This window comes from Rhinolophus sinicus, linkage group LG12, assembly GCF_036562045.2.
Source record: "Rhinolophus sinicus isolate RSC01 linkage group LG12, ASM3656204v1, whole genome shotgun sequence".
Taxonomy (NCBI): domain Eukaryota; kingdom Metazoa; phylum Chordata; class Mammalia; order Chiroptera; family Rhinolophidae; genus Rhinolophus; species Rhinolophus sinicus.
Window position 1 is genome coordinate 30359824 of NC_133761.1, and position 68750 is coordinate 30428573.

Below are 68750 nucleotides of genomic sequence, written 5' to 3' on the forward strand. Positions count from 1 at the left end.
GGGTTCCCAGATCACCCTGGATTGCTGCTTTACATAGACTGCCTTGTATTATCACCTACAATTTTACATTCTGCTTCTTCAACAAAATTGTGAACTTACTGAGGAAGAAAATAAAATAAAATAAAATGCCCATCATAGGCCACAGTTAATCCAGTTCCTTTCCACTCTACTCTCCCGTGAGTGTGAGGGGCCTATGTGGGTGGATAAGAACAGCCTCGGAATCAGATGGTCCTGTGTTTGAATTCCAGCTCTCCTACTTTTGAGATATATGTCCTGGGCAAGTTGCTTAACCTTACTAGACCTCAGTTCCATCATCTTAAAATGTGGAAAATACTATTACCTACCTCATAGGGCTGATGTAAAGATTGACATAATGCATGAAAAATAATCAGCACAGAGCCTGAGCTCATAGTAAACGTTTGGTAAGTGGTATCTTTGATTATTCTCAAGGCAAAAAGAGAACACTGCTAAGAAGTGAGTCTATCAACACAGTCTGTAGTTTACTGCAGCATGGAGTAGGGAGAGGTACCCACTGCAATAGTCCAGCATTGGAGTGATAAGGACTTTTGACCCTCTTTAGCCCCTGCCCTCCCCCTGAACCCCCACAACTGTGCAAGCACTGGTCATTCAATCTCATTCAGATGACAGTCTTAGTTTCAGTAACAAAATGGTAAGTACCTACTATGGATTGTATCAATATCAATGTCTTGGCTGTGATATTGTACTTTATATAGAATGCAAGAGGTTACCATTGAGGGAAAGTGAGTGAAGGGTATATGGCATCTCTATATTATTTCTTATAACTGCATATAGTTTATAATTATCTCAAAATAAAAATAATTTAAAAGTAAGTACCTATATTAACTCTTATGTTTCCTGGCCCCCTTTTTTATGACCTTCTTCCTCCCTAACTCATGCCCACAGGTCTTGCTTGCCCCTGTGTCCCACACAGAACAGCACTTACATTGAATAGTATCCATGGCCCACTGAAAATCTGGTGAAAATAGAACAACAAAATAGACCATTATTGAGTGTTTGTTGTGTGTCAGAATGGTTCAAAATACTTTCTATATGACTCTTTAATCTTTACAATGACCTTTGAGATTTTTATCATCCTTATTTTACAAATGAGAAAAATCAGGCTTTGAGAAATTGAATAACTTGTTCAAGGTCACAAAGCAGAGCCAAGACTCCAAATTTTCTGGGCTCCAAAGCTTATTTGGTCACTATTCTTTGTAGAGTTCATAAAACCTGAGAGTTCAATTATTAAAAACAGCATTTTTAAGTGTATTTTTTGATAGCCATTGGGGTTTTCTTTATCTGTGCTCATCGAATTCTGCAGACAGCTCCCAGCAATCATACAACAATAAGGAAAAGCAAACTCAATCCTTCACCCCTGTCAAGCCTTTGCCCAAACGTTTCCTCGTCCATGAGGCCTGCTCTGACCTCCATGTTAAATGTTTGCAACTCCCCCACCACCACCCATACACACTTACTCCCACTAGGTAAACCAATTGTCCTGATTTGCCAGGAACTCACAGGGTTCCTGGAATACAGGGCTTTTCAGTTTTAAAATAAAGATAGTCCCTGAAAAACAGGAAGGAATTGGTCACCCTGCCTTGCTCAACCTACTTTATCTCCCTTCCCTGCAAGCCAGGAAGATATCTAGGGACAACAGGTTCCAAGCTGAGGCAATAGCAAGTGCAAGGCCTTGGGGCAAAACATGCTTGGTAATTCAAAGGAAGAGCAGAGAGGAGAGTGGGGTGGGAGATTAAGACAGAGTTGGGAGAGGGGCAGACCATGCAGTGCCTTGCAGTCTTGGTGATGACTTTAGATTTTATGAACTTTGACTGAGAATGGAAACAACTGGAGGGTTTGAGTAAAGAAGTAACATGATCAGACATACATTTAAAAAGCATCCCTGTGTTGAAAATAAATTGGAGTGGTGAGGAGGTAGAGGCAAAATAAGGGCAAAAGCAGGATGAACATTTTGGAGGCTATTACAATAGTCCAGGTTGAAAGATGGTCACCTAGAGCAGGGTGATGGCAGTAAATATAGTGAAAAGTGGTTAGAATCAGGATGGCTCCAAAGGTGAAGGTGATCAGTTTTGCTGATGGATTGAATGTGGGGTATAAAAGAAAGAGAGAAGTTGAAGGTGATTCTAAAATTTTTGGCCTGAGCAATTGGTGGAATGGAGCTGCCATTTTCTGAGATGGAGAAGACCTGACAAAGAGCAGGTGTAAGGGCACAAGTCAAGAGTTCATTGTGGGAGGTGTTGAGTGTGAGATTCCCATTAGAAACTAAGTGAAATGTTGAGGAGACAGCTTTAGATATTGGTTTAGGATTCCCCAGAGGAATCAGGGTTAGAGACATAAATCCAGAGTCATCACAAATAAGTGATTTTTATCACTATATGACTTGATGAGAACACCTAGAAAGTGGGTTGATAGAGATGACAAGAGGACCAAGGACTGAGCTTTGGGTCTCTCTGTTGCCCAGCAGTAGGGAGGAATAGGATGAACCAGCAAAAGAGACCCGGAATTGAGGTGGGAGGAGAGTTGAGAGAAAGGCGTGTCTCAGAGGTCGAGGGGAAATGGTTCTCAGAAGGAGGCAGTGAAGTGCTGTGTCAACCAAAGCTGCTGAAATGAGTACTGGGAAAAGATCTTGGCATCATGCTGTCTTTGGCAGCGTGATCGTCATTGATGACCTTGATGGAAGCTGTCTTTATGAAGTTCTGGGGATGAAAGCCTGATTAGATTGAGTGTAAAAGAGAAAGGGCTCAATGCAACGTGGTGTCCTAAATTGGGTCAAACAGATCCACATTAGTGGAAAAACTGGTGAAACCCTAATAAAATCTGGTGTTTAGTGAATAGTACTAATGCACCAATGTTAGTTTCTTGGTTTTGACAAATATGTCATAGTAACATAAGATGTTGACATTAGGAACAAAAAAGTGAGAGATGTACGGGAGCTCTCTGTATTATCTTTACAACTTTTCTGTAAATTTAAAATTATTCCAAAACAAAGAGGAGGGAAGGAGGAAAGGAACAAGCAAATATAGACAACTTTCTCAAATAGTTTGTCTATGAATGACTTTTTGGGCTCTGCTGAAATTCTATCACTAAAACTTTCAGCTCTTTGAGAAGAGACATTTTTTCCCTGCTCTAAAGCAAATCCTCCTGTAAAAGACAATCCATTAATCCTTTTAGTCATTTATACCTTAGAACTATAGTTTATCAGTTTTTCTGAAAGCAAGTGGAATAAGAAGGGAACAAGTCAGTGTTTGTTTCTTTCATAATTTAGTCTGAACTAGAATTCTTGAGTGACGTACCTTGTGCTTGTTTAGTTTTGCTTCTAATCTTAATATTTCCCTACTACAAACTCATGTCATTCGTAGGCCTGTTTCTTCCTTCCTTCCTTCCTTCCTTCCTTCCTTCCTTCCTTCCTTCCTTCCTTCCTTCCTTCCTTCCTTCACTCCTTCCTTCTTTTATGATTGCTTACAAAATTAGCAAAAGTTGGGGCAGAAACTTGTTTATTGGTCACAAGTGCTTTTACAAAGTTATATTTTTACGACTTTGTCCTGGCACTTACCCAAGGGTAATCCACTACAGAAAACCATATCTGAAGCCCCCACATGACATTGCCTAGCCAAAAGACAGTGGCAGGAACGACAGTCTCTCTGAAAATTACATGTTCTTGCCTTATCTTGCTCTCGCAGATTCTTGACCTTTTTGCTACTCCTGTTGTTTATACTGAGAGTATTGAATTCCTAGGAGTAGGAGAGAAACACATATATTTAAAGAAGCTGTTTATGCGTCCTTTTTTCTGAGTCAAATATTATATGTAGAACTTTATAATCCAATTATTATGTCTCATGAAATAAATAAAAGAAATACATTTTGAACTAATGGTATTTTATTTATATATATTTTAAATTTTTGTTTTATTTTTTAATTTTAAGTGTGTTTTTCCAGGACCCATCAGCTCCAAGTCAAGTAGTTGTTTCAATCTAGTTGTGCAGGGCACAGCTCACAGTGGTTCATGAGGGGGATTGAACCAGCAACCTTGTTGTTAAAAGCACCACGTTCTAACCAACTGAGGTAACTGGCCACCCCTCAATTAACTGTATTTTAAATAGGTAATGTCATAGTGTTATGAAACAACATCACTTTGACTTTTTGAGGATGAAATTGTACTTAAATAATTTTGTTTTAGTTCATTGAAGCAAAAACATTAACTTCCGAAGGAAAAGGAAGTATAAGCTAGCCAATTAGCACCTACGCAATTTCTACTAAACTTTAAAATACAGTTGAGTTCATTATTACGTATGAAATCCTTAGCTTCATAAAATGTCCATTGTTGTTCCAATTAGAAAAAATCCAACCATAGTATTCTTTTCAAATTTATAATACTGAAATCAGTCTCTTTTGATCTTGGTACACCAGAGCTCTCCTCAGCTTACGAGGCCTGTCATTGCCTTCAAGGCCAATTTATAGGAAAATGAGTACCTGTCCAAGACTTCATTAAGAGAACACAAAACCTTTTATGATGATTGGATGCTCAGCCTTAAAAACATAGTACTAGTGTTTCTGTTTCATCTGTTGTTTAAAATGCCAACATTTTACCCAGAAAGGAAAGGGAGTCCTTAGTTTGCCTTCACATACTGGTTTGGGTGATTAGGAAGGACGACTCACGGAAAGCGACATTTAAGCTGAGACTGAGGCCAGGGCCAACTTCATGGGGTTATAACCCATGTGGCCACACAGGACCCCATACTCAGAAGGGTCTGTGCATAATTTAATACTCTGCTGTTACCATCTTGAAATTCTTCACCATTTTTGAGTAAGAGGGCCTGATTTTCATTTTACTGGGGGCCCTGCAAATTAGGTGGTCAGTTCTGCCTGGTGTAGCGTAGTGCTTTGTGAAATATTTGTTGAGTGGATGACAAGAAAGAGCCAGGCACGCAAAGAACCCACAAGTGAACATACAGGTAGAAGGATCAGTAGATGCCAAGGCCTTGCAGTGAGAAGGAGGCTGGTGTGTGTGAGCGGGGCTGCCAGGTTGCACATTTCCAGGGGCATCATTCACCCTGCAGCCTACTGAATGCCCCCCTGAAATTATGCACTGAGCAACCCGCCTGTCTGCACATGGTGGCCCTGTGTCTGAGAAACAGAAAAGTCAGTGCGGATAGATCATTACAAGGTGATGTAGTGTAGGTGGGTGGGTCAGCTGCAGTGTAGACAGCTTACTACAGGAGAGAGGAGAACGGTGGGATGTAAAATGGGAGAGTCTGGCAGGGACCAGAGCACATAGGGCCTCACAGATCATGAGGATAGGCTTGGATTTTATTCTTAGATGAGATGAAAGGCAGATGAGTTTTAAGCAGATGAGTGACATGATTTGATTTACTTACAAGATGACTCCAGCTTCAGTGTGGAAAGTGGATGGAGGGGGTCAGAATGAAAGCAGGTAGACTGGTCAAGAGTCCAGGTTAGCAATAGTGTCATGATGTCTTGGACTTTGGTGGCAGCAGCAGAAAGTGAAGTGTGAGCCAATTCAGTATATATTTTAGAACCAGTAGTGGTATTTACTAGCAATATTTATGCCTGTTTCTACTGGCAGCTACTAACCTGGTTTGTTCTATGTCATAGGAAATCACTAAATTCTCAAGGTCATCTTAATTGTCAGAGTTGATGGAGTCCTATCTGACTTGCCTGTTCCGAGAGTACACAGCTACATAACAGATCTAGGTGTATCCAATTTAGATTATGAAATCATGCTCTTCTATGAAACAAGGAATCTGGCACTTGTGGATATATTTATTTTTGATTATCAAGAATCTCTGTCATATCAATAGGAAATGAAACCACAAAAAATAAAACTATCAAAATTAGTTAAGACAAGAACTGCTGTATCATAATGACTATGTTCCCATAGCAACAAGATATGCAAAAACCTGGGGCCACTTTGCAGCCAGCACACGACTATGGATTGACAATGAGCTCGTTGGTGGATGGTGGGAGTCCGCTGGTGGCTGCCTCCTTCCAACAGGCAAAAAATTCTCCCCAGTAGCAGGATAGTGAAAACTGCCATAGAATTCAGCTACCTTCAAAGCACCCTGATACACAATTGTCAAAGATTTAGGAATACAGAATAAATATGAAACTGAGCACTTTGGAGATAAGCAACTTTGTATGGTGCCAAGTCCAAGATCAACCTCCAGACCAGCAGGCAGCCTAGAGAATAAGGTCAGATTACTGATATTTGTCCTTGACCAAGATGTCCAGCATCTTCAGCAAATCAAGCTCTCTGCACTTTAAAATCCATGGAAGGAGCTTCAGCAGTGTCATGCATTTGAATTTGAGTTATGCTTTTTAGTCATCAAGCTCCTCTTTCCAGCACTGGCCTGACAGAGCATGGTGGGTAGAGGGGTGTGACAACTATTTTGCATTGCTCTGAAACTGGGATGCAGGGCAAAGCACACCATAAGGACAAAAGGCAACATGACTGCAGAATGCTTGGGAGGAAAGGGAAGCCCATAAACCAACCTGGTGTGTCACAATTAGACCTGGGGTGGGTCAGCTCAAGTAGATAGGAGGCAGAAAGAACCGTGATAATTTTGGAAACTAGTCCTATAGAAGAGCAGAGATCCACAAACCAGAAGACAGTTTTTATACACCGGCTTGGTGTGGGAGAGAATGTTGCATAGACATAGTGTTAGAAGGAGAGAAACAATGGCTGCCTGAGCACCTTCTAGTGGGAAACTAGTGCTAGAAGACGTGATTCACCCTGGCTCTGCCACCTACTAGCTGTGGAGCCTTGGGCATGTCCTTTAAGCTGTCTGAGTCCCAGTTTTTCTCATTTGTCACCAAAGAATACTTCTGAATATTTGTCCTATGTGTCACTGCTGTAGCATTTGATGCTGGACCCACCCTGACCTTAAAGAACCTTCCTTTTTCTATTGACTTCTCTAAACTCCTAGTCTCTGGCCCTCCTACCAGTCTGACCACTCTTCATTAGTTTCTCTTCTAGTGCTCACCTCTTAAATGCCAGTGCTCCTCAGCACTGATCCCTCTTCCCACGTCACACTCTGGGCAATCCTGTTCACATCCAAGCTCTGCCTACCACAGTGTTTTCCCAATCTATCTCCAGCACCAGCCATTCTCAGGGTCCATGGACAAGTATTTTCAACTACATAGAGGAATGGAGATTTCTACCTTGATGTTCTTCAGTCAACTGAAACTCATTATTTCTAGTTCAATCTCATATTCTTCTCTCCTTTCTCTCCCGCTAGATTTTCTATCACAGTTAATAACTAGGAGCATCCACTCACCTAGAAACCTAGGAGTTGTTTTTCCTCCCTCACATAAGATCCAACAGTCATCAAAAATATATTTCTCAAATACATATTTTGCTCTCCAATACATAGCCACTATTTAATTCTACTCCAGAGGATATTATTAGAATTGGATTTTGAAGAGTTCTATTTAATTGGCTTAAAGGAATTATGCACTTATATTAAAAAAGAACTTAAAAATATAATAGAAACTAATCCAAATGTTTTTGAAGATCATGTAATCTGGAAAAATACTTGATATTAAAGCTGTTTTGAATTTGGTTTGGTTAAATAAGCATGTCTTTAGAGTTATTAGCATGATATAGCCGGTATTACAAAAATAAATTCATATTATTTCTGCTACAAAGTTTGACAGCAGGAAAATGTCTTGGGATAATAATTAGTTAATTATTATTGTCTGATATCTCATGAAGTTTTCATAGGTAATTTCACCATAATTATTAACAACTAATAATCTAAAAAGATGTAAGTAGGATAAAAATTTATTTTAGGGAGAACTTTTTAGTAATAATTATACGGTATATGTATTTAAAATAGTTTCCTAGGGTGGCTTCCAGTCAAGATGACACAGTAGGTAAATGCTGTGCTCACCTCCTCCCATGACCACATCAAAATTACAACTAAACTACAGAACAACCATCGTTGAGAACCTCCTGAAGTCTAGCTGAAGTTCTATAACTAAGGATATACAGAAGAAACCACATTGAGGCTGGTAGAAGGGACAGAGACACTGAACGGGCTGGTCCCACACCCACGTGTGGTGGTTAAAAACTTGGAGAGATATCTAGGCTGTGGAGTTCCCCCCATGAGGTCCCAGCCCACACCATGGCTCCCCAGCACAGGGTTCCAGTGCCAGGAAGAGAAGTCCCCATAACTTCTGGCTGTGAAAACCAGCAGAGATTATGACTGAGTGAAACAGAGAGCTGCTGGAGTCCCAGGTACTCTTCCTAAAGGAATGATGCATGGATTCACCTGCTGAAGGACTTATTCTCTCTGAGCTCCAGCATTTCGACAGCAGCTCAAAAGGTGCCAGGGACACTGGAGAGAAACTGAATTGTCTGGCTTTAAGGTGAGGACTGGCAGGGCAGCTTTCTCCCAGATAGAAGTTCTGGCAGAAGCTATCGTTCCTTTGTTGAGCTTTCACCCCTCCCAGTGTGCAGATGCAGGCTGCCACCATATCTGTGTCCATCAACCTAGTTAAAACTGTTTGCCCCACCTGATGATTCCCTGATACGTCGCCTTACCCAACTTGCGGGAGCACCCAAGCCACTTCCAGTGACTTTTCCATACAAATGGCCTGTCTTGCTCATACTTTGAACTTTCCCAAAATCTCTCAAAGGTTCACACCCCAAACAAGGAGCATCTGGCCGTGGCGTGACCCATACCTCATGCTAAGCAGCCCTAAGCCTGGCATTAGCGTTACCTGTCCTCAGTTTCCAGGTTAGCCTCCCCCAGGCTCCTCCTAGTCCAGCACAAGTGGCAACAATCTGCAGACCACTTTGTAGCTCATACCAAGTGGCCCCAGGCAGGGGACAGGCAGCAGCTGAACTTGGCCTGCCCCAGAGCCCCTTCCAAGAAACCCCACAACCAGTGGCCAGTTTCAGACCACACCAAAGCACCAGCTAACTACCTCCACAAATGACACACCAAAAGGGCACACTAGGCAGGCACTAGAGCCCCACTAAAGTGAATCCTCCTCTGGAGGGTCAGCCCCTGCACAACAGCTCCTCCACTATAATAAGGCCAGTCCTCACAACCAATCAGCCCAAGGGTCAATCCTTCCCACTGATGTGCCAACAGCAACCAAGGCTCAACTACAACAGGAGGGCACACACAACCCACACAAGGGATACACCTGGAGCACTTGACTCAGGTGACCAGGGAGACTGTGCCACTGGGCCTCAAAGGACACTTGCTGCTAAAGCTACTCTACTATGACCTGAAGGCGTAACTCTACCTAATACATAGAAAAACACAGGGAGGTAGCCAAAATGGACTGCCTCCATTTGGGACAAAGAACTATGTCCCAAATGAGAGAACAGAATAAAGTGTTTTTCTAGAATTTCCTATAAATGGAATCATACCAGGATGTCCTGACAATCAATGAGACCTGGAACATTGTAAGAAAGGAGAATTCCAGTAAGGGGTTTTCAAAATCTAAATGCTCCAAGGAAGAAAGTATACAGTGAAAGATCTCATCAGGGTAGATAATAAAAACTAGCATCCTTGGAATTATATGCCAGGCACATAATCTCCTAATTGCCCCATGGGGTACCTACTACTACTATTTCCATTTTGCTGGTGAAGGAACAGAGATACAGAAAAAAGGAAACTGCCCGTGGGAGACACAGAGTTGTGCTGCTCAGAGGCCCTTGAGGGAAAGACTTGCCACTCAGCTGTCAATAGACAGCTTCCTCCTTCAGGTCCTGCTCAGCTGCAGAGACCCGTATCATGCAAGGTCATGACCTGCCTGGGCATCTGGTGACTGGGTGAGAGAGGGGATAAAGTCCAGGACACTTCAGCTTGATACAGGACAACTTGGACAGGCCATCCTTGCTTGAGAACTTCCTATCAGGCTGGCTGAGACTTTGTTGAACTGTCTTTGCCTTCTTCCTCTGCCCTCCTCCCTCCCTCTTCCTCTCATGGCCTTGATTTCTAATAACCATCTTGCACCTCCAAGTCCGTCTCAGTGCCTGCTTTGAGAGACACCACGCTGCGATACTGCCTGAAATCATGTAGCTAGTAAGTGGTGAAGATGGGCTTCTGACACAAGCAGTCTACCTGTAATCAAAATTCCACAGCGGATTGCGAAATCTACTCACAGGATAAATTCAAGTTCCACAGAGTGGCATTTAAGGCCATTTATAATTTGATTCCAATCTTCTTTGCTCACCTTGTTTCCTACCACTCCCCATGACACTATCGCCATACCAAGCACTTGCTCAAGTGGTATTTTGACTGGAATGCCCTTTCTCTTCCCAATGAGGTCCTTCCAAGTCTAGCTCAGACATCATCTCCTCTGTGCAGCCTCTCTGAGACCCCCCTGCCCACTCCCCCAGAGAGTAAGCAACAGCATAGCATAGTGAATGCAGCCTGAAAGTCTGTCAGGCTTAAGTTCAAATGCCAGCTCCGTGACATAGCTGTGTGACACAGAGTGAATTATGTAACTCCATTTCCTATCTATAATATGGGGATAATAACAACTACCTCACTGGCTTGTGAATTAAATAAAATCTGTAAGTTACCTCGCCCCGTACTTCTCCTTCATGAATGGGCATAGAGATGTCTTGAACATCTTGTTAAAACGCGGAGCCTGAATCAGTCGGTGTAGGGTGAGGCCTGAAATCCTGTATTTCTAACAAGTACCCAGGTGACATAGATGCTGGTGCCTGGTGAACTGCACTTTGAGGAGCAAGACCCTCGCCTAGTACCTGGCACTTAGTAGGCACTCAGTGGCATTTACTTTTCCCCACCCCCTTCTTTAATTCTTCCTTTTGGTGCCCATAACATTTTGCTCATTCCACTTGCGTAATGCTAACCACATCATACTTTACTTAGCTGCTACAAGTATATCTGTGTCTCCCACTAGACTCTGAGCAATTTAAGGAGAGAAACTGTATCTTCCTCTCAATATCACCAGTGCCCAGCATAGGGACAGATATATAAAAAGGGATCAATAAATGTTTGATGAATTAAGCCTATAAAATGGAAATAAAAATATCAAGTCTCCATGTCTCAATAAGTTGTTGTAATGAGGCAAGTGCGATAATTTGGGAGCGAGAGCGGAGAAACGTATCGTGTGGTACAGACATAAAGTATTATCATCCATCAGCTTTCCACTCTGCAGCAGTTCAGATTTATGCAGCTGAAGCATGTTTACTCGTGGCGGTTGCTCAGACTCTGGTGATTATAAAAACTCAGTTTCATCTATAGTTTAAAAATAAACCAAGTTCTCTTGGGATAACAACTGTGGCATCTTTGCCTGCGGTAAGAAAGTAATTACAATGATGTAAATGAAAAGTGTGTATCTTTCGTTCAATCGATCGTTCATCAGGAAGCAGGCAATGAGTACCTCTCTCAAAGTGGAGTTGGGTTTTCTTATCTACCTCCCCCAAATGACTAAGTGATACAGCCTTATTGTCTCCTACCTGTTTGAAGGTGGGCAGATAAATGGAAGATGAGGTTAGAAGCAGGGTAGATGTGAAAGCAGCTCAGAAAGCAGCTCAAGACTAAGGAGAAAATACCCATCTTCCTTTCTGGGTGGGGCTTGGGCCATGTGGTGGAGTGACCTAAGTGGCTTTACTCGGTGAGTGGGCATGACCCTGCCTGCTCCATTAGCAGATGGTCCCAGGTGTGGTGGGACGGTGTGTGCCTCAAAGCTAGCCATCTGTAAGTCATTCCCACAAAAATGGTTACGCTGGAGGACTCATGCAGTGATTCACCTGAAACCCATTCAGGTGTTTTTCCTTCTGCGTTGCAAAGGATGATGCCAGGTAGGCCACCAGCAAGAGCTCTGTGGGGCTTGCCCTGCTTCTTGGTAGTGGTGCTGGTAGGTGATGGAATGAGGGGACTGAGACAAGTCCTGGAGAAGACTCTGCCTCGTGCTTTAGGCAGGATTCTGAGTCAGCCATTCCTGACTACGTAGAAAATGCTGGGTGAGAAGTTTAATGTAAAAGCAAAGTTCCTAAAATCCAGCAAGATGTGGCTGATGTGACAGTTTCATGTAGATCAAGAATAAATACCTACAAATCAATAAAATAATATTTTAAAATAATTTTAATGGCAGTAAGATAAAATTCGTGGCAAATATAAAGACAAAGGCAGAAAAAAAGCCATATGTTAAGAACGTTCAAAATGAGTTAAATATATATGTGTATATCATTCAAAAAATATTAATTCTCATTATGTTTGGGTGATTTAAATTTCTATGTTTATTTTTTCTGTATTTTCCTAATTAATATGTATTATTTTATTACATGGGAAAATGTTTTCCTTAAAAAAAAAAGGGAGAAAAGTTTAGAAGTAAATGAACCAAAAGATTAATAGTAATTATCGGTGAATTACGGGCTTATAAATATTTTGTACTTCTTAATTTTACTTTCATTTGTTCTACACAAATATATATTGCTTTTATAATTAAAAAATGTTAAATTTCCTTAAGGTATATAGTAGCAGTACAAAATAAAGAAAAGTTCATTTACCCAGCTCCAAACCCCAAAATGATCCCTGATTCCTTTCTCTTTTACTTCCTGCACCTAATTTATCAGCAAGCTGGTTGACTCCAAAATACCTTTGGAATCTCAACCATGTCTCCTCCTCTGTCTCTGCCTATACCCTGGTCCAAGCCTGTCACTTGAATTATACTGCAATCACCTCCTGATTTCTCTGATTCCATTCTCTGCCATATACAACCTCTTCTTCCCATTCTAGCCAAAGAAAGCTTTTGACCCATAAAAGCTTGTGCCTGTCTTCTGCCTAGAGTCTTCAATGGCTCCCCATTGCCCTCATGATAAAATCCAGACTCCTCACCCCAGCCAGAGCCCATCGCTCCCAGCTCCTCTCCTATACCTCTTCCTTACTCACTTCACTCCAGCCACATTGTCCTTCTTTCTGTTTCTCAGTTTAGGAAAAACTTGCATTTGAACGCTCATCACACAGATCTTTAAATGCCACTTCCTTCTTCTCAATCAGGTCTCATACTAAACCTCACCTCCTCAGAGAAGCCTTTGCTGACCATCTTAATCTGAAATAGCCTACTAGCTCTCTCTAGTTCCTCATTCTGATTTTAATTTCATTTTTTAAGACACCGATATTTTCTGTTTTCTAACTGCTTGCATCAGAAAGTACAGGGAAGTGTCTTTGTCCTTCTTACTCACCCTTGTATTCCTAAGAACTTTGAACAGAGCCCAGTACCTAGGAGGTGCCCAATATTTTAGAATAAATTAGAGGTTAGGGAGAGTGTAATTAATGGAATTCCAAGTCTAGACTCACCAAGGCCGAGGAAAGCAAAATTATTTCTTATGGCCAATTCTGCGAGGATTCATGGAAAACGTGGGAGATTTGGGGGTGTTCGCAATTCCCACAGGCTGGTCCCAAACTGTCTTTGGAGCCATCTCTTCTGATATTTCCAGACGGTTTCTTAAGAGCCTTTCCCCATAGTGTCCTCTCTCTTTTTCGTGTCACTAAATTCTTGCGCTCTCATCATCAACCTTTTAATCATTTGGTCGCTAGTCCAGCTTCAGGAGAGAGCTTATATTCCAACCATAGAAGCCATGGAACCTCTTTGCTCCGTCCAGCATTAATTCCTAGGACACTCAGAGCTCCAGAAGAAAGCTTTGATTTCTCCCTGTGCCATCTTTTCCTGCTGCTCCACGTAGGAAATGCTGATGTGCTAGGAAGAGATGTGTCAGCAGATTGTACTGTGGGGATCTTTGAATGCTAGTCCAAAGATTGCACGCTCTGTATTAGAGAGCACAGAGCCCCACATGGTGTGTGACTGCTCTTCTTGTAACTACTGCATGCAGAAGTCCTGCCTTTTGGTGGTATTACCTGAGGATTTTGTACTTAATAACTAAGTTTAGGCCACCATGTAGAGAGATGATTTGAAATGTACTTGATTCAGTGACATGTACGTAGGCAAACATCCCCTGACTCCTCCCATAGGTCCCTTCTCCTAGATGCAACCACTATTACCATTTTGGTAGATGATCATTTAACTCACAGGATTTAGTCATGGTTACTGGTTAAGCAGCTTCAGAATGGCAAACATTTTCTCCAGCCATTCCCACACTTTCATAAACTCAACTATCATAAACTTACTCTGTAATGAATATAAGACACAAAATCAAGAGATTGTTTGCTGATTTTTAGCTCAAATTGTAACCAGGCTATTGCTGATTCTTTGAGGCCTTAGGTGGGCCTGTACTGTTTGCTGTAGTTGGACATATTTCTAGATAAACTAAAAAATCTAGAATCCAGAACAAGCTCTATACCTAAGCAGATAACACCCCTGTAGTGATTTCAGAGATGAAAAGATTCACTGTCCTTTAATACCACCCATGTGAGCTTTCTAGGACAGGCACAATTCCCTCCACTTTGCTCATGGTGTAACACGGGGTCATACAAAGAACATGTGATAAACAGGTCTGGATGCAAAACCCAGGTCTTCTTGTAAACTCGGTGACCTAGGACATGTTGCTTAACTTCTCTGAGGCGCTTTCCTCCAGTGTAAAATCAGAACAATATATATACCTCATAGGGTTGTTGTGAAGATTAAACATAATGATCTGTGTGAATGGCTCTCACAAAGTAGGTATGCCCTACTTTGTTAAATGACTTAAGACCCGTTTAAAATTCAGATGAGATCCCCCAAGAGTGTCTTATGTTACTGGTCCCACTTGACTCTGTGTAACATCAGCATCTGCTGGTATCTCTCTCTTCCTGTTTGGAGCCAGCCCCTCTGCAGCCAATCCCATTGTATCTCTCATCCTGTCTCCTTCCAGCACCTGCTACCATCATTAATTTTTGTCTCCTGTATCTTGAGTCTCTCTTGTCCATTGGCTTTTTGCTTTCAGGTTGCTCAAGTCTTTCATACTAAAAACAAAAGGTCCATCAGTGAATCCTGTGTCCTCCACTATCTCCCATTCTTTCATCTTCTTTTCTAACAAACAAACTTGAAAAATAACCCCTTGAGCTGGGACAGGACTTCTAGAATCTGCTCAAGGCTACAGGCTAAGTAGACTTCCATCCTCCTTCCATGTTGGTGGTAAATGAGGAAGACTTTGGATCCCAGCTAAGGCAGGGAGGGAAGGACCCAGCAGTGATTAAGAGAAGGGGCCCAGCTCCTCTTCATTTCCCCCTGCTTTTAAGAGCCTGGGGAGATTCCAGGTGAAAGACCAGCCTTCCCTCAGAAGAACCGTACACTCCATTTTAACTGAGTTCAAGTTTGACCCGGAAGGGAAGGACATCCTGAGGCTCCCCATTCACCTTGAAGTTACAAAACTGCCCTTGAGATAAGTCTCAAGTCACATCCTTGGGCTGTCCTCCAGAGAGCCACTGTCCAGTGGGGGCTGAGCAGGAACAAACCAGAGCAATGACAGGGAACCTCATCTTCCATAATATGGTGGCTCTCTAGACCCTAGAAATTGTGAGGGTTGGGGCAAGGTCTGAGGAAGTCAGAGGAGGGACATTAACTAAAAGGGAAGTGACTCGTGAAAGCCTACTGATTCCGAGGCTCGACAGATGGCATCACTGAGAGATGTAATCGTTCATGCAGAGCCCCCTGGTTCACTGCTCCCCCTTGAGGAGGGATCTCTGTTGGAATGGAAGGTGGATCCATCATCTACAAATAGAGGGAAGCAAAAAGATGGAGACAGTTAGAGGGATCTAGGGAAAGTGGAGTGATGTTGAGAAAAGGATCACCCCTGCATTCTCTACCAGGATTGGTTTTAGGGTTTCTCCTGTCTACTTTACGGTTCTTGTTCCCAATTGCTTGGCTCCTAGGCAAGAGGGAAGGTCAAAAAGAAAAGAACCGTCCCCCTCAAGTGACTGTGGTCTACACCAGCATCTTACGATGGAAAGCATGGAACTGTCTTCACTTCCTCCCCTCCCACCCATTCACTTCCACCACATCCCTGGAACCATCTCTCCCAGGGTTACTGAAGTCTCCCTTTATGCAGAATCCAAGGGGGACTTCTAAGTCCTTCTTTCCTGGATCTCTCTTGGGAGTTGCCACCCTTCCTTGAGACTGTCCGTTGGTTCCTGAAACTTTTCCATTTTCCTTCTCCTTCTTTGGTCTCAGGACTTTTGTTCCTCTTCATGGTTCTTCCTCCGCCTACCCCCTAAATATTGAAAAATCCAAGGATTTTTTCCTTGGATCATTGTCCTTCTCTGACTTGTCTAAACAACCACAGTCTCAGACTCTACCTACCACCTCTGTGTGGAGAACACACAAATTCTTACGTCCAGCACTGACTTCCTCTCTGAGCACCCAGAAACTACATATAACTGAATGCTGAATATCTTTACTTTGAAGTCACACACACACATCAAAATTAACATTTGCAAAACTAACCTTATTATTTTCCCTCCACTTAGCCCCCTATCCCCTAGATTCTACAAAACAAATCCTGGTATCCTTCCCTCTCTATTTCATATGTAAGTTCATGGTACTGCCATCCACTCAACACCCAAACCAGAACCTGGGTGTCCTCCTGTAACCCTTATCTTTCCTTCCGACATTGTGTGTCCAAATACTAAGTCCTGTTGGTGTTTGCTTCTGGAATGTTTCTTCTCCACTATAATAGTTCAGAATTGACTATCTTTCTCTGGAATATAGTCTCCTAACTTCCTCTGGACTAGCTCCATCTTAAAATCATACTCCACCCTAGAGCTGGAAAGATAAATCCAAATTTGCCCTGTTATTCTCTTGCTTAGAAAACCAGAATGTTTTCTTCTTACCCATGAGACTGATGGCTCTCCTTGATTTGACCCCTATCTGTTTTTCTATCCACCCCTCAACTTATACTTGTTATTCCCACAACTCACCATGCTAATTCTCATGGACTGTGCTGGGAATACCCTGCCCACCTCTCTCTACTTGTAAAACTCTTACTTAGTTTGTAAGATATAAGTCAGATGTTATCATTTCCAAGAACCCTCCGCTGAACCCTTAGGGCGGGTTCTGGCTCCCGGTCATCACACCCTGTTACCATGTGTCCCGGGGAATAATTGGGAAGAGTAGCAGTCTCCCAGGACATTCCTGTGGTGAATTTACTAGTCCAGGTTCTGGTACTCAACCTGGCAGATACAGAAACCTGATTTCATCAGCTTATTGAGAACAGATCCATCTCTTCGTGGCAGACTCAAATTAACTAACTTCTTGAATAGGTATAGAGTCAGAATGTCAACACATTCATTATAGTAAGAACTACAACTTTCCTATGGACTCTAATACTGGAGTGTGAGAGAACAGCGCATTCTTTCCCTGCAAAGAGACCTACCATGGCCATGATGAGAATTGGAACAATGGAAGTTAGATAAATCAAACAACTCATGGAATCAGATTTAAAAAATCTGATACCTCTATCTCCACATCAGAATGGGCTTGCCAATGAGAATGCAATATTAGAAGTCTGTTTTTTAATGTTCCCTGGATAATCACTGCCAATGCTAGCCTCTGTAATGCTTTTCTTACTTCCCTGGCTGACTAAATCCTGTGCCTCCTGGTCTGGGTGCTTCTGTCTCATTGATCCTTTAATGAACTTACTGAAGAGGCCTGTTAGCAAAGGCCACCCTTTTGGCTTATGCTTTGGTTCTTTAAGTGTGGGTTTCATAATTTAAGAACTCACGCTTATTTCCAGGTTCTTGAGTCAGGCCTCTCTGTAGCAGACAAATAGAAAGCAGAAACTTGAACACTTTTCTATCATTATCAGAAACAGGAGTCCAGCACCTCGCAAGGGAGGTGGGGTGAAGGGATGGGAGTTTTGGGGAAAGGTTTAAGAATTCCTCTCTCTTACCTCCATTCCAGCACAATTTTCAAAAACAGCAGCCTTGTACACAAGTTTTTGGAGTTAGAATTTGCCACTGCCATTGTTAACATTGTGCTGAAGACTATCAAGGAAGTGATGGAAGCTCAGTAGTCAGACCTTGAGACCTACAGAGAAGGAAGGCAAAGGTTGGCACTGGTTTTCCTGTGCTTCACACCCCCAACTCTACGCCACCATCAACCTAGAGCAGTCCGGGAACCAGCAGGGTCAGCATCACCTGGGAATGTGTTGGAAATGCAGGCTCCCAGGCCCCACTCCTGATGTACTGAATCAGAAACTCTAGGAATATGGCCCAGTAATTTGTGTTTTAACAGGCCCTCAGGGAGAGTGTGACGTCCAGTGAAATATGAGAACTACTGACCTGTGGCCCTCCTCCCAACACACCGCCACTCACACCCAGGCTGGCCTGTCTGCTGGATGGATTCCCCCTGATACTAGGAAGTGGCTTTCCCTGAGCCAGCCTCAGGGATCTTGTTTTATTTATACCTGTATTCCCAGGTCGAGCACACTAAAGATGTTTAATATATGGCTAGTGAGCTAAGCTGAATTGCATAAACTGAGATAAGTTCATTTATGCTATTCCTTACATGTCTATGATTCAGCGATACCCAAGATTGTCTTTCACATCATTTCTGTCTATTTTCCTCAGAAGTTCCTTTCCCCCCTTCTCCATCTCCCTAATTCTAATGTCCAAGCCCTCCAAGGCCCTGTGGTGCATAGTCTGTTCTTTCCTCTTTAAATTCAGTCCCTCAGAAATATTCACACTATTTCAAATATCACTGCTATGGCATAATTTCCAGCTATAGATTTCCCCCTGAAGGTCCCAGCGTATCATACTCAACAAGGGCTACCCCATGCTCTTACCCCCTTCATTCCTTCCTCCTACCTTGTCCCTGGTTGTCTGACCTCATTCCTTCTGTGAGTGGTCTCACCATTCTCTCTCACTTTGGCTCCAACTCCTATTCTTGCTGATATCCCTGAATCTGTCCTCCATTCATTGCTTCCATTCCATTCTAGTCAACACAACAATAGTTAAAGTCTTAATTGCTGGGCAATTGTGATTGGCTCCCAACAGTTCTCTACCTCACATGTCTCCTAGCTCTGACCCAACCACAGCTCGTCACTATCAGAATAATTTTCATAAGACACCACTAAGGTCCTGACAGGGAGGGCAGCCCTGCAGAAAAAAAACTATCATGAACATGACGTCCCTGTTCCCACAGCACCATTCCTGAGAATTTTCACAGGTCCCACCCCAAAGAATCTATCCACCCACGTCACCCTTGTCCTCAAACTAGGCTCCTCTCTCTCCCCACTTACTCTAATTTTTTCTTCCCTTCCTTCCCAGACTTGAAATTTATTCTTCATCATGTAAGCCATTTGACTCCTAACTTATTCCTGCCATCTCCTTAAGACTACCTTCTGACAATCAAAATGGTCTGAGAAAGGATTTCACTAAGTCCTGTTGTTTAGCTAAAGATAGTTCTTTCTCTTAAAAGAAGTTCTGTTGACTGGTTTTAATCTTAACACTGTATCTTTTCTCCCCACTACAGGGTGATGAAGGATCAAAGAGGTTCAGACTGCAGTGGGTTATCAGACTGCAGTGGGTCCAGGCCCAAAGGCCTCCAGAGGCTTCCTGAGTACACTGGAATCCTGAGAGAGGGAAAGTACCAGCCTTTAAAGGGTGGTGCGAAGAAAATGCAGAACTGGAATCTGTCTGACTGTACTTCCATAGAGAAAGTTAAACCTACTTCCTTTTGGATGCCACTCAAGAGAAGGTAAGAAAAGACCCAGAGGTCAAGAGACATTTGCAAAACTAGTCTCATTCCTTTCGTAGAGAAACCTCCTAGCTAAGAAGGTCAACCAAAGCATTTCCCAGCAAGGTGTTCCTAGGCTTGCTTGGGATGACATAATTGTTTTCTTAGTGAATATGCATCTCTTAATCCTGGAAAGATTTCCAATTAATAGAGATGTAGAGAAGGAAATCATATCTCATGGTGTTATATTTTTGTAGATAAGGGATCTATATGTGTGGTATTTTAAATGCTTCCGATGTTCGATGTTTTAAATACTTTTAATGTTTAATAGTATTTAACAGAAACACGTTTAAGGTTTAATAAAGTATCTGAAAATTAACCTTGCAATGCTGATTTAAAGCATATAACTAATTGATTTAAACTTTTAAGTTAAAAATCTTTTTAAAGTTTCTATTCTATACTGGAACTTTTAAGATAACCTACCACTTGCAATGTGTATTTGTTTTTTAGTTTTATGAGAATTACTTAAGAATTTGGAAGGGCTTGTTAGTAAAAAAAATTGCTGTGCTTGAAAAAATAATCAAATTATTAAATTAATAAATGCAATTTAAAATGATTAACCAAGTGGATCAGATATCAATTTGCTAGAGAAATGGAATAATTAAATGGAAATATTTAATGTAAAAGCTTAAAGACAAATTTTGAATTTTAAAGTGATGAATATTAATTTTTAAAAACCAAAGCTTAAAAACCTGTAGCTTCTAAATAATCCTATCAGGGTGACAAGTCTTAATGTATTTTGAAAATCCTTTTCTTTTTTTATACTACCACACCACAGAGAAGTTCACAAGGAAATATCAAAATCTATAAATGTGAATTCTTCTCAACAGTGAATTGCCAAGCAAAGAGCATCTAAGGCTACGTGAGTAGGCAGAGAATGTGCTGTATGGGAAAGAGAGTCAGAGGTTAAAAAAAAAAATGACACAATGTAAACTCTGACTTCTGACCTTGTTTCTAGACTTATTTCTGTGGTTGCCTTCAGGCCTTCAACTAAATATCCTTGAACCACCTTCAACTTTGCATTTCAGAAACTTTGCTCATCACTTTTTTATCTCCACCTCTCTACTGTTGGCCTCAGCCAAAAGGTTTTGCTTCAGAATTAACATGTTTATTGCACCACAATCAGCCCAGTTCTACAGGCTGGAAACCTTCTGGTTGGTTTTTTAATCTTCCTTCTCTTTCTTCCCTACTCAAATCCATCATCTCGTCCTGATGAGCCTTTCTCTGAAGGTCCACTTTCCTTCCATTTTCCTCAGTTACCACCAGTTTATGACTATGTCACCTTACACCAGGATTACTGCACTAGTCTTCGGTCGGTCTCCTCTGCTGCAATTCATTCTACATAGCTGTCACAGAGTCATCAAATGTTGCTCTCATCTCTTTTATTTGCATAAGCTTTTACCAAATCCCCAATGCATGTCAAATAAAATCCAATCTCACCTTGACATCTAAGGTCTCGGCCAACTAGGAGTACTCTTCATCTTAGTATCCTCAGCTTTCATTATTCCTACTAGATGGAACCTCTCTATTTGTTGGCCACATTCTCCACATGACATCCTGCCTATGGGCACTTCTGTGTTTGCATAGCCCATTGCCTCTGTATTGACGGTGAGGATCCCTCTTGTTTCTGACCCTTGAATCTGGTTTCTTCCTCTCCTTCCAAATTGTTAACACTCACTTCTTCCTAGACTTTCTAATAGATCTCATTTGGCTATATACAATGCTACATACAATTCATAACGTCCGTGGTATCTGTATACATTTCCATAATTAATTTCCATGTGTTTGTATTATTCTATAACAATGTCTTCAGTTTTGCAGGTGTATTGTTTCCTTAAAGAGACTATGGAAATTTAGGGAAGGAATTTTACCAGTCTTGTCAACCACAAGGGTGGTAAAGAGGATCAAATGAAATAGTTTATGTAGATGTACTTTGTACACTACCAAGTTTTATTCAAATACAGTGTTGGAATAGTGGTGGTGTGGCTGAAAACTTCAAGGATTTGGACTTAGAAGTTTGACTTGCAAGAGTTAAGTTCACTGATTCTCTTTTACCAGTTATGTTGTTTTAAGAAAAATTTAATCTTTCCTGAGTTCAAGTAACTTCACCAGTAAAATGGCCATAAGATGCCTTAGAGGGTAGATGGGGTTGTGAAGATCAAATAAATCGACAAAAAACTTTTTACAAACTTTAAAGCACCATATAAATGCATATTTTTCAGTAATGATGAGGTAAGCACTTGGCTAATAAATGTCAAAAGAATGACCAATACTTGTTGACTTAGTGACTCTAAAAGATCATAAGATGAAGAGGACATACCATTATGGCATAAGCAGCATTACTTAATAGATGGCATATCATTGCAGATGCAAGTAGCTTTAATGAATCAAACATATTGAACCACTCTGACTTGCAAAAGAAGTATTTAGGCCTACAGACAGAGGTTAACAGAATAAAAAACCTCATATAAAAACAGTATTTCTTTTAGAGTAACATACTGTGTTTCATTATGAGGGACTATTTGAAAGGGCAAGCACTGTTTTAGGTCCTGCAGATGGATTGGTGAAGGCAGTTCAAGTCCCTGTTCTCAGGGATCTTACATTCCAACGGAAGAGAGATAAAATGTAAATAAACAAAGTAACTGTAGATTAGAATAAGTGCTATGAAGAAAGTAGCAGCGTGTGGTGGGATGAGGGGGCACTACAGATGACACATTCAGGAAAGACATCAAGGAGGCGACATGGAAGCTGAGGTTGGAGGATGACGTAGAGAGTCACAGAAAGAGCCCAGGAAAGAGCGTGCCAGACTGAGAGAAGAGAGAGTGCAAAGGCCCTGAGGCAGGAAGGGAGGGGCTGGCTATGTTAAGAGGCCTGTAGGATTACGAAGAGCCTAGTGATTACGAAGTCTGGAGCCGATCACGCAAAGCCTGGCAGGCCTTGGTGAGGAGTTCGGATTTTATTCTATGCACAATGGGAAGCCACTAAAGGAGCTTGCTTGCATATTATTGAAACTATAATTATACCATTTTTAAAAAAATCATAGTCAGTGTTATCATAATATAATATTTTGGGTCACTTCACAAAGCTTAGCATGATTTGCTTCAAAAGATAAGTTTAAAAGATAAAGGACTAGCCAATTTTAAATTTGGGACTCCTCCATATGGGCAGGGTACACTGAGCAGGAGCTGCCATAGGTTCTACCTGCTATTATCCTTAACTTTCTTGTACAATTAGTATTCTACACATTCTAAATGCAAGCTGTCTCATCAGTTGTCAAGAGGGCAGACAAGCCATCTTCAGGTATCCTTTAAAATAGATTCTTAAGACTGCAGTCATAGGGAAAGAGACTGTTGATATACTGATATAGAGTGATCCCCGAGATAAGTTAAGAGGGAAAAGCCTGTGCACAATGAAGGCATGATATCATTATATACTCTATATGCATAAACTATTCCTGGGACACATAAGAAACTGATAACGTGTCGCACCTATGAGTAGCTGGGGATAGAGTGGGAGAGAATTCTGTCTACCTTTTTATATTTTTTCATGTTTTAAACAACATGAATGTATTACCTATTCAAAAAAATTAAAATCCTAAATTTTTTTCAGTATAGATCCCATCTTTAAGAAAATGGACAATATCCCAGAAGGAATTTGTATCGCTGGGTAACCTAAAATTATTCCGTATACTTAGAAAGGAGGTTTAGGATCTAGACCTACGCTGTCCACTACAGTAGTCACGAGTCACGTGTCTATTTAACTTTAACTTTAAATTAATTAAATTTAAAATTCAGTTCACTAGCCACACTTCAAGTGCTCAATAGCCATTATCTGTGGATAGCACAGACATAGAATATTCCCCCATTATGGAAAGTTCTATCAGACAGTCTGTTATAGACTTATGCAAAATACCACCAAGGTGATGAACTAGCTTTAAAACTCTGCTGATTAATACAGAGAGACTCAGGAGTACCACAATTCAAACATATTCCAACATGCATTTTCCCAAAATGACTCACTAGAATGGCACATTGAGGTGCAATCAAAACTCCCAGCATGAAATTTCTAAGGCAGTTAGGGAGATAATTTTGTCACTACAAAAAAAGTCAGTTTGCACTAGTATAGACACTGGCAGTTATGGCCTAAGAGTTAAGAATTATTCTTCTAAATGTAAACTTAGATTAAGTAAAACTAACATACATAATATTTACTGAATTTAATATTCTGCACTGATTCAATAAATGAGCCAAATAGTACTAACATTGTAAAGGTAAGTAATGAGATTCAATTATATCAACTTCTTTAGTACAATTCGCCAACTTTTCTCATTTTTGCTATCATTATGTACTCAGCTTTTTAAAAATTAACATATTTCAACTCACTGTAGTCATCACTCACTGTTGTCAATACTCAAATTGACAGAATTTAGCCAATGGGTTTCCCTTAAACTGGCTTCTGTTTTCTTCCATACAACACCATTTTGAAAGCAGTCTTGCTTTCTGGCCAGAAAATATTTCAAGATTCACCTGTACCTTCCCAGACCCAGACATGAATCAGCCATTATTCGAAGCCATGTTGTTTCTTTTAAGTGAAAAATAGTATTAGACCCCAAAATTTAGGCATTAGGAGTGCATATTAGGCTCACGATGGTGGACTAATATTATTTCTTGGGCATTTCATTGAACAGAGCTAGAAAAGACATATTTTATTAAATATTATTAGTTTATATTAATATTTCCAACTTAGTTCTCACATTATATATGCTACTTCAATTTTTTAATTCTTCATCCAAATTATATTTCCTTATTATAATTCAATGAAACCTTCAATTATCATGGCAAATAAAAATGTTGGATTCTTAACAAAGTTAGCATAATCACTCACTACTCCCTTCTTTTATCTGATGATAAAAGCATAAAATATTAAAACAAATATTAATATTAATAGTGAAATTACTATGTAACATTCAATTTTTTCTTTGCTTTTCTATTTGAATGCATCTCACTAAGGCCGTCTAGCCAATTATTTTGCCACTCACAATAAGTCTTCATTTTGCATGCTTATATAATACTTACAAGTGTATAGTTCAGCCCTCTTGTCTTTTTCCATGTGAGGGCATCGGCAGACAGAAAACTGACACTTCTGAGTTCTTGGATATAGTGGCTTTCAGCCTCTCACTTTTACCTCTTGAGAAACTAGGATTTTGTTTTTCAAATGCAAATTACTTCATCAACAGTTAAATGGCAGATACACTATCCACATTATCTTTTAAAAACAGATTTTTATATGCAAAGAAATGGACACTGTTCCAAACTTATTAGTGAAAAGGAAATGGTATGGAGGTTCCTCAAAAACAAAAATAGAACTACCTTATTACCCAGCAATTCCACTCCTGGGTATTTATCCAAAGAAATCCAAAACACTGATTTGAAAAAATATATACACCCCTGTGTTTATTGCAGCACTATTCACAACAGCCAAAATATGGAAACAACCAAAATGCACATCAATAGACGATTGGATAAAGAAATTGAGGTACATTTCCACAATGGAGTATCACTATTCCATAAAAAAGAATGAAATCTTACCATTTGCTACAACATGGATGGACCTAGAGAATATTATGCTAAGTGAAATAAGTCAGACTGAGAAAGACAAATACCATATGATCTCACTTACATGTAGAATCTAAAGAACAGAATAAATGAGCAAACAAAACAGAAATAGACTCATAGGTAAAGAGGAAAAAAAACTGATGGTTGCTATATGGGAGGGAGGTTGGAGGGTGAGGGAGAAGGTGAAGGGATTAGAAAGTACAAATTAGTAGTCACAAAATAGTCATGGGGATGTGAAATACAGTATAGGGAATATAAACAATAATGTTGTACAGATTACGTAGGGTGTCAGATGGGCACTGGACTTATTGGGGGAATCATTGCATAGATTGTGTAGATGCTTGACCACTGTGCTGTATGATGGAGAAGCTGATGACGTAGAATAACATTGAATGTCAACTATAATTAAATATATATATATACATGCCAAAAAATGTATACACATTTTAAGAAAGGAAAACTGTATTAAAATTGTACACTTTGAGCACCTCTTTTAGTTGCAGAAGTCAAACGTGACTTGTATTCATCTTTTGTTATCGGTATATGATTATTACAATTTTAATACAGTTTTCCTTAAAATGTGTATACATGTTTTAGCATATATATACACATATATACATAACATATATACATATATATAATATATATATTATAAATATGTGGTCACGGGATGTAAAGTATAGCATGGAGAATATAGTCAATGGTATTGTAACAGCTATATACAATGCCAGAGGGGTAGTAGACTGGCAGGGGAGTTATCACTTTGTGAGGTGTGTAAATGTCTAATCATTATGTTGTTCTGTACACCTGAAACTAACAAAAAAAGAAAAGGAAAGGTATCACTGGGTAAATCTTAAGTCTAACCGATTAAAAGTAGGCTTAAAAACCAGACAATACAACTATAGATTTCCACGTCAGAAACACACTGGACAGGTACCTACACCCGATTCTGTCACTATAATCATTCAACGTACACTTGTGCAGAAGGACATAGGGCAGTTATCCACCATTTAGCATAAATACATTTTTTTGCTCAACCTCTGAGTGAGCCCAAAGAAATATTTCCAGAAGGAAGTTGTTCAGATGTATTTGGTTTTCTAGAAGAAGAAATAAAATAAACCAATGAACCATAATTACTTACAGGAGCTGCCTACTAACTAATAATACTGAAGTGGAACTGATTTTCTTCATTTAATCTGACAGGTCGGTCGCTTATGACTCACGAGAGCTGCCAGTGTTCTATCAGGGCCTAACCCAAAGGAGGTGGCACTACCTCTGAGTGCGTTGCTAGTGGGCCTGGACCTGGAGTCTAGCTGAGTGCTGACCTTCTCTGGGCCTCACTTTGCTCTTCCCTTGAGCTGTGTGTTGAGTAAACAGGCTTGCTAAATGGTGGCTATTGTTAAATTAAGGAAACTCAGCCTGATTGCTCCTCTCATGCCCCTGCCCCAAATACCCAAAGCTGAGTTCAATGCACCAGCTTTGTGTACTCAGAGCACCTTGTGCTCACCTACTACTATTCCACTTAGTGTGTTGCATTACACTGTTTGGCAATCATGTCTGTCACCACATTAGACTACATTTCCTTCATGTCATATTTTGCCATTATAGAAGTCTCCAGAAAGCATACCCCTTTAGTAGGGAGTTGCTATATTCCCTTATTATTCGCATCAGATAGGCCTCTTAATGTTAGATTTAAATACCTCATAAAACCAGTCAACTGTGATTTAGCTTATATAACAAGGTATATTATAAATTATTCTAGGTATATCCTAGAGAGATGTAGCATAAAAATTATTTGTAAGTTATTTATAAATCTCTAGATTTATTCTAGAGAACTATGCAATCCTTTCACTAAAAACATCTACACAAGAGGTGAATTCAATGGCATTAGTGTTATTACAGATTCTTTAAGGTAGAGATTCTTTTCTCTATTTCTGTATCTGCAGTGTTCCAAGGTTCTTACCATATCACTCAGTAAATATATAAAGAGTAAAGTATATATATATATGTAAATATATATAGTCCTTTTCAATCACCAACCCAGAATAGTTGTCCTTTAGTCACCTACCAGAGACTTCAGTTTGAAAATTACTTCAATCTACCTTTTTAAAAAGACCCATTGATATTTGAGATATTGCCTGAAGGCTACACAACCACCAATTTCTATAGATTTGGTAAGTTTTATGTCAAGTTCAGCTCTTAATAGAAATAACTTGGCTGGATTATAGTTAGTCATTATTAAGAGGTAACAAAAGAAAAACACCCACATGAAAATTGTTCCTGCATTTTTTGTAAAATCACTATGACAGTTGCCCAATTCTTTAGAAAGTAAGCTCCATGAAGGCAGAGACTTTACTGGTTTTAATATTTTATATGCAGTGCCTTAAACAGCACACACTGTAGGCCTAAATAAATATTTGATTTGTACTGAACGAATGAATGAATTCTGTAAATTCAATGTCCTTTACATAAAGAAATACACAATAAATTCTTTTTAAGATTTACTACAGGGAAAAAGTTTTACTTCCTGAATAAAATGGTGTGCTTTTTTTCATTAGACCAAAGTGGGGCTATTCCAAGAATATCTTATTGGTCTCCCTTTGTCTGTCTTTCAAATTCAATACATTTACACTGTCACCAAAATTACCGTCTGATAAACCACAAGACCACAAGATTAAATTCTGTGCCCCGTTTCATTGTAGCCTCAATCTATTTTTCCAATATTCAAGCCCGAATCTATTTGTCCTTGTATTTGTCCCCTCTCACTCTTTCACTTGCCTTTATTCCCTTCTGTCTACCATGTTTCAGCCTTGGAATTTTGTAATACCTTCAACAAATCTTGCTTATTCCCACCTCCATGACATCCGTGATGTTATTTCCTGTACCTTACAATACCCTTTCCCCTCATTATTCCAAGTACTGGCCCCCCTTAATTCCCAAATACCTCATCTTTTGAACTTGCACTTCCTGTGTTTGAATCAAAGTTGTTCAACTTCCCTAAGCCTTAATTTCCTCATTGGCAATACTGTAGTTTCACACCTGATAGGGTTGTGATGAGGATGCATGTAAATGCTCAATAAACACTAGCTCTGAATATTAATAAATTTTTTTCTATTTACCAGAAATTTTTGATCATTCTTTATACTTTACATGCTTAGGTTATCTGTGCCTTAGGAACCACAGTCCTAGAGTATTATCCCTTTTAAAGTTCTCACATTGATCCCTCCACACATAATTTACACCCTAATTATTATTATTATTTTAAAGTTTATTTTTTTCACACCCTAATTAGGTAATTGACTTAAATTATTTGTTTTTGTTGTTATTTGTCTAATATTTAACATTATCTCAATGTAGCCATTGCATTTTTCTGTTCTCCAAATTGGTTTAGGAAAGTGACAGTTGTATCTTTTGTATGTCTGTATGTGTATGTCTCTGTTTAATACTCCTGACATGAATTTGAATTTAGTATCTGCCAAATCAATATGTAGTTATACTTACAGAAATAGGAGTTGCTCAATAAATGGTAGCACTGTGCATGATGTAATTTAAATTTACATATAGTATCAGGTCTTACAATAGTCCTATTAGGTAGATAGTGATAATGTCTGTTATAGTAGTGTCTCTGCTGTTATCATTGTAACAAATATACTGGTTCAACAGGGAGGGTTAGGTTTAGAAGAGCACTTTGTAAGAAACTTATGTATTCTGAGATTTCTCTGAGTTTATTATTCTCTTCAACAACAAAGCCTTTAATTACCCTTTTCTCCCAATATAGTTTCTGTGTTTATGACCCTAAGTGGGTCTGTTTCAGGATCTTGCTTCTTCTTTGGCAGTCATTTTCTCAGAACTAATGTCATGTTGCATCATCTGACACACAATGTCACAACCAATTTCAAACTCTTATAGATCCCTTTCTTCTTGGTTGATATGAGGAAAATATGTAATGCATCTGAAAGAAAACACAAAATCTGAATGGGACTCTTATTATAGAAAATCCTTCTGATCATAGGCACAATTTACAAATTTGAGTAGGTATTATATTCCCAGCAAACCAAAGAACCAAATAGCTAATCTTCCTAAACATTGCATAGTTTGAGTCTTATTATGGACATTGATTAATATTTTTCTATTTTAAGGACTTACAGAAAGTATATCCCTTCAGTTGGGAGGGGACTACTATAATCTCTTACTATTCATCTCAAATATATCTCTTATTATCACCTAAAAATCTTATAAGCCCAGACAACTTTAATTTGTCTTACATTACGTGAAACCCTATAAATTATTCTGTAATTATTCAGAATAAATCCTGGATATAGCCTGAAAATTATTTATAAATCTCTAGTGAAGTTCAAGTGAGCAACTTCTCTGGAGAACTTTACATTTTATCTGCTAAGATAAAAACAGGTTAATTGAATAGTGTTGATGTCATTAGACATTCTCAAGCACCCACAGTGAGATGCTGCACATATAAAGACATTATTCTGTCCCACAGCTTGCAATCTAAAATTAGATATACACAGGCAAGCCAGATAAACATAGACAGCACATTTTTTAAGACCAAAAATAAATGATGGAGAGAAATATGAAGAGTAGTGAATCAAGAAGCCAAAGGGAATTGACAAATATTCTATCTTCTGCCTTTTATTTGTAGCCTCAACCATCTTTATCAGAATCAATCATACTGCTGAAGTCAAAGAGGGAGGCTGTCTGATTGGCCCTGAAGAGTGACAGGACATGAATGGGATTTGCCATTGTATAGTGTCCTCAGCTTTGGAGGTCCAGAAACTCCTTTTATCCAGCAGTCCTTGTTTGCCCTGCTTGCCTAACTCTGGGTACTAGAGATCTACTACCTCCAAGCTCAGCATTGGAAATGAGTGCCCAACCAATATGTTAGGAAATACTCCTTCCAGTACCTGTGGAGTTTGGAAGTAGTACACTGCACGAGGCCAAGCAGCCTGGACTTGAACACAGCTGTAGGTGTCAATGTGAACTTCAGGTTGAGATCTGATTAATCCCCATCATTGTGTGGTCAGTCCACAAGGCTGATTGGTCTTCTCCCTAGTCAGGCTGAAAAAAAACAAACACCTCCAATTTGCAAGGCTTCACATTTGGTGGTAGGAATACAGATAAATAGGACATAGGCTCTCTTTTAAAGCTTGCAAATTATTTTGGGAGACAGCTCATAAACAGAGTGTTTTAATACAATGTGGTAAAGTAGGGGCAGAGGGGTGGTCAAGTTAAAGCCCAAAGGAAGGGTACCCACCCCACTCTGGTGGTGAGGAAGGGTGACAAGGAGACGAGGAATAGTTGGAGAGCTGGGAGGAACCAGAAGCCAAGAGAGTTAGAAAAAGAGGAGGAGGAAAACAGGGTCAGATTCTGCAGATGGTAAACAAAATGGATCTGAAGAAAGTCCATTGGATTTGTCAAATATTAGAGGGATCATTGGCAACTGTTGACAGGGGCAGTTTGAGTGTGTAGACGTGGGAGAATCCATATCATAGTGGGTTGAGGATTTAAGGGGAGACAAGAAGTGGAAATAAAAAGCTTGGCTGTGAAAAGAGTATGAATGAGAGAAGAACGTTATTAAGGGAAAATGTGGGTTTTTTGTTTTGATTTTTGATTGGAAAGGTTTCTAATTTGAGAGAAAGGAGCTCTTGGAGATAAAGAGAACGAGGTGATTTGATTGATGGACCAAGGGAACACCTTCTTGGTTCCAGTTCCAGATCCAGCTGTTTCCTCCTGAGATGAGCTCTGATTCTCTCTCCTGATTCAACTAGCCACCTCCCCCCACCACCCCTGCCACCAGGGATGGACTTTGCTTCTAGTTTCCCTTGCACATACTCAACTATACCTCCCTAAAATATGACAATGATATCCCCTGAATGTCAAGAACCACAGCTGCATAGAAATCCTGATGACCAGCTTCCTTCCCAAAGTATTTATTAATCTACAAAGAACTGATAAACCTTTCCAGTGACTAGAATACTTCTACCATCCAGGTCATCCATTTCCTGTGTCAAGGTGCCCTGGAAGGTTAACTATTCATTGGACTGATCAATTGGGAAGTTACTTTTTCAAAATGGATTTGTAAGAGGTCTTTTGAGAGTTATTTAATCCACGCTCTAGTGAAACCTGAGAGTAAACCCTTTCTGGTGACTGGAGTACTCAAAACCACCCTAGCCAGTGCATGCCAAACTCTTACTGACGAAGTTTTCTAGACTCCAAGCAGACCATTTTTTTCATCTTTGTTATTTATAATCATTTTAGTGAGGTCCACCAGAAACTGTACCCTCATCTTCCTCTACCAGAAGTAGATGTAAAATCCCCTGGATAATCTTAGTAATTACGCATGGTTTGGGTAGTTTTAACTCAGTGTAATCTAATTTCCAAATTATTAGAGGTGATCTCCCTTATTCTTCTTTATCGAATACACCTCCTCTTTTATTCTTGTTTGGTATTTCATACCATCTCTGCTCAGTAATTTAATGAAAGCACTAAAATGAAGTCATGTTTTCTTTTCAAGTACTATAATGGAATTTCCACCCTCTTATTTTTTTAAGAAATAAAATTTAGAATCCAATAGAAAATTTTCATTGACAGATAATATACTCGGATTGGATGTTTATTGTACTGATTTTAATGCTTACATTTATATGACTATCAGAGAACTCATCCTAAGCCTCTTAGAATAGGATTTTATTTTTGTCATCTGTCTTCCTTACTAACAGATACAGTACTCTCCATCTAGTAGGCATTCTATAAATATATCGATGGATTGATTTTAACCACAGAATTCTAATAGATCAAATGATTTATCATTTAGTAATAGATCTGTCTTAATGAACAGTCATAAATTTTGCTCTTTTGCCTAACAAAAGCACATGAGGCAACATGTTTTTCAGAAACATTACCTTTTTATCAAGATAGGGGTAAAAGAGCACTTATGTAGGGTTCTGCTAGTTTAAATTTTAATTAAATGAGAATAAAGTACCCAGTCCACACCTGGCAATACATTTACCATGCATTGCAGTAAAGAATGCACTGGGCATTTAACTTGAGACTGTTCCCTCAACAGTAAAATGAAATTATTACTCGCTCCACCTCCTACACAAGATTTGTAGGGAACAAACGATGTTTATGAAAATGCTTTAAAAACTGTAAAATACATTACTACTTTAAAGTGGGAATTTGTATGTTGACTTAATGTCATTCTTATTATCTGGGATTTCTACAGCTATCAATTCATTAAATTTAGCATTCCGATTAAAAGCCATTAACTAATGTATAAAATTGTTTTAGACATTGGTAATACTGCGTTTTAGACTCTTCTAAATTTGCCTGGTTGCAGGTCTGTGGTGCCATGTACAACTGTGATAGACTCATACTTTTAAGAAAAACTTTTTTCTCGAGTACTGTCTTCTACCTCAAAGAAATTTCTGGCAGAAATAGAACGAATCAATGATTCCAACCTAGCACCTTAAGTTAACAGTGATCACGATACTTTAAAGAGGGAAACGGACAAAGCCCCCAAGACAGCGTTCCCAAATTAAAGCCACTGACCAACGACAGAGTCCAAAGAAGAGACTGAGTAGTCTTAAGGCTCGGAAACCAGAGGACGAGAAGCCCAAGGAACCCGCCCCCTACTGGACGCACCGCGGGGGCGGCGACCAGGGTCCAGCGCCCAGACGGTTGGGGGGTCCCAGAGCGGGCGGCCAGGACACGCGGCCAGTTAGGGTCAGCGGGCACAGCCGTTGGGGACTCCAGGTACCAGCAGGCACCGCTTCTGCGGCCGACGCGCGTGGCAGCGCTGCCCGCTAAGACTCGTAGTGTGGTCTGGGTAGGAAAAAGGGGGACCAGCCCTGGCTTCTTTCACGCACATTTCGGAAACCGGGCCTAGAAAGGATCACGCCGGCCCACTAGTGCCCGGCCTCCCTCGGGGGCGGGGGCGGGTAGAGCAGAGCCGGCTGCCGCGGGAGGAGGCCCGGGCAACCGTGCACGTGGGGGGTGGTTAGCGCTGAGGAACCCGGAAGCCCTGAGCACCGCCCACTGCCGCGGTGACGGGTTAACGCTTCTCCGGGGTGGAGGTGGGGGCGGGGTGTGTGGAAAGAGGGCCGTACCACCCGACTTCTCCGAGAGCCGCCCGCGAACCGGCTCTCCCCTCCCCCACTGGCCCTAACACAGCGTGGGCCCCGCCTCTCGGGCCGCGGCGCGTGCGCAGAAGCCCCGCCCCTCCGTTCCAGCCCCACCCCCACACCCGCAGCAGCCGCCGTCACCACCTCTCCCTTCCTCTCTGCTCTTTTCTCCTCCAGTTTTCTCTTCCCTCCTCCCACTCGCCTCTTTTTCTCCACCTCCTCCTCCGGCGCTGACGCTCACGTAGGCCCTGGCGTCAGACGCGCGGGGGCGGGGCGAGTGCCGTGGCGGGTATAAGTAGAGGGTGCAGGAGGCGGTGCTTCCCCTTCTCCCCGGCGGTTAGTGCTGAGAGTGCGGAGTGTGTGCTCCGGGCTCGGAACACACATTTATTATTAAAAAACCCAAAAAAAATCTAAAAAAATCTTTTAAAAAACCCAAAAAAAATTTACAAAACATCCGCGTCTCCCCCGCCGGAGACTTTTATTTTTTTTCTTCCTCTTTTATAAAATAACCCGGTGAAGCAGCCGAGACCGACCTGCCCGCCCGCGGCCCCGCAGCAGCTCCAAGAAGCAACCAAGAGACCGAGGCCTTCCCGCTGCCTGGACCCGACATCGCCACCCTCGCTCCCTAGCCAGCAGCCGGCAGTCAGCGGCAGCGGATCGACTCCGTTCTGCGGCCGTTGAGTAGTTTTCGATTCCGGTTGATTTTTGTCCCTCTGTGCTTGCCCCCGCTCCCCTCCCCCCGACTCCGGCCCCCAGCCCCAGCACTAGCCCTCCTCACGGAAAGGTCGCGGCCTGTGGCTCTGCGGGCAGCCGTGCCGAGATGAACCCCAGCGCCCCCAGCTACCCCATGGCCTCGCTCTACGTGGGGGATCTACACCCCGACGTGACCGAGGCGATGCTCTATGAGAAGTTCAGCCCGGCCGGGCCCATCCTGTCCATCCGGGTCTGCAGGGACATGATCACCCGCCGCTCCTTGGGCTACGCGTATGTGAACTTCCAGCAGCCGGCGGACGGTGAGAAGCCGGGCCCGGCGGGCGGGCTGGCGGCCATGAGGCTCAGGCGGCAGCGGGCGGGCTAGGCCGACGGGTCTGGGGGGGGCGGGCGGGAGGGCATGTCACCCCCTCCAACCCGGGACCGGCGGGAGAGCGCCGGCACCCGCGTTCCCCTTCCCCTCGGGGACACGCGCAGCCGACAGCCGCACGCCTCTCGCTCGCCAGGCCACTTCCTCCTTTGCAACCATTTTCTCGGCCTCAGCCGCTCTCAAACTTTAGGGTGATGACGCGCCGGGAGGGTGGGTGAGAGTAGTCGCTCCCGCCAGTAGTCCTGGGATTCTGGGGAGTGGCGCGCCGAGCCCCTTTCTCCGGTAATAGGTAGAGGCGCTCCCCCCACCTGGGGCTCTTGCCGGCGCCCCAGGACCGGGAGGAAGTGTAATTCGGTGCTCGAAAAATACCACGTGTTGAACCCTGTAACCTCACAGGCCCGAGGCCTGTTCCTGTTACTGGCCCAATCGCCTGGGGAAGCCACAAGGACTTTGAATACTCAAAGTTAATACGGAGATGCAGTGGGGGTCCTCAGGTTTCTAATTCAATTCTGAATAATTTGTCAGTGATTGATGGCTCTAGAAACGTAAATTACCAGTAAGATTTGCATTTGGGGTTTTCCCCTGGTTCAAACATTTCTCTCTAACGTTAATAGGGTGGGAGGAGGGGATGTGGAGGATGATCCCTTTGAAAGGCCATCGTTTTCTCAGGCAGTTAAGATCATTTTAATTTTTTAATCAAGTTAGTTTCATGGTACTGATAATTTGTTCAGAATATTGTTTTTATCTCTTCTGAAATAGTTCCTGTGATTTTGAGGGGTTTTATTTAAAAATGTATTGACCAAGTTTGGCTGTAAAATGTTACTTGTGAGTGTAGTGTGTGGACTGGGCCATTATTGTTCTGTGGCATTCGAGTACTTCAGGTTTCTTTTATTTTTTAAAATGGTCCAGAATATCTATAAATCATGGAGAATGAGTACCAAGTAACAGATTAGAGTTAGCTTGAAACTTATGGGGGAAAAGCTAGCTGACTTTATGTTTTTATTTTGAAATTAAACAGTTCACAAAAGCAAAATTGAGCAAACATGATGCCATATGTGGCCTGATGTGTGTTGCCAAGATTTTTTCCTTATACCTGCATCAGTTGACTTCCAAAAGTCACCTTCAGTCGACTTTAGGGCCCAGTTTTGCTTTTTCCTACCAGGCTGCTTAAATACATGTCAAATATTCTAAAATACACAGATAATTGTTTTTATTTTTGTAGAAAAGATGTTAAAGGTGGAATTTAAACTTTAATTAAGTTCACTTAATGAAACTTTAATTACTTAATGATCAGCTTTTCATTTGTTAAAGTTAATACTCAGATTTTGGGTAGGCAGACTTAATTGAGTTACACTGAGCCAAAAGTTGTAAAACAGCACTGCAGGTTTCCTGCCCTTTTGCTCTGTAAGCAGTAGCTCCAAATGTCACTCCATAACAGTTCTTCCCAACTCTGGGTAAGATTTACCACTCAATAGAAGATAAAGTAATACTAGGAAAGATAATTTTGAGTCAGGTAATCAAAATCTAACGAGTTGATAGAGAAAACTTGAACAAGTTCTAGATACTGGAAAATAGTAACTTTTGAAAGTGGCTTTTATTTTTTCCAAGCTTAACCATTTTAAAATTTAAAAAACAATTTTTAAAATTTCTTGGGGATTTGAAAAGTTGAACTTTAGATTACCATGGTTACAGGACAGGGTAGGTAGTAATTAGTGTATACCAAAGAAGATAGCATTTTTCCACCTTTCAGTTTGATTTCTATATGTACAAATTACTGTCATTCCAAATAGTTTTTTTAGTGGTTTTCTTTTTCTGTTTCCTTATTTATTGCTACATGAATAGACTTTATTGCTTCAGAATAACTTCTGAAAGTGACCAGTTTCCAATTAAACCGGAAGAGGTGACTCATTAAAAAGAAGCTTTAGCAAAGTCAGCTAAAAAAAACTAGGGGAGCTGAGTGGGTGTGGTCAATTGATAAAGAGCTGACAGCTGATTGGCACTATTTTTTAGAAAGTGAAATTTTCATTTATAAAAAGAAGTGGCCAGAAAATTTGCCCCCTCAATAACTTCAGTTACATTGGCATGGAATTCGTGAAAATTGGTGTAGAACTTCAAACGGACCACCTTTTCCCCCCTCTGAAGAGATTAGTCTTTTTCGCTTAAGGATGTATTTTTTTCATTTTGAGTCTCAACTTCTTTAAGTGTTTCTTTAATGGTACAGGTGCACATAATTCAATCCTTTGTAGATCCTAAAATTGTAGGGTAGATTTTGAAATTTTGTAGCATTATCCAGAAAAAATTGGTTAAATGATCAGTTACTGAGTAAAACAGTGATCTAAGATAAAATTGGTTTTATACATCAATAAAGCGTTAATAAAAAGCGTGAATTGTGACTATTGTAGTTGTAGTTTTTAAAGGCCTAATTCAAATCTTGATCTGAATAAATACCTTATTTTTTACATGGCAATAGGAAGTTGTGCCATGATTCACTGAAAATCCTCCCAATAATTCAGGAAGTTCTTATTTTAAGAAAATAGACTAACTTGTGTAATATTGGAAGTGATAAGCTGCCAATGAAACCACTAATTTTGGCGAGCAATAAGGGAGAAGTTAAAATACTTAAAAATCCATGTAATACTTTTCAGCCTGTGGATCATTTTCAGTTGCCTAATGTCTTTTATATTGCTCATTAAGCATTATGTTGCTCATTATGTGAAAGGGAATTTTGGTTTTATTTTGACTAGGAACAAAAAAGTGCTTTTAAATTAATGGCAATGAAAGGAAGAAATGTTTCAGAAATACATTAATAGTGATATGTCATCCATTAATGAGTGGGAAATCTTGGGTTTCTGATATTTGTCTTCTCTTTTTGCATTTTAAGTTTAAATCTAGACTACTGAGAGGTAAGGTCCAGTCATCTTGAAGTTTAAAGAGGTAGAGCGATCGAATGCCTAACAACTCCACCTCACACACAATAGATTGTATAATTTTAAGTGGCTTGTAAAAGTTTTGAAGTAATATTTACTCTGAAAATGTCCTTGTAGCGGAGCGTGCTTTGGACACCATGAATTTTGATGTTATAAAGGGCAAGCCAGTACGCATCATGTGGTCTCAGCGTGATCCATCACTTCGCAAAAGTGGAGTGGGCAACATATTCATTAAAAATTTGGACAAATCCATTGATAATAAAGCACTGTATGATACATTTTCTGCTTTTGGTAACATCCTTTCATGTAAGGTAAGTGAAAAGGTGACAGTAAACATATTTATAGTATCTTAGCTATTTGCACTTTATTCCTTAAAATAGCGATATTGTCTGTTAATAGATATCTTTATGTCCCAAATACCCAGGTTAGGTGGCTGACAAGTTACAGTTGACCCTTGAATAGTGCACGTTTGAACTTAATGGGTCCACTTAAACACAGATTTTTTTTCAATAAGTACCTGTAGTGTTTTTTATCTGTGACTGGGCATCCACGGATACAGAGAACTGGTTGTATGCATTTTATGTAGGGACTTTGAGCATCTGTGGATTTTGGTATCCACAGGGGCTCCTGGAACCAATTCCCCCATGGATACTGAGGGACAACTTAACGTTTTGGGGAGTCAAAAGTTATACTTAGATTTTTTACTGTACTGGAGTGGGGGGAGGTCTGCACCCCTAACTCTTGTGTTAGCTGTGTTTCGAACACTGGAAAAATGCTAAATTAATAGTAAGTAATGAAAAATTGGTATACATTTTTTCCTAGGTGGTTTGTGATGAAAATGGTTCCAAGGGTTATGGATTTGTACATTTTGAGACACAGGAAGCAGCTGAAAGAGCTATTGAAAAAATGAATGGGATGCTTCTAAATGATCGCAAAGTGTAAGTATAAATATTTAGTTAATCATGCTTCAAGTCTGTTTTTAATAATTCAAATACGTTCATTTTACAAGTTAATATATTTGCTCTTAAAGAGATACAGTTAGAATGAAAATAAACCACATTTTGGTAGATTTTATAATTGTGTTTTCTCTACATTTAATGTAACATACAAATAACTGAATTAATAAAATGGTCAACATTCAAACCAAAAAGGAAAAGGGAGAAAGTGAATATGCTAGGATATAGAACTTTTTCAAAGTAAGTGCACAGTTGAAAAACTAGGAGTCAAGACAGAAACTTAATTGTAAGTCCTGAGGTAGTAAGTAGCCCATTTTACATTTGAGGAAACGGGCTAAAATAATTTTCCTGTATTTACATGCTAGTATGATAGGTTAGGATACAAACCCAGTGTTCTAAATTCAGAGACCAGGGTGGCTCTTACTAGTTATACTGCTGCAATTTATTGATGGAATTTAAAGTTAGGGTATTGTTTTGTTTTTTTAACTTTTGACCCCCTTCACCTCTTTAAAGAAACAAAGCTCAATTAAACCAGAAGTCTTCGTTTCATGATTAATCTTTCTGAAGTAAACTTGTTCTTAAAAGTTGCAAACTTTTAAAATAATGACACTGATAAGACTTCTATAAGACTTTCTGCTTCAGGTTGTAAGAATACAGACTTTATGAGCCCAACGAAATGATACATCTTAATTTTTTTTGTCCTCAGTGCCAGTGGATTTTGGTTAATTATCTGGGCAGTTTCAGCTGTGAGGTCATATTGTAAATGATCTGTGAGTTCACGTTACTGTGTAATGATGGCATGCAAATTGGGTTTGGTTGTTATAAGTCAATTGCATCACTCTTAAGGTGTGGTTCTCATAAATCAGCGCATCAGGTGGTGTGATCTGGTCTGTACATGAAGGAGTCCTTACGCACATGGTGTTACCTGTTTGAATTCTGTGTCAATTGCATGATTGAGGAAAGACTTTGTAATATATAAAGAACCCATGTAAGACTTAGGAAAACCAGCACCTCCTCAATATGAATAGTGTTTACAAAGACTAATTCTTAGATAAGAGTACATCTTTAAATGAGAAATAATTCAGCATTATTAGTATTCACAGGTGAAAACAACTGTTTGCCTGTCAACAATGCTTTAGAGAGTAAAAAAGTATGCCTACCACTGGTGGGGTCTCTAGATTAAATAAAGACTTAATTTATTGCTGTTCTGAGAATAAAATTACATAACCCTTTTGGAAACAGTTTGTATGCATAAACTTAGGGTCGTTTATATACCCTTTGAACTACCATGATTTTTCTGCGACTCTGCCCTAAGAACAAGTAATAGTCTCATAAAGTTCCAGCATTACTTACAGAGGCAAAAAGTTATGTCCACAAAGGTATATTATGCTTCCGTTGGAACATTTATAAAATTAATAGCATGGAGAAGCACCACCATATGGGTGGGGGGTGTACAAGGAAACAAAATCATAGGTATCTCCTTTAACGTTCTTGAACACAGAAACAAAAAAAATACGAAAAGTTAGTTGTGATTTGAATGGGATTATAGGAGATGGTTTTCTGTTTTGATGTATATTAAATATTTTTTAGTGATCCATGTACTACTTTTGTATTAAGGGAAAACTAAATTTTTAAAATGCATTCTGTTGATACTGTTGCAAAGAAAATTATGCTCGCCTATTGTGTGTTAAGAGTACAGAATTCAGAAGTTTACGTTTTAATTTAGGAGATTGCAAACAAAGTTTAAGGACCACTTGAAAAAGAAGTGATGAAAGCTTTTAGATCTTTTCATTGGCATGGTGCATGTTTACTCCCACTCATTTGTATTGATAGGCGTGATCTCATTAACCCTGGGTTAGCTGGACCAGAAGGGAGACAAGTGTGTATTAAGACACAAAATTGTGATTGTAATTACAATATTTGTTCTTATTTTATGCTTTCATTTCTTCAATTGAGGCCCTGTTCTGTTTTATAGTATGCTCTGTTGGGGGCGCTGAAATTATCAGTAACATTTACAAATCAACCATCAGGCTTAATTAATTTGAACTTCATAAAATAGAACCTAATTTTATAGTCCTTTCATACTTCATTAGATTTGTTGGACGATTTAAGTCTCGTAAAGAACGAGAAGCAGAACTCGGAGCTAGGGCAAAAGAATTCACCAACGTTTACATCAAGAATTTTGGAGAAGACATGGATGATGAGCGCCTTAAGGATCTCTTTGGCAAGTTTGGTAATGTGTCTGAATTAAATTTTTATACTCAAAGTTTTGAATATAATTGCTCAACATTAGTTTTGGCTAGTTTTATATACTACAAAAGTAAATGAAATGAGATTTAACATGGTACTTAAAAATATATGTAGTAATTTGGGTTAAGCTACTGATAGTCTATTATATTTCAAAGTAGTATACAAATAGAATTTTATCTGGTTATAAGAACAATAGCATTGTATTAGCACAGCAAGGTGTGACTGTAATTAGAACAGATTTTAAAAGGTTTTGCACTGTTGAGAAATTGGTGGATTTATGCATTTATAGATCCTATCTCATCAGAGCATGCATGTGACACAGCCATCTTAGGTTGGAGTGCAGTCTTTATGGGACAGGAAGGCTGGCTAACTTTAGGCTATTTGGCTAGTCTCAGTAGCATCATATTTGAGCAATTTTAACAATGACGTTTACAGACAAAGCCAAAGATCCAGATTTTCCAAGGGTATCTCCTTGGGATGGCCTTCTGAATCCATGGGATCTTAAACTACTCTTTCCTTGTATTTCAAATTAACTTTATTAAACTCCAAATTAATGAGGTGTAACCAGCCTTACTTTAGATAGTTGTGTTAAGTGATCAGGTGAACCTTATATTGTACATTTTTATAAATGATTTGCTTGCCTCTTACCCTTTGCTTTCCTTTGGTTGACCTTAAATAATTTAAGGTGGCTTTTTAAAAGCATTTCAAATAATAAAGAATTAGAAAATCTAATCCTTTTCTATTGCCAAGCTAGCACGCCACATTGAACCCTCTATTCCTTTGAGCAAAAACGTCATTATTGCATAAAGATGAATTGTGTAAGACAAAAATATGTGACATCATGTCTTGCATCTTATTCCACATTTTCTTTGGTGACCAGCTTTTGTATATTTCATCTGTCTTGTTTTTAATAAGAAGCTATTTCTAAAGTTGAATATTGTTAACTGCTATCCCAAATGAATAATGCTATGTCAGTTTGAACACCAATATGTAAATATGCCAATTATTTGTGGTTTACATAACAGACATTGGAAATGGAGCCTTAGGACTGAGATACATTCAGAAGTAATAGTCTACCTATGCCCATACATTTTGAGTAATTTCTGTAATCAAATGTGATTTTTACCCTTTTTTGCCCCACCTACCTGAGGTAACACCTACCTCACTTAAGTCTCTATTTCACTTAAGAGTGTAGAGAGGGGACTTGTGTCTTCAGAAACATGCCACCTCCTCCATGTGATGCTGCTATGTCTTCCCAAATGTCAAACCCTGTATTGCCTATTGAAATATAGACTTAAGAAATTCTTATTTCTTAATTCTGATGTCAAGGAAACCAATTATTGGGTTTTAAAAAAAAAACACCTTTTCTTTTTGCTAATGTTAAAAACTTCATTTTTCACAGTTGTCTAAAGCATACTTCTATAAATGAAAGTAGGAATGTTTCAGGGAATAGAGTATTTATTTAGCTTGTTAGTAGAAAGAAAGGGTCTTTGAAGAGAATATTTAGTGTCTTTGGCCAGATGGATGGGGTTCAGTTAGAGCACGAATAAATTTCTGAAGGCTTGGAATTTTTCTAACTATTTTTTCATGGCTTTGTTTTTATATATTGAAGTTTGAAATGTATAAACTAAGTGTTGTATAGTATATCTTGAGTCATTAAAAAATTTTGTTTTTAGGACCTGCCTTAAGTGTGAAAGTAATGACTGATGAAAGTGGAAAATCCAAAGGTTTTGGATTTGTGAGCTTCGAAAGGCATGAAGATGCACAGAAAGTAAGACTTAAATATACTAAAGGCAGTGTGGTTTTCTGTATTTTATAGTAAAGGGGGATGTAAAGTTGGGTTGCTCTTGTGTTGAAATTTACATGCACACCAAAGGCTATTTTGTATGTTCCTCTTTACGTGTGTTGTTTTGAATTAGTTGCATTTTATGTATTAGTTTTCACAGTATAAGTTGGAAACCTGTGTTTTTGCAAAACTTGTTTTATTTTTGTAGTGGGTCTATCTTTAGCTTTCATAATCTAACAAGTTTTCTTTATTGTTAAAGAAATGAACTTTGCAAGTAATTAAAATTTTTGTGATTTCTGTAAGGCTGTGGATGAGATGAATGGCAAGGAGCTCAATGGAAAACAAATTTACGTTGGTCGAGCTCAGAAAAAAGTGGAACGGCAGACGGAACTTAAGCGCAAATTTGAACAGATGAAACAAGATAGGATCACCAGATACCAGGTTCATTTTTAATTGAACAAGCAAAATATGACAGGGATGAGGAAATCTATTTTACTTTCATTTCAGTTACTGCCAGATAACTGGAAGGTTTGAGAGGGGGAAAAGAGAAGAAACATGGGATAAAACAATAGGAAGTGTGATTAAGTACCACCATCGTTTTCTTTTTCTACAGTTGTGTTTTCTTTTTTTTTCTTAGGGTGTTAACCTTTATGTGAAAAATCTTGATGATGGTATTGATGATGAACGTCTCCGGAAAGAGTTTTCTCCATTTGGTACAATCACTAGTGCAAAGGTAAAGCATATGATGAATTTTTTTTAAAGATTTTGGGAAAATCCATACACATAGATATATGTATATAAATTTTACATTATTTTGTAGACGAATAGCCAAATAGGATCCCCCTACCCCAAACAAACTTTATTTTTCTGGAAATTGAGTTTTTCATTCATTGCTTCAGAAACAATAAAATTTGAAGTGGACATTGTAGCCCCATGGTTTATTTTTGCAGATGGCAAGTTCTGAAATCTTTATGAGGAAGGCTGCATTTGATGACTGTAGTTACTGATTGGTCCTCAGTGATACACACTGTTCTATACTCTGCTATGCTAGTTATTTAACTGGTTAAAGAAGGCAGTTTATTAGGGAACTATACTTGTTAACTATCAGGCTAATCTATTCACTTACTCAGTTCATTCTGGGGAGTCAAACTTCAAGTCCCCTAGCAGTAAAGATGGAGATCATATTTCTTTTTACTTGAAATCAGAAATTAAGAAATAACAGTAGGACTGTATTCTAAATTATGGAATTTTGATTCAAGAAACTACTCTAGGTCGTTTTTATGGTGTCCGTGGTACACGAATCCCTTTGTATATAAAGTTTTGTGCACATGTATTTTGGAGGGGTGGGAGGAGTGTCTGAAACTTTAGGCAGGTCCTCAAAAGTATAGCAACAATTAAAACTCAGTGCCCTGGAATGACCTCGTGATTTATCTTTCTACTCAACTTTTCCTGGCAACCCCATTGGTTATGAAAGTAAGGAAATGTTAGGGGCATGATAGATGAATACAAATAAAAATGCAGGTGATGTGGTTGCCTTGTGTTTCAGCCTGTGCATGTGTAAGTACCTGGAGTGTGACAGAATATATTCCTGATTGTCTTTATCCTTAGTATGTTCCCTGAAAGCATTTTAAATTGAATAGTTTGCATTAGATTATTTGGAATGCATCATGCATGCATTTTTTTTACAAAGGAGAGTCTTTATTAAGTCTTTTTTTTTTTTTTTCAGTCCTTTGTGGATAGTAATGTGCCTGTTGGCAAGTAGGTGAAAAGTTTGGCAAGAATTTATTTTGGAGGAAGAGGGCATTATGTTGATTTAATAGTGCTTGCTGGAAAACAAATTTATCAAGGTAGAAGGGTAAAAAGTGAGAGGCGACCCTTCCATCTTCTGTTTTCAGCTTCCAAAAAGGAGTTTGAGTGGCCATTCCAGATAATTTTCCACACTTGTCCAGTTTATATGTAGTTTTTAGAAAACAGGATCATACTATACATATTTTGCAATTTGCTGTTTTATTTAGTAGTAGATCTATATATTTATTTCAATCATTTTTCTTAGTTATTTGCTGAATATTCATGGTGTGGATGCACCATTGGTTATTTTACTGTAACCGTATTGATAATCATTTAGGTTGCTTTGCATGTTTCCACTGTTAGACCTACCAGTCTAATAAACATTCTTATACATGTATATCTTAGCACATGTGCCAGTATTTCTGAAGTTCTAGAGTTGAAATTACTGATTTAACTGAATTGTCCAAAAGGGCTGAACAAACTTCTACATCTTGTTAATTTAGTAGAAAGTGGTATGCATCTTTTCAAATGGTGACGTGTTTTTCATGTGTTTACTAGTTTTGCCTTTTCTTTGCATATTTTTACATTACATTGTTTTGTTTTTTTTAATGGAGAATTTTATGTCAGCCCTTTTTTTATATATATTGCAAATATTTTCTCCCAGTTTTACACTTAGGACTTTGGGATCTTGTGTCATCTTAGATTTTCTCTGTATTTTTGCATTTTATGTTCAGATTGAGACTCTTACCGGGCAATTTTATTTTTTAATGTGATATAAGAGATTTAACTTCTTTTCAGTTGTGCCAATATACCATGTACTAAATAGTTAAAAGTCCATTTTTCCCCCACTATTTAAAAATGTTTAACATACTAAATTCCCATAATTGCATGGGTATGTTTCTGGAGTTTTTTTTTTTTTCCATTTAGATATAATTGACATATGGCATTTAATTCCAGGTATACAACATAATTTGATATTTGTATAGATTGCAAAGTGATCACCACAATCCATCATATAATTACAAAATTTTTTTGCTTATAATGAAAATTTTTAAGATCTGCTCTCTTAGCAACCTTCAAATATACAATACAGTATTATTAACTGTAGTCCCCATGCTGTACATTACATTCCCATGATTTATTTTGTAGCTAGGAGTTTGTATGTTTTTAACCCCTTTCACCCATTTCCCTTCCCACCCTCACCCTTTTGGCACCCACTAGGCTATTCTCTGTGTCCATGAATTTAGGGTTTTTTTGTTTGTTTTCTTTTACTTTTTATTTTTTGGTGTTTTTTTTTGATTCCACATATAAGTGAGATCATTGGACTCTGTCTTATTTGTTCCACGAGCATACTGTTTTTAAAGTTGGATAGCATGCTTATATATATTACAGGACTTGGGAGGAGTTCTTTGCGTAACCTCATTGCTCGTTTACATTTAAAAGATCTTCGTAGTCAATGAATGGAAGCTTCTTCCTGAATATTGTTATACCCCAGTATTTATGGCCCTTGTCTTGAATGTGAAATTTTTATTTTAAAATAATTGGTATTAGAAGATTCAACTGCTCCCTCCCAAACAGTAGTAAAGCATCTCATCAGCTTGAATTTCTAGAAGAGTCAAATTTTAATTGTGGACATTTCCGGTGGTGCCAAAGAGTCAAATATAGTAGACCTTGAATCTTATTTAGATATTTATACCTTAATATTAAAAACCTAATATCTAAGTAACTAAAGTTGCTGTTTTACCTTTACCCCTTCACTTCTTTGGCTTGGCTAGGATAATGTATATGTGTGGTTTGCCCTTAATATGTAGGCATTAAGGAAAAATTGTTGGGGGATATGGTGAAAGCATTAAGTCTTTAATATTTGAGTCAGTAGCTATAATTGACTAAATAGTAGTGCTCTCCTTTTTGTGCCTCGTTCTACCATTGCATTAACCTTGTTTAATGTTTTTTTCTTTTAATAGGTTATGATGGAGGGTGGTCGCAGCAAAGGGTTTGGTTTTGTATGTTTCTCCTCCCCAGAAGAAGCCACTAAAGCAGTTACAGAAATGAATGGTAGAATCGTGGCCACCAAGCCATTGTATGTAGCTTTAGCTCAGCGCAAAGAAGAGCGCCAGGCTCACCTCACTAACCAGTATATGCAGAGAATGGCGAGTGTCAGAGCTGTGCCCAACCCTGTAATCAACCCCTACCAGCCAGCACCTCCTTCAGGTTACTTCATGGCAGCTATTCCACAGGTAGGTTTTAGAAGAGAACAAAAACAGCATTGAAGGTTTTCATATTCGGTCATTTTTAGTGTTTTGTGCAAAAAATAATAGTAAAAGCCTTAAGATGAAAATATTAAGAGACATGTGAATGCTGATTGAATTTGGAAAAAATGGTTAAAGTGTGACGACTTGCTAAATGTTTTGAGAATGTCTAACTAGTTACATGATTTGCTTTTTTCTCTCACTGATGCATTTGCGCTCTGCAGACTCAGAACCGTGCTGCATACTATCCTCCCAGCCAAATTGCTCAACTAAGACCAAGTCCTCGCTGGACTGCTCAGGGTGCCAGACCTCATCGTAAGCCTTTCACTTTTCTCTTAATTAAGGTGGTGAATTATTTGGAAAAGAAATACCCATGAGTTAAATTAGCTGTATATGTCAATGGTATATTAACTTGATTTTCATAATTTATGGGTATCTGTTCATTTGCAAATCCTAGCTTTTTTTTTAAAAGAATTATAAAATGTTTCATAATTCATGTCTTAATGACAGTGATTTCTGTGCTGGTTTGATTGTCCTTTACAAGTTTGGGAATGGATCTAACTCTTAATTTCATACTTGGTTAGACAGTAGTTTTAAAAGATCTTGTTCCATGTATGAGGACCAGCGTCCTGGCATCGTCAGCCTTGCCCTGTAGAATAGTGCTGTATTGCAGGGGCGCTTGGAACGAGGTTCATATATCATGTTCAGATATTAATAAGTCCTTGTTCTTATATGAATGAATGTTTTTATTTAACTGATGATCTGATCTGATAAGTCTGTAGAAATGGCAGGTATGAGACTAAGCTTTAAAAATTGTATTTATATTTGGTCACTTAGCCTTTTGTGCAAACCTCAGCTCTAAAAAAGCACTTTGAGTGAGTCTTCAAGTTAATGTGTTTTCATATCTTTCAATGTAGCATTCCAAAATATGCCCGGTGCTATCCGCCCCGCCGCTCCTAGACCACCATTTAGTACTATGAGACCAGCTTCTTCACAGGTTCCACGAGTCATGTCAACGCAGCGTGTTGGTGAGTCTTAACCCTGCCTGTAAAAATTGACCTCCAATTTGAAGTAGCAACATAAAACTAAAAAATATGTTTTTAATTTTTTTTAGCTAACACATCAACACAGACAATGGGTCCACGTCCTGCAGCTGCTGCTGCTGCAGCTACTCCTGCTGTCCGCACCGTCCCACAGTATAAATACGCTGCGGGAGTTCGCAATCCTCAGCAACATCTTAATGCACAGCCACAAGTTACCATGCAGCAGGTATGGTGCTGATTTCTTTATAAAGATGCCAGCCCTTGGTTGCAGTCAGAGAAATTGAAGACAGCTATGTGATACAGGAGAGCTTAAAATACCTAGGACATCTTGTGAATTGATGGTCCCAGTAATTGATAGTATGTAAAAACGTCTTATTTGCCTTATACTGTAGGAATTAGACAAGCATTCAGCATCCTGAATTTACTTGTGTGGCTTAACAGTTTTGTTTGCCATAGCTATAAGGAAGAAAGGGTAAAGTTTAGTTTGGTTTGTGAGGTTTGGCTTACCCTTTTTTTTTGACCCTGAGATCAAAAACTGTCATTGATCATAATAGAAATATGGTTAAGAAGAATACTCCAGGTTAAAAACTGAAATATCCTATGTGGTTATAATACTTGAGCAGATAAGTATTAATAACTCCCTTAGGCTATTCTGATTCACTCAGCTTTTCCCATGTATGTTTAGATTGCAGTCTTGATCACTTCAGTGATTTTTCCAGAGATGAGTGTCATTTGTACTTGCCATTAGTTCTGTACTTTAACTTAGGAAATTTCCTATTTTATATCTAGCCTGCTGTTCATGTACAAGGTCAGGAGCCTTTGACTGCTTCCATGTTAGCATCTGCCCCTCCTCAAGAGCAAAAGCAAATGTTGGGTAAGTACCTTTGTCCCACCCAGTTAGTTACAGAGAGACTAGAAAATAGAAAGACGCCTCCTTTTCACCTGATAATAACAGGGTGGCAGGATTGATCTGAATTGGCATGAATGATTATGATAGCACAGTTTGTCTGCCTAACTAATTAAAAGCCCAGAAATCTATTAACACGTTGCTTTTGATGAATTACGGTAATAGGGCATTACTTGCCATGTGCCCTACCACATGTTTGGAAGAGGGAATTTGAACCAGATATGCGGAAACAAATTTGACTTTGCCTGAGCACAGATCTAACTTAATATTGTAACATAGCTTAATCTCAGTTTTTGGCAAACTCATACTGCCAGGAATTAATTGCCTTGTGGTAGATGTTAATTTCTTGTATTTTAACAATTTTCCCATGAAAATGTATTAAAATGTTGGACTATGGGTTAGCATATATTTAACTATATAAAAAAGGTTCATAAAAGCCCCCTTTTTATGTGGTAAATGCCTTTAAAATTCTTTCGATTGAAAGAGTCTTTGAATGTGTTTGTTTCCAGGTGAACGGCTATTTCCTCTAATTCAAGCCATGCACCCTAATCTTGCTGGTAAAATCACTGGCATGTTGTTGGAGATCGACAATTCAGAACTTCTTCATATGCTTGAGTCTCCAGAGTCTCTCCGTTCTAAAGTAATTTAAATTTATCATTTATCTAACTGCCTCTTAGACCATGTATTTCAGGGCTTTTTGTAAGAACTTAATTTCATAGAACATTTAGAAGTGCTGTATACAAGCCACACAGTTCTAAGAGCTTTGTGTTAATTGTAAATTCTCATAATAACAACCTGTGGTGCTATTACTTACATTTTATAAATAGGGAAACAGAGAGCTTGAATAATTTGCCCAATGCTCACACAGCTAGTAAGTGGCAGAGCTTGGTTTCAAATCGTCAGGTTAACTCCGGTGTCCATGTTCTCTTTAACTGTGCTGCTGCTTTTTTGGAGAAAGAGATATTTGCTGATACTTTTCAACTTTGGGGGATTTCTGGTGGAAAGAGAATAAGGTCAAGAGTTCATCATTCTAGAACAGTGGTGGAAATGGAACCCAAAAAGATATGTATGGATACAACTGGAATGTTTTCTTGATTAATAATTGTTTCTACTTTCATCTTTGATGGACATTTATGTATAGTCAGTTTGAGATTCTTCTAGTTACTCCTTTTCAGAGCCAATTTGTTCTTTTTTTAGGTTGATGAAGCTGTAGCTGTGCTACAAGCCCACCAAGCTAAAGAGGCTGCCCAGAAAGCAGTTAACAGTGCCACTGGTGTTCCAACTGTTTAAAGTGAGCTTGACTCCGTCTTTGTTTTAAGCTTGTTTCCTTAATCTTTTATAACAGTTTGAGCATATTTTGAAACATAGCAAGAAATTTTTTTTACCATTAATTCAAATGTATTCCTAATTTTCCAAAGAGATGTAGAAATATTAGAATTAAGGAAATTTTATCTGTTACCCTGATAATAAACTTGGGTTTTTAAAATCAAAGCATGTTCAAACATTTTGTATAGTAGTTTTTATCAAATTGCCTGTAATGGATTGGCCCCGTTGTGTGATTACTCTAGAGGTCTCATAGCTAATACCTTTTCTTGGGTGGCAGCAATGACAGTTGCCCTTGGGCCTCTACTGTTGCCCTTCTTTACTCCCAAGAAACAGCGTAGCCTGGACCAGAGATTGGCAAAGCTTTTTTGTAAAGGACCAGATAGGAAATATTTTTGGCTTTGTTGTAGGCCTTGTCTCTATTGCAGTTGCTGTACTCCCACTGTTAAGACTGTGAAAGCAGCCACAGACAATATGTAAACAAACGGGTGTGGCTGTGTTCCAATAAAACTTTACAGAAACAGGCTGCAGACTGAATTTGGCCCAAGGCTTTTAATTTGCTGCTGATGAGTACTAGTATTGGTCTTCTTAATTTCCTTGTTTTGTTGGTTTGGGTTTTATTGAAGTATTTGATACATAACTGGCAAATTTAATGCCAGTTAATTTCATACATTGTTATATTGTGATATGTTTGCCACGGTTGCAATAAATAGCACCTCTATTACTTTACAGTGATTGGATAATTAAGATCTAGTCTCATAGCAAATTTGATGATTGTAATAATCTGTTTTTCCCCTCACACTTACAGATTGATCAGGGACCACGAAAAGAAACTCGTGCTTCACCGAAGAAAAATATCTAAACATCGAAAAACTTAAATATTATGGAAAAAAAACATTGCAAAATATAAAATAAATAAAAAAAAGAAAGGAAACTTTGAAGCGTACATACTGAGCAAATGCCAGGTCTAGCAAACATAATGCTAGTCCTAGATTACTTATTGATTTAAAAACAACAAAAAACACAAAAAAATAGTAAAATATAAAAACAAACTAATATTTTATAGACCATGAGAAAGAATTTTCATGTACAAAAATTTAAAGCATTCCTTTCTTTAATTTTGTAATTCTTTACCGTGGAATAGCTCAGAATGTCACTTCTGTTTCAAATAACAGAATTGATAACTGAGCAAGGAAACGTAATTTGGATTATAAAATTCTTGCTTTAATAAAAATTAAACAGTGCACGGTGATGTTATGCTATTTTATTTCTCTTGTCTTGTGTAAATAGGTGATAAGCTGGAATTGGCATAAAAACCTTTCATGACAAAGGTACTGTTAAGTTTCAATAGTGTTTTGGTTTTATGGAAAAGAGGAGAAACAAGATGGTTCCTCTAAAGCATTTTATGAATTTAGGCATTCATGTGAATTGAACAAGGAATATCTGTATTTGTTAAATGATCTTAACATTTTTTGAGATGATGCCAATTTGTGACTTAAGGTTTCTAGGCTGGGACATAATTAGCTTAAGCCCTCATTTATATGTATAAGATAGTAACAACAGTTAGACTCTATTACCATGTTTCCCCGAAAATAAGACTTAGCTGGACAGTCAGCTCTAATGCGTCTTTTGGAGCAAAAATTAATATAAGATCGGGTCTTATATAAGATACATAATTATTATATAAGGTATATAATTATATAAGACTGGGTCTTATAGTAAAATTAGTGAAATAGAGGAAGATGTTTTTGGTACAATTTTTATATTGATATCAAAAAGTTAGGATTCATTTTAAGCCTTTTTTTGAATAATTTTTAATTTGATAGTTGATGATTATGACTTCATCTCAGTATGATATCTTAACATCCAACGTACTTGTGAAAAAGGGAGATAAAGGGTCCTATCTCTAGAGAACGTATTTTAGAAGATGAGGGCCGGGGCCCAGAACATCTGCATAAAACAAAAATCCCTGGCAATTGGAATGCTCTTTTGAGAATGGTCTGGTTTTAATCTCTGTTCCATTTCTCTACATACTACTACTGCCAGAGTTAGCTTTCAAAGGTACACATCTGATTATCTCATCACTATGCTAGAATTATGTCAACACCAGCTCTGTTGCCTTTGGGAACAAATAAATAAATCCAAATAAAACCATGCCTGTGACAATGTAAGCCCTCCCTGCATAATGAAGCCTTATGATACTCTACCTGGAATGGCTTCACTTTGGCTTCCTCTTTTGAAATTAAGATGTACACAAAAACCCTATCTCCTACATGGATAAATCTGTACCCAGTAGGCATTGTAATGATCATTTTGTATTTTACCTGACCATAGAACTGCCCTCTAAGGGGCTGACAGTTCATTGAGATGAAAACAATCTGTCACCATGCAAGTTTTTCAGTACTTGAAGGTATAAAAATAATGGGGGTGCCAAAAAAAATGTATACACATGACTGAATATCTTTTGTTGTCGGTATATATTACAATTTCAATACAGTTTTTTCCTTTCTTAAAATGTGTACACATTCTTTTGGCACCTTTTGTATACACCATGTTTTTTCAAATTTGAATACAAAATGGTTCAGGCTTTGAGGTTTTAAAGGAACAGACTAGTTTGAGACACCTTAGAAGGTGCATCTATAATTTACCACAGCTTCAAACTATTCTAAAATCTAAAGTTGCAGATAAGTGCACAGACAGTAGCTTTCTTTGTACATTGGGTAGTTGGAATTTGGTGTTTCTTGTGTGATACGAAGATAAATCATCTCCATCTGTTCTTTAAATACCTTCATTTTCTTAGATGTAGCAAACTCTTGACTGAGAGGAGCCATCAAAACTAAAGTTTTGTGATCTCAATTTAGGAAAAAAATAGTCGATCCTCATCATTGGAAGATACTATATTTGCAAATTCACCTCAAATTTATGTCTGCTCCTATTGGAAGTTTTGAGACTAAATTGATAGGTGACATTCTTCTGTGGGTGCTAGATGTATGAATGGCTAATGGGAAACTGCTTTTTTAGCCTAGAATCTTCTCCATTTCAACATTTATATTGAAACTTGCATGATGAAATCAGCTAAAGTATATTGTTTACAGTATGCCCTCTTTGATTATACAAGTCATGAGCTGCTTAATAATGGGGATACATTCTGAGAAATGCATCCTTAGCAATTAATTTTGTTCTTGTGCGAACATAGTGCACTTAACACAAATCTAGATGATACTTTTATATGACTGGCAGCACGGTAGGTTTACACCAGTATCACAAACATGAGTAATGCGTTGATCTGTGCTATTGTGATGGCTGTGACTTCACTAGGTGACAAGGGATTTTTCTGCATTGTAATCTTGGGACCACCATTGTGTATGCAGTCTGTCGTTGAAATGTTACGCAGTGCATGAGTACTTGCTCTCATCAAACTACAGTCATATGTGACTTAACGGACAGGGATACATACTGACAAATTCTTTAAGCACTTTTGTCACTAAACATAGGGTGCACTTAACACAAATCTAGGTGGTGTAGCCTACTACACACCTAGGCTGTATGGTATAGGCCATTGCTCCTAGGCTATTAACACAAGGTAAGTATCTAAACATAGAAAGGTATAGTAAAAGTATATAAAAGATGTAAATAATGAAACACCTGTATGCGGCACTTCCCATGAGTGGACCTTGGCAGAACTGGAAGTGGGTGTGAGTGAGCCAGTGAGTGATGAGTAAATTTGAAGGCCAAAGAGTGCACTATTGTAGACTAAACTACATTTAGACTACACTAAATTTATAAACTATATTTTCAATAATTAACAGCTTACTGCAACTTAACTATAAACATTTTAATTTTTTTCACTTTAAAAATCTTTTGTAATAACCGTAAAGTTAACACGTACAGCTGTACAAAAACATCCTTATTCTATATGCTTTTTTTCTATTTAAAATTTTTAATTTTATTTTAAACTTAAAAATTAAGACAAACACATTAGCCCAAACCTACACAGTGTCAGGTCATCGATAACACTTGTCTCCACCTTCACATTTTGTCCCACTGGAAGGTATTCAGGGGTAATAGCACTCAGGGAGTTGTCCTGTGATAAAAATGCCTTCTATAACACTTCTGAGGGACCTGCCTCAAGCTCTTCCGGAGGCCATGTTACTCTGTTCAGAAGTGTGTCCTTAGGTTTTCTTGTAAGCAGATAATGCGTCATGTACATTTCTCAATAAAAACCTTTCGGTGTTGGGGTCCATGTTCACATTTTTTAAGGACCTTGTTGAGGCCATGCAAAAGCATCTGCTAACCTCTGAATTTTCTTGGGGGTTCTTGTTCTGCAGTTTTCCCTCTTCTTCAGCTATTCATTCTTATTCCAGTTCCAACAACTTACTCGTCAGTTACTCAGGAACCACCTTTAGGAAACTCTGTCACCCTCATCCACACCCAGGTTAAAGTGTTTGCCATCTCAATCACAAGCTTCATTTTTGCAACTTCCTTACCTCATCCTTGACAAGTCATTTGAAGTTAGGGATGAACCTCTTGAGTGTCTTCCAGATGCCATTTATACACTGCTTGATGACACCACACTGAATCCAAGCAAGGTTCTTGATAGTCATAGATGTAACTCCAGAATTTCATCAGTATCTTCAGTGTCTTCCTCAGTTGCAGCAATAGCTTGAGCAAAACTTGAACAAAGGTCCTCAGGTGGTAGGCCTTAGAAGCTGCTGTAATTCCCTGATCCAAAGGCGGTGTTTGGAGGGGGAAACCATGTTGACATTGGGATGAAGACCAATAAGGATTTCTGGAAGAATTACCAACAATAAACAATTTTGAAAGGTACCTTATTCTCCAAACTCCATTTTGCTGGCGTAGCAATTCAGGAGGGCATCTTCGAAGAGGAGCTGTGTCATCCATAGCTTCTTACTGCTTCTGTAGTACACTGGTAGCATGTGTTTATTGATGTGCTTCAAGGCCCTGGGTTTCTCACCTTGCCAGATTACGAAGGATTTCAGTTTGTAGTCTGAAACATTGCCCCTATTATCCTGTCCTTAAAAGCCTTGAAACCTGACATTAACTTGGCCTTACGGATGAAAGTCCTTTCAGGCATCTATTTCCAGAATAGAGACTTTTCATCCATATTGACTATTAGCTCTGGCAAGTAATTTTTCTGCACAGTCAACTTATCTAGCCTAGTTTCCCAAAATTTTTCAACTGCCTTCACAATCCCTGGCAGATTCCCCACTCACTTTCACATTATGGAATGAATAACGATTCTTGAGTAGTTTAAACCACCCAGAGTTCGCAGTAAATTCAGCATCATAGTTGGGTCCAGCCTTCCCACACTGCAAGTTTTTTGCTTTGGCCATCCATGATCATGGTTCTGTGAGAGATGCTTCTGTCTGGTTGTCAATTCAGGTCCATGTCTGATGAAGGCCCTTCTTGAATTTTCCTTAGTCTCATTGCCTTTCGTGAATCAGATCTTTACAGTTTTCACCTTGTTTTTGTTCTTCAAGATGGTAACTGTGGTGGAATGGGACATGCCTGACAGGCAAGCAGTAACCATCACTGATTTTTCCACCTTTGTAGTCTGTAATCACTTGTTTCCAATCACTCATGTGGCCTCTTATTGGTAATAGTGAATTTTGTATGTTCAGGGGCCATGATGAACCAAACAAGAGACTGTCTCATTTTCTCTTGTGCTTGATTTAATCATAAGACATGGTAACCTATGAGGCTGCTGCTGGCATAACACAGCATACTGTTTTACAGCAAACTTACAAGTAGAAACTGAGTACACTCTAAAATAATCATAAAGAGTATATATAGTAAATACATAAACCAGTAACAGTCGTTTATCATCAAGTATTAGGAACTGTATAATTGTATGTGCTATGCTTTTATATGATCGGCAGGGCAGTAGGTTTGTTGACACCAGCATCACCACAAAGGTGAGTAATGTGTTGCACTAAGACATGATGGCTACAACTCACCAGGCAATAGGAATTTTCAGCTCCATCATAATCTTACGGGACCACCATCATCTATGAGGTCTGTCATTGGCCAAAAACATCATTATGTGCCACGTGACCGTACTAGGTCATGAGGAATATTTTCGAGGATACTTCGACATTTTCTTATCCTTTGGATGTAAAACCATAGTCCCAGATTATTCGTTTGCATTGAGCAAATGACTGCAGAGGACCTGGAGTGCATTCTTCCTATACATTAGTCCCTGCTTACCTGCAGGGGATGTGTTTCAAGGTCCCCAGTGGATACCTGAAGCCGCAGATAATACCAAACTTTCATACTTTCTCTTAAAGGAAGCACTTTATGGCTTTTCTTTGGCACACCCAAATTGCCAGCATCCCTACTCTTGTGCTTTGGGGCCATTGTTAAGTAAAATAACATAAGTTGAACATAAGGACTGCGATACCGTGACAGTCATAACTGAGATGGCTATTAAGTGATTCACAGGCGGTAGCGTATACAGCGTGGATACACTGGGCGAAGGGGTGATGCATGTCCTGCACTAGACAGCACGAGATTTCATCACACTACACAGAACGACACACAATTTAAAATTTGTGAATTATTTCTGTCTGGAATTTCCCATTTAATATTCTCAGACTGGTTCACCGCAGGTTGAAACCATGGAAAGCAAAACTGCAGGTTTCAAGTTGGAAGCAAAATGGGTGGAATTGGTCAATATACTGGCCAATATCATCAAGCCATGATAGAGTGATACACATTGCTCTGCTAGGAAACCAAACCATCATGAGGACATCCTGGAGTCCCCCAATGAGGGTACGCACACCTTTGGACAATGTCAAAGCTACATTAATGAATTTCTATCTCCCTTTTCCTAGACTTCATAGTGACTCACTCTCTTTTGTAAATAGAGCCTATCTTCAGTTCGACAATCTAATTGGTTAGATATAAGAGTTCTTAGTTACCACTTTGATACTTGTCAGATACTGCTGTGTCTTGTCAATCATCTAGTTGCAAGTGCTAGGTGTGTACATGGCAGAATTAGGTAACTCAATTTCGAATTTTAGATGTTACCTAATTCAGCTTTGTATGTGTCCATTCCAATCATGGCTAATTTGGGTGTGTGTGGGGAGGAGATTGTCTTACCTTTAAAGGTAGAAAAGCATGCAATTTACTTATTGACATGGTTACTAATAATATCCCCAGAAAACTTGAAATGACATGGGATATTCATTAGCCTAAACTAACATTCTGTAGAGAAAAAGGTCTTCACATTGGAAGTCAAGAATATTTGTATTTTTTTTTGGAAAGATCCCACAAAATACATAATAACCACTGATAAGGTATATATGAGCAGATGGATTTCTGATTGGTGATGGGATTTTGTTTCTATGTATCACCCCTCGTCCCAAGTAAAATAGTGTAGTACTTGGAATATTTTGCACTCATGTTAAAATTGCCAAGTATATGTGCCAGCCTGACATCCAAAAGTACTTTATCAGTCCCCGAACGTTAATATTTCCCAAACTATTGAAATCAGTCTAAGACATTTTGACCATTTTTCTAAGTAACAGCATAAAAAGTTATAATGTAAAATGAGTCTGATGCTAAACTGTATGCTACACCCATCTTTTCTACTTTTAAACTTAATTGTTGAATAGATTTAATTTTTTAAATAATCACATAAATGTTGGTGACTATTATTCACAATACCAATTGTGATGCACTGATAACTGGTGGCACTGTAATTATTATGGCCAACAATGAAAATTTGGAATGAAATGCCTGAGGAATGGAGCTCATGGTCACTAGGAAGAGACAGCAGTTGTAAGTGCCTGCGTAGAGAGCAGTGATTCTTAAGACAGGGGGCCTGTGTTGTTGGAAAATCATAGGATCTTTTTTTTAACAGTGAAAGAAATGACTGCTTTTGAATCAATACTTGTAAATGCTAAATTGACCATGTGCTACATGTTTACTTATCAAGTGAACCCTTTATGTGCACTATCTCATTTAATTCTTATAACCACCCTATGAGGTTGGTCCTGTAATATATTCCCATTTTATAGATAAACTAAAGCTTCAACAAGTGTACTGACTTGCCCAAAATCACACAGTAAGTGGTAGTGAAGCTAGGATTTGAATCCAGACTTACAGACTTTACAATTCATGTTCTTAAGCTTTGGGTAAACTGCCTGTTATCTACTGTAGAAGTAAAGTTCCATAAAATTTCACGCACTTGGGGTAACTTCAGCCCAGGGGGTGGGAAGTGGAATGGACTCAGAACACAATAGCAAGCCAAAACATAAAAAATACTTCTCTGTTGTAATGTTTTTGGGCAGTCAAAAAACTAAGGGAAAGTGAAAATCATTCTTTAGAAGAAAAAGGAGATCTTTAACTAGGTTGACCTCTTCTGATTTAGATTTTCCTTCCTTCTGAAATGCCTAGACTGCCTAGAAATATCAAACATTTCCTTTAGCAACACTGTGATCATTTTTCTGAGTTTGTTCTTATTCCCATTCTAGGCGCTCTTGGAATTGTAAATGAACTTAACCAAAACCTTTTAATTATCATAAGAGTTTTTATAAAAACTTGTGGAATTAAACTTCTGACCCTGTATTGCTCTTCTGTGCCAATTAGAAAGGTTTGTATGCTGTATACATTACCTTTTCTCAATAGTTATTAAGAAATATGTTAGATAAAATGCCAATTGCTGTTGCTAAAGAAGAAATTTCCAATAAATTAGGTATGTTTTATTTAAGTAACATATACTGCTAGTGAGAGGCAAAGCCAAATCGAGAACAGGCTCTCTGACTCCAGAGTCTGGGCTATTTTTATTTTGTTTTAGTTTAGCTTTTATTTCTCTTGCTAATCTCTCTTTTTTTTTTTTTTTTTTTAAGAGTTTATTGGAGAAGGGGAACAGGACTTTATCGGGGTAACAGTGTGTACTTCCAGGACTTTTTTTTTTTTTTCCAAGTCAAGTTGTTGTCCTTTCAATCTTAGGTGTGGAGGATGCCATTCAGCTTCAAGTTGTTGTCCATTCAGTCTTAGTTGTGGAGGGTGTAGCTCAGCTCCAGGTCCAGTTGCCATTGCTAGTTGCAGGGGGCGCTGCCCACCATCCCTTGCGGGAGTTGAGGAATCGAACTGGCAACCTTGTGGTTGAGACCCCACTGGCCCATGTGGGAATCGAACCGGCAGCCTTCAGAGTTAGGAGCATGGAGCTCTAACCGCCTGAGCCACCAGGCCGGCCCTCTTGCTAATCTTTTTTGCTGAAAAAATTCAACAGACAAGAATTCCTTGTATTTTCTTTACCAATTATATTAATGGATAATAACTTAAAAGGCAGCACTTTTTTTTTTGTCTTTTAAATTTAGCTTTCATCTGGTCCCAGATAGAGATGACTGAAGTGACATCATATTCATAGTGGTGTAAGTTATTCCTCTTTTCTCTCTCCTTTAATGACAAGTAACTTGACATCCATAGAGGCACCAAATGAAAGTGTCTTTGCACGTTACACCAACTGACACACCAGTCCACCTCTACACCCTCAACTAAACAAACAGATCCTCAGTAAGGGCTACAGATCCAAGGGATTTGGAGAACCTGTGCCACAGTCATTCACCATGAGGGGGGGAAAAGAGCCTGGAGAGTGCAAAACTGAGCAGATACCCATGAGGGAGAGGATTTATGGCAGCCCAACCTGCCAGAGGGAAGATTTCAGCGTGCCATCAGAGTGGGATAGAGATGAGTTTGGATGCAGAGAGAGAGGAATTCACCAAGGTGGGCCCTCTCCCTAGGGTAACACTGCAAGGCACTGGGCTTCTGACTCTGGCAGTGGCAACCTCTATGGCAGATGAGGTGGGAAGTGGTGACCTCTCCCATGGAGGAGGTGAAAAGCAAAAGTGGTGAGAGAATGCAGGGTTACCACAGTAGTGTAGGTTTCACAACAAACCATTTCTCTCCTGAAGCACCAAATTTCTGAAGTGGGACCTCGATGACTGGAAGGAGCAAAGAGAAAGGAAAGTAAGCAGATAAGAATATCAAAGGTCATTAAAGAAATGCATTTCCTCATGTCTGCTTCAGGACTTGAGCAAGAAGTTTACTCACAAACCTCTGGGAGTACCACTCGAGGATCCCCTCAACAACATGTGGGCACCCCCAATGCCCCAAGTGCCAAACCTACACCTCCCCCTACTCTTCTGCCAGCTCCTTGTGTGCACTCCTGAGTGCATCCCATGAGCCAGCTCCCAGTGGATGTTCAGATAATAGGCCAAGCTCTAGGGCAAGTGAGAAACCACAAACTTGAGCTATGGTGCCACAGTCTGGAATACAAAAGAAAGGTTTTTTATAGCCAGCCTGTTGAATTGTAAGAATCAAAGAGGACATGGGTGGGGGGTGGGGGGTGGGAGATGAGGGTAAGGGGGATCGAATATATGGTGATGGAAGGAGAACAGACTCTGGGTGATAAACACACAATGGGATTTATAGATGATGTAATACAGAATTGTACACCTGAAATCTATGTAATTTTACTAACAATTGTCACCCCAATAAATTTAATAAAATAAAAAAAAAAAAAAAGAATCAAGAGGACATAAAACCTTAGTTAAGAAGGTGTCTGCTACTTCAAATGCGAAAACAGAAATGCATACCTACAAACACTGAATAATCAAGGAAATATGGTATCAAAAAAAAATAATTCTACAGCAACTGAATGCAAAGGCACAGAATACTGTGATCTAACTGATGAAGAAGTCAAAATAGCTTTTGTAAAGAAATTTAATGAGCTTCAAGAAAACTCAGAAAGACAATTCAATGAACGTGGGCATAAAATTAATGAATAAAAGCAGTCTTTACCAGAGATTATAAAAAAGAACCAAACAGAAATTCTGGAGCTGATGAATTAAATGAGATGAAGCATGCCATAGAAACATTGGTAACAAGGTGCACCACATGGAAGAAAGAATAAGTGACTTAAATAATATAAATATAGCAATTAAATTATTTTTAGGAGAACTAAGGTCTAAAGTAAGTGAAGAAACCCTATGAGAACTATCAGATTCAATCAGAAAGACAAATATAAGAATAATTGGTGTACCAGAAGAAGAGAGGGAGAAGAGGGTAGAGAGATTATTTAAAGAAATAATAGCTGAGAACTTCCCCAAACTGGGGAAAGACTTGAACATACACATCTATGAAGCTAATAGAACACTCTATTATTTCAATACAAAAAGACCTTCTCCAAGAAATATAACGAAACTGTCAAAAATCAAAGATGAAGAATCTTAAAGGCAGCCAGGAAGGACAAAAAAAATAACCTACAAAGGAATTCCCATTAGTCTAGCAATGGGTTTTTCAGCAGACACTCTGCAGAGTAGAGAGAGTAGGAGATAGCAGAATGACAGATTCAAAGTTCTGAAAGATAAAAGAATAACAGTCAAAAATACTTTATCAGGCAAAGTTATCCTTCAGATATAAGAATAAAAAGCTTTCCCAGACAAAAGCTGGGGGAGTTCACCACCACCAGACCTGCCTTGCAAAAAATGCCGAAAGAAGTTCTTTAAGCTGAATGAAAATGTTAATCAAGACATGAAAACATATGAAAGTATAAAATACTCTGGTAAAGGTAAGAAAAAAAGTCAAAATTAGAAAACTGTAACTCTATAGTAGAATGGTGGGTTAACCAGTTAACTATAGTATAAATGTTAAAGGAAGAGTGTTAAAAAACAACAACACTATAGTTATGTATTTAACAAACACACAGCACAAAAAGTGGTAAATTGTGACATCAGAAATACAAAAGGGGAGGAATAAAAGGGTGAAGACTTTATAGGTGAATGAAGATAAGTTGCTACCAGCATAAAATGGACTGTTTTATCTATGAGATGCTTTAGGTAAGTCTCATGGTAACCACAAAGCAAAAATCTATAGTAAGTGTGTGAAATAAAACAAAGGGGGAGGGGTGGGGAGACAGAACATGGCACCATGAAAAACCATCAATTTACAAAGGTAGGCAGAAACAGAGGAAAAAAGAAATGATGGAGATACAAAACAATGAGAAGTCAAACAACGAGATGGCAATAGTTAAGTCCTAACATATCAATAATTTCTATCAATGAATTAAATTTATCAATCAAAAGGCACAAGTGGCTTGATGGATTAAAAAAAACAAGACCCAAATATGTGCTGTTTGAAGGAGGCCTATCTCAATTCTGAAGATACACATAGGCTCAAACTGAAGGTTTCCATGCAAGTGGAAACCAAAACAAAGCAGGGTAAACATAGTTATATCAGATAAAATAGACCTCAAGGCAAAAAAAGATAATGAGACAAAGAAGGTTATTATACAATGATAAAGGGTTTGCTCCATCAAGAAGATATAACAATCATAAATATATATGTACCCAACATTGGAGCCCTAAATATATTAAGCAAATACTAACAAATCTGAAGGGAGAAATAGACAACAACATAATAATTGTAAGGGACTTCAATACCTGATCGTCAGCAAATGATAGATCATTCAAAAAAAAAAAAAAGAAATGTTGGAATTGAATCATACTTTAGACCAAATGAAGTTAATAGACATAAAGAACATTCCATCCCAAAGCAGCAGAATACACGTTCTTCTCAAGTGCACACAGAATCTTCTTCAGAATAGATCCTATGATAGGACACAAAACAAAGCTTAGCAATTTTAAAAATAATGAAATCACATTAACTATCTTTTGTGACCAAAATGGAATGAAACTAGAAGTCAAAAAGAGAAAAGCTGGAAAATCAACAAATATGTGTAAACTAAATAACACACTTCTGAACAACCAATTGTTCAAAGAAAACATCAAAAGGGAAATAAAAAATTTTCTCAAAACAAATGAAATTGGAAATACAACATATCTATTTCTATGGGATTATGCAACAGTTCTCAGAGAAAAGTTTAAAGTAGTAAATACATATATTGAGAAATGAGAAAGATCTCCAATAAACAACCTAACTTTACACCTCAAGGAATTAGAAAAAGAAGAACAAGTTAAGCCCAAAGTTAGCAGAAGGAAGGAAATATCAGAGCAAAAATAAATAAAATAGAGACCACAGAAACAATGGAAAAGATCAACAAAACTGAGCTAGTTTTTCAAAAAGATAAATAAAATTGACAAACAATTAACTAGACTAAGAATAAAAGAGATAAGAAATAAAATTAGAAATGAAAGAGGCGATAGTACAACTGAAACTACAGAAATACATAGCATCATAAGAGACTACTATGAACAATTATATACCAACAAATTAGATAATCTAGAAGAAATGGATAAATTCCTAAAAGCACAAAATTTACCAAAACTAAATCAAGAAGAAACAGAAAATCTAAACAAACCAATAACGAGTAAAGAGATTAAATGCATAATAAAAACTTCCAGATACAGGAAACCTCAGGATGAGAAATCTTACCTGGTGAATTCTACCAAACATTTCAAGAAGAATTAATGCCAATATTTTTTAAACTCTTCCAAAACATTGAAGAGGACAGAACATTTCCACATTCATTCTATGAAGCCCGCATTACCCTGATACCAAAACCAGATATGGGCAATGTAAGAAAACTATAGCTCCATATCCCTGATAAGGGTAGATGCAAAAATTCTCAGCAAAATAATAGCAAACCAAACTCAAGAACACAAAGGATTACACAACACGAGCAAGTGAGATTTATCACTAGGATGCAAGAATGGTTCAACATACCCAGATCAATAAGTATAATACATCATATTAATAGAATGAAAGATACAAATCACATGGTCATCACAATAGATTCAGGAAAGTACTTGACAAAATATGATAAAACCTTCAACAGATTGAGTATTTGTCGTGTCCAGTGCAACACAGGCAGTGAACGAACGAGAAGGGGCGGCGAAGGGCTAAGAAAGAAACAGAAATCAAGAAAGTTATGAAACAGGGGGCCAAAGATCTCACAGCCTCAAAGCACTGAGAGCCCGAATGGGGCTGCCTTGTGGCTTTTATTGATGCACACACAAGAAAGTAACATTGTTTTCTCCACAGTCTGTGAATTTCACACATTATACCAAGAAACTGATTCGGACTAATTACCTTTGCCTGCAAGCAGCAAACTGTCAGTTTCAGGATGTACCTCCCTAAGGGACAAAACCTTTATGCTGAAACTTGCTGATATGAATAGATGGAAAACTGTTATCACATCATTGAATCTCTTCCCAAGCAGGTTGTGGGAAGGAATGCAGCCACAAAGGCAGAAGCTCTCCTTAGCCAGGGGAAGGTGGGGGTCTATGCCCACCTCTATCAACCCGGTGGGTTCTCCTGTTGGTCCCCACACGGCTGCACCTGGTTTGGGTTGTTCCCCCCCGCCCCCCGTGGGGAATCTTACCCGTCATTGGCTGACCAGCCATCCCCTGGGGCCTAACAGGGAGACATAAGGTGTAAGCACAAAGGTGAAGCAAAGTCCCTGAAAGGATTAGTCTCACAGATGCTCCTTTCTTTAGGGGTAGGTATGAGGGGACAGACGGGTAGGCTGCTACCTGGCAACAAGTATTGAAGGAATATACCTCAACGTAATAAAGGCCATATATGACAAGGCCACAGCTAACCTCATACTCAGTGGTGAAAAATTGAAAGCTTTTTCTTTAAGATCAGAAACGATAAAGCTGCAGATATAAAATTAACCAACAAAAATCAGTTGTATTTCTATAGACTAATGATGAAACATCTGAAAACAAATAAAACTATCACATTCACAATAGAAGCAAAAACAATAAAATACCTGGTACTAAATTTAATCAAGGAAGTGAAAGACTTTACAACAGAAACTAAAAGACTTCTTTTTTTCAATAAAGATTTTATTGGGGTGGGAACAGGACTTTATTGGGGAACAGTGTATTTTTCCCAGGACCCATCAGCTCCAAGTCAACTTGTTATCCTTTCAGTCTTAGTTGTGGAGGGTGCAGCTCAGCTCCAAGTCCAGTTGCCCTTGTTCAATCTTAGTTGCAGGGAACACAGCCCACCATCCCTTGCAGGGAGTCAAAGCAGCAACCTTGTGGTTGAGAGCATGCTCTCCAACAACCTGAGCCATCCAGCTGCCGGGAACTCAGTGGCAGCTCATTGTCTTCATTCTAGTTGTGGAGGGCGTAGCTCGCTGGCCCATGTGGGAATTGAACTGGCAACCCTGTTGCCCAGAGCTCGCGCTCTAACCAACTGAGCCACCAGTCTGCCCAACTATAAGACTTTTTTTGAAAGAAATCAAAGAAGACACAAATAGAAAGACATCTTGTGTTCATGGATTGGAAGAATTAATTATTAAAATGTTAATACTACCCAAAGCCATCCATAGATTCAACTTAATCCCTATCAAAACTTCATTTGGCATTCTTCATTGAAATAGAAAAAAAAAATTCTAAACTGTGTATGGAACCACAAAAGACTGAAGAGCCAAAGTAATCTTGAGAAACAAAAATAAATCGGAGGTGTCACACTTCCTGATTTCAAACTACAACTGACTCTTAAACAACACAGGGGTTAGAGGTTATTATTATTTAAATAATAAAAAATCCATGTGTAATTTAAGTCTACCCTCTGCATATGCAAATTTCCAACTGTGAATCAAAAATACAGTTGACTTTTAAAATGCAGGAATATAAGTGGACCCTTGTAATTCAAACCCACATTGTTCAAGGGTCAACTGTATACTATAAAGCTGTAGTATGGTCTAAAACAGCATGGTCTTCGCATAAAAATAGGCACATAGATCAATAGAACAGAATAGAGAGCCCAGAATTAAATCCCCACAATCAACTAATATTTAACAAGAGAGCCCCAAAACACCCAATGGAGAAAGACTAATCTCTTCAACAAATGGTGCTGGGAAAACTGGATAAATACATGTAGAAAAATGAAATTGGGCCTCTATCTTACATCGTACACAAAAATTAATTCAAAATCATTCAGAGACGTAGATATTAAGACCTATTACCATAAAACTCCTAGAAGAAAACATAGAGAAGACCTTCTTAACAATGGTCTTGGCAATGATTTTTTGGATGTGACATTAAAAACACAAACAACAAAAGCTGAGATCAACAAATAGAACTACATCAAACTTAAACCTTCTCTATAGAAAGAGAAACAATCAACAAAAAGAAAGGGTAACATATATTGAATAAGGGATTAATATCAAAATATATAAAGAACTCATATAATTCAATAACTGAAAAAGCAATCCAATTAAAAAATAGGCAGAGGAGAAAAATAGTCATTTCTCCAAAGAGGACATCTAAGTAGCCAACAAGTATATGAACAGATGCTCAACATCACTATTCTTCAGAGAAATGCAAATCAAAACCACAATGAGACATCACTATGCTCTTTTTAGAATGTCTATTATCAAATAGACAAGAGGTAACAAGTGTCGGTGAGCATGTGGAGAAAGGGAACCCTTGTACACTGTTGGTGGGAATGAAATTGGTTAAACAACTATGGGAAACAATATGGAGGTTCCTCAAAAAATTAAAAATATATTTACCATATGATCCAGCAATTCTATTTCTGGGTATATACACAAAGGAAATGAAAACAAGATATCTAAAAGATATATGCACTCCCATGTTTATTGCAGCATTATTCATAATAGCAAAGATATGGAAGCAACGTAAGTGCCCACCAACACATAAATGGATAAATGTGATTATACACACACACAATGGAATTATTATTTAGCCATGAGAAAGAAGAACATTCTGCCATTTTGTGACAACATGGATAGACCTTGAGGATGTTATGCTAAGTGAGATAAGTTAGAGAAAGATAAACACTGGGTGATAGCATTTATATGTGTAATTTACAAAAGCCAAACTTGTGGGGTTCAGGTTTAAGATGATGTAGGAAGATCCTGAATTCACCTCCTGCCATGGGCACACCTATCTACATCTACATATGGAACAATTTCCTCTGAAAAAAACAAAAACTAGCTGAGTGACTCCTATACATTGGGCAAATGAAAAACAAAGCAAAACAAAACCAAAACCACCCCATTTCAAAGCAGGTGGCAGGCTGAGACACAATTTCACTACACGTGGTCTGACAATTAAGTTCGCGAACTCATCCTTGATAAAGTGCTACATACCTCATTGCCGAATATCACTATGGTCACCTTCGAAGTACTCCCCTTGGGAAGCTATGCACTGACTCCAGTGCCTAGTCCACCCTTCAAAGCAATTTTGGAACTCTTTCTCTGGAATGGCCATCAGAGCTGTCATCATATTACCCTTGATGTTCTGAATGTCATCAAAATGTCTTCCTTTCAATATTTCCTTTATCTTTGGGTAAAGAAAGAAGTCATTGGGGGCCAGATCAGGTGAGTAGGGAGGGTGTTCCAATACAGTTATTTGGCTAAAAACTCCCTCACAGACAGTGCTGTGTGAGCTGGTGCATTGTCGTGATGCAAGGGCCATGAATTGTTGGAGAAAAGTTCAGGTTGTCTAACTTTTCCATGCAGCCTTTTCAGCACTTCGAAATAGTAAACTCGGTTAACTGTTTGTCCAGTTGGTACAAATTCATAATGAATAATCCCTCTGATACAAAAAAAAGTTAGCAACATTGCTTCAACAAGTTTGCAAACTTAATTGTCAGATTCGTAAACCCCACACCTGATGCTGAATCAGGAGGCAATTCAAAATTCAGAACTTCTCCTTAAGGAGTGAACAGTTTGAACCTCACATCAGGCACCTTCACCTGAGAAATGAGCCCCCCACCATCTAGCTTTGACAACCAATGTGGCTTGCATCCACAATAACCACAAGGATATAGTGAACTGAAAATGATTTCTAAAGGTTTCATGTGTTTGGACTCACCCAACCCAGGGACCAGCACAGAGGCACCTGACCAAGAGGCACCCAGACTTCCTGTGAAAAAAGGCTTATTTGCATAACTTGAAGCATTAGCCTACGGGGCAGGCATTTAATACACATCTAGGGGCCTGCTGGGGTACTCTTCAGAGACGGAGGCTGGTGGGCGCCATCTTTGCACTCTCCCTCTGCCTCACTCCAGCTTGTTGGTATCTCTGGGAAAGAAGCTTATACTCTCCTCTAATGCTTCAATTTTTGTGGCTTCTACACAGAATGTGTGGCTGTGGTGGCCAGTGGGTTTATGCTCAGGGGTTCCACAGGACTGTAAACAGTAGAGAAAGTGTTCTTAAAAGCCTACCATCCCCTGGGCACAACAAGAGAGGCAACAGACCAAGGCATCCAGCCTGTCGTGCGGGAGACCCTGCTCGCTGCGCCATTTGTCGTGCGGGAGACCCTGCTCGCTCCGCCATTTGTCGGGCGCGGCGGCCTGCGGGGTCTCTGGTCCCGCTCCCCACATAAGAACGCAGGATATGGTAAGGCCAAAAAGGAACACCCACGGAGCCATAGGTAGGGGAGTCATACCACTATGGTCTCACTGGAGGCTGGGCCCACCGGACGCATGACCTGCCGTCCGCCTTTCCGCCAACCGACCGACGACTCTCCTCCACTCTCTCGACTCTGTTCCTCTTTCTTGGCTCTCCTCTTCCGCTCTCTTCAGCTCTCTTCAGCTCTGCTCGGCTCTTCTCAGCTCCTGGCAATCCTCGGCAATCCTTCATAGCCACAGCAGTTATACCGGCGGCCAATCGGCTAACCGGCCACAACCGACGGCCAATCACCACCAGAGCCAGCACCCTTCCACGTGAGGCCGAGAGCCTGTAAACTACTCTCTGGGGCTCTGTCCCCACACCCCACCCCTACAGGGTCCTGCCTCACAATCTACGCGACAAGCATCTTCCGCAAGGGTCCCTGTGTCATATTAGCTTATTGACACCTACGGACGAAAAGAAACAATAGTCTTAGGAACCAACAATGGCAAATCCCTTCCATCTGGGAGGATACATGCTAGCTTTTTGTCCTGGGAAAGGAGGGTCGCTGCCACTGGCACCTTTCCCAGTTTGTGGTACC

The 68750-nt window shown here is 39.1% G+C and overlaps 1 protein-coding gene across 1 annotated transcript; it reads left to right on the top strand.

Moving 5' to 3' along the window:
• The first annotated feature begins 33795 nt into the window (after nucleotides 1-33795).
• Nucleotides 33796-51029, top strand: PABPC1 (poly(A) binding protein cytoplasmic 1). The gene is made up of 15 exons (XM_074317165.1): nucleotides 33796-34488; nucleotides 37601-37794; nucleotides 38306-38421; nucleotides 40533-40672; nucleotides 42366-42460; nucleotides 42779-42916; nucleotides 43113-43208; nucleotides 46228-46500; nucleotides 46737-46827; nucleotides 47430-47540; nucleotides 47627-47781; nucleotides 48345-48429; nucleotides 48972-49102; nucleotides 49660-49753; nucleotides 50594-51029. Exons 1-14 carry the CDS (start codon nucleotides 34296-34298, stop codon nucleotides 49750-49752), a joined length of 1911 nt encoding a protein of 636 aa, XP_074173266.1. The 5' UTR covers nucleotides 33796-34295; the 3' UTR covers nucleotide 49753; nucleotides 50594-51029.
• Nucleotides 51030-68750: the final 17721 nt, after the last annotated feature.

Coding starts and splice junctions, on each gene's coding strand:
- PABPC1 (XM_074317165.1), top strand. CDS start 34,296: ATGAACCCCAGCGCCCCCAGCTACCCCATGGCCTCGCTCTACGTGGGG. Junction 43,209..46,227: donor GTACAATCACTAGTGCAAAG/GTAAAGCATATG, acceptor TTCTTTTAATAG/GTTATGATGGAGGGTGGTCG. Junction 46,501..46,736: donor TCATGGCAGCTATTCCACAG/GTAGGTTTTAGA, acceptor TGCGCTCTGCAG/ACTCAGAACCGTGCTGCATA.